Genomic DNA, 72,089 nt, shown 5'->3' with positions numbered 1-72,089 from the left:
TGTATTAATAAATGTATCCTCGTGTATTAGTACCTGTGTGTGTGCGTTGTTTGAGTTATACCGCATGGTTGGATTCTAAGGCCATTAAAAGAATCAATTTCGTGACTTACTGCTACAATTAATAATTGCCCCAGTAAATGCCTAAACCCCTACAGAACTGGTGCCTCGTGAGAGCACACTACAGCTGTAATAATCAGAAAGCGTAGCAGTACATTGCAGGAATACTTGATGACTTTTAGGAACCAATCAAACATAAACAAAAAAATTACAATTTCACACACTGATTCTAAATATACAATTTACTGATATAACCAAAACATGCATAACAAGCGTAATAGAATATACCTGTGAAAACGATCTGCTGTGAACATGAATGGCTGATCGTTCACTAAGGGATCACAAGGATCAGAATTGACTTTATAGTCAATGCGTATTTTGACTCTGATGTGTTACAGTCTAGCTCATAGGTGTTATAAGTCTCATATAACCAAATCACATTTATATTCTCAGACACGTAAATATACATTTACTATTAAGATTTAAACATCAAACATGTTTGTAATAATAATTTTTAAGAATTATGTTGTGGGGTTTTGTGAATTTATTGGGACAATTTATTAATTGTGGAAGTAAATCACAGGGTAATTCTTTTATGGGTATTAGAGGATCAAATGTCAGAACAATCAGAAATGCACACACATGGATTCAAATACATGAAATACATTTATTAATAAATAAATCTGTGCATATGATCTGTGCATACGTGAGTTTGCTGATTTTCTCTCATTCTTATGCCTTAAGTTTAAAAGGATCCTTATTCTAGGGGACTTTAATATACACATTGATTCAACCTCTTCCAGTCTGGCTAAAGACTTCCATTCTCTTTTGGGATGCTTTGACCTTACTCAGTTTGTTTGTACCCCTACACATAACAAAGGACACACCTTAGATTTAATTATTGCAAATGACTCCTTTGTCTCCCACTGCTCTCCCCTTGATCTAAGCCTCTCTGACCACTTAGCCATTCTCTTCAATCTGGAATTACCTGTTTCTAACACCTCCTCCCCACGTTCTGTAAATTTCCGCAACTGGCGATCAATTGATCACCCAGGGTTTGCAAATTCTGTCCTGTCCTCCTTATCCTGTTTCTCTTCCTCTGACCCTCTAGAGGACAAAATACAGTTACTTGACAGTGCTCTTTTATCTACCCTCGACACCTTTGCTCCTATAAAAACTCGAACCATCTCCTTCTCTCGCCCTGCCCCCGGTACAACGACCATCTGCGATCCATGAAGGCAGCTTCACGCAAACTTGAGCGTAGGTGGCGTCTTTCCAGCCTAAATGTACATTATCAGGCCTGGTGAGATTACTTATCTGATTATAATGTTACTATAGAGTCTGCTAGATCCACCTACTTCTCTCACATCATTGAAAATCACCAAAACAACCCCAGACATCTTTTCTCCACTATCAATAGACTGCTCAAGCCAAACTGCCCCACCACATTACCTGCCTCATCACAACTTTGCAACACATTCTTAGATTTCTTTAGTTCTAAGATTGACAACATCCGGCATCACATTCTCTCCACTACGCATATCATTTCCATACCTCCTCCCTCCTCATCCAACTTCTCTGGTTCCCGTCTCTCCAGCTTCTCTCTTCTTGACTCAGCATCCCTTAACAAACTAGTTACATGCATGAAACCCACCACATCTATTTTAGATCCCATTCCCACCACTTTATTCCAGTCCTGTTTCTCTTCTCTCTGTCCCATTGTCCTCAATATTATACATGAATCCATGAGCACTGGCATTGTACCAACGGTCCTCAAAACTGCTGCCATTACCCCCATGCCAAAAAAGCCTAACATGGCTCTCGACAATCTTAACAACTTTTTCCCCATCTCCAACTTACCCTTTCTTGCTAAAATTCTAGAATGTGCTGTCACACTTCAGTTACATAACCACCTCATGACAAACAACCTTTTCGAACCCCTCCAATCTGGCTTCCGTCAACCTCACAGCACAGAAACTGCCCTGGTCAAAGTCACCAATGATCTCCTAATAGCTTCTGATTCTGGTTCTCTTTCCATACTCATCCTTCTTGATCTCAGTGCTGCCTTTGACACTGTTGACCATAACATCTTACTTTCTCGTCTCGAGACTGTGTTTGGAGTTTCTGACACTGCCCTCAAATGGTTTAAATCTTACCTCACTGATCGCTGTCACTTTGTCTCTCTCAATGGGTACAGGTCTGAAATTGGTCTAGTCAAGTCAGGTGTCCCCCAGGGCTCAATACTGGGCCCCTTGCTCTTCAGCATTTACATGTTCCCACTTGGTCAGCTTTTAAGATCACATGGCCTCAGCTTTCATTTTTACGCTGATGATACTCAAATATACTGTACATCCATACCAAACCTGACACTGATGTGGCTGTCTCTATTCTATCTAATTGCATCTCAGGCATAAAAATTTGGATGACTCAAAACTTCCTTCATCTTAACTGCGACAAGACTGAAGTCATGCTTATTGGTACCCCCCATCAACTTCGTAAAGCCAGTCCTGTAACCCTATCTGTAGATGGCTCTGTACTTGAGCTTCAATCAAAATTGAAAAACCTTGGGGTTATATTCGATTCTGGCTTAACATTCGACCCACATGTGCAGCATACTGTCAAAACATATTTTTTTCACCTTAGAAATATCGCAAGACTACGCCCTATGCTATCATTAACTGTGGCTGAAAAGCTGATCAACATATTTGTATTCTTTCGAATTGACTACTGCAATGCTCTACTCGCTGGGGTATCTAAATCTACTCTGAACAAACTGCAGTATGTCCAAAATTCAGCAGCCAGAATCCTGACCAGGTCTAGTGCAAGTGTTCACATTACTCCTATCCTGGAGTCCTTGCACTGGCTTCTGGTCAAATTCCGCGTACACTTTAAAATCCTCATGCTCACCTATAAGGCTCTGCATGGCTTTGCACCTCAATACCTGTCTGAACTATTATCGCCCTACTCCCCACCTCGCAACCTCCGCTCTTCAAATTCTGCCCTCCTTACTGTCCCCCAAGCCCGTCTACATTGTATGGGTGACAGGGCCTTCTCCTGTCATGCCCCCAAGCTCTGGAACTCTTTGCCAAGGATATCAGAGAGTCACCTTCTCTAAACTCCTTCAAATCCAGACTCAAAACCTTCTTCTTCAGAAAAGCTTAACTGGTTCCATTCTACACCCCTCTGCTCTTCTTAGTACCACCTTCCACGGTCTCCTCTATTGTTATTGTTGTATTGTTGTAATTGTAATTGTGTCTTATATTGTGTATTCTTCTTATTTATTGTTGTATTCTTCTTATTTATTGTTATTGTCATCCTGTAAAGCGCTTTGAGAAGCCACCTTTAAAGGCGCTATATAAAATAAAGTTTATCATTATTATTATTATTATTATTATATGAACACATATAAAAGTACAGATGCAGCCATTCAAAACAAGCGGGTGATACCGCATTATTTTCCAGTGCGCTTGACGCAGTATACCGCAAGTTACGGTATTAATACTATATATTCTCGCATAGCACCGCATAATACCGCAAATAAAATAATAGTATCCTGAATTTCCGGAAGGTGGAGCTAATAAAGCTCAACCTCTCATGTTTGAGCTGTCACCATCAAAGTCTTTACCAAAGATATTAGTAATAGTATTTACAGTATAATGAATGACCTTTGACAAGCTGTAAACTCAAAGCATTGCCCTGGTCCACATTATTTTTTTCATTGTCCGTCTTTGTAAAAGTAACACCACAGCATTTCGTTGATCCAATCACGCATTTGTTTCCAATCATGCAAATACAGTAATTTTTGAGAATCTCCGATTCACCATGCCTTTCACATGCTCATAAAAGATATTGATTTAGGAACATGTATACTGTACTGTATACAGTATGTACAGATGCAGCCATTCAAAGTGCGCGTTACAGACACGTACCGCAGGTGACGTCGCTCAGTATGACGCAAGATGACGCGGGGCACCGCAGTACGTGATTGGTTGACCGACAGGGGCACTCGTGGTCCGTTGGTCTGTCGTAGAAAGACAGTAAACGTCTTTGCTGTGCCCGTTGTAGGTATTGAATTTTACCACTGAAGGGAAATCTTAGTAGCTGAGCATAAAAAGAATAGGAGCATACTGTAACGCGTGTGAAGGTCATAAACGATATTAATTTTGGAACATAAACATACAGTGTATAGCTGGTCTTGGTACTTTAAAGAAAAAAATACACACCAGTATTCCATTTCTCCCTAAACATTTTAAGCTTCGAAGTCTTTAACTAACGCGATACCGGAGTCAACAAGCATACTTTTAGAATTTGATTAAAAGGGAATATAATATGGAATCGCGTATCTAAAGAATTTAATAATGGTATTCGTGTGCTGCGACAGGGCTGTGTAGGGCTGTTTCGCCTGCCTGTTCATGTGAGCTGTCTTGTAGACGTGACTACCAGCTGACAGGTTGTGTTTTCGAATCCAGCTGGTGCTGGTCTTTTCTTTTAACAAACATTTCTTCGAAAAAATAGAATAGCGATATTATGGACAATCAATTGACTTTTATATTTCAAAATATCGCAACATGATCGATATTTGCGATATTTTGAACATATCTTCCCTTCTGACAGCGGTGCCTGCTTCTATTGTGTGTGTGTGTGCAACAGAGTAAATTTTTAATAGCGTTTTAAGCGAATAGGTAATTAGATTGCTCGTAAACCTAATCGCTTTTTCTACATAAACACAGCATGATTACTCTCTGAAAATGCTTTTCCTTTATTTTTAAAGTAGGCTCAGATTTCAACTATAGATCGTATTATTATAAACTTTCTTGGAAAAATGTATTTTATGTAAACCATGTTTGCTATTAATTCATTTAGGGCTAAAATACGTTCATTGTCTTCCAATCGAGTCGAGTTGACATTGGAAGCCTGCCACACCCGGACTGTTAAACCAACGCATTAGCACGTCAAAGCCCATTGAGGGTATTGAGCCAGTATTGGCTTTAGTATTCCCCCCCTCTCCCCTCAATTCAATTCAATTCAAGGTGTTTTATTTGCATGACAGATGGGTACAAGCAGTGTTGGGTATGTATATTGTAACGCTTACGGCAGACAGGCACTGTGTAACAGCCGGCGCACCAGAGCAGCGCACCGAGGGAGCGTCTGCATTTATAACTTGGTTTTTAAAATTAGTCAAGCAATATGAAGCATCTTCTTTTACTTTTGAGTCCCTTAAATACATTGAACACAGCTTTCTCACCACTTAAGATTGCTCTTGATACCATCCTTACACAAAGCAGAAGGGAGATTTTAGTGCCTGAGCATAAAAAGAATAGGAGCATACTGCAACGCGTGTGAAGTCCATAAACGATATTAATTTTGGAACTTAAACGTTCAGTATATGGCTGGTCTCGGTACTTTAAAGAAAACATACACACCAGTATTCCATTTCTCCCTAAACATTTTAAGCATCGAAGTCTTTAAGTAACGCGATACCGGAGTCAACAAGCATACTTTTAGAATTTGATTAAAAGGGAATATAATATGGAATCGCGTATCTCAAGAAATTAATATGCAATAACTGAGTCAAGGGACTCAGAGGATCCAAGGCTAGACTGAGTATAATAGGCTTCGGGCTTCTATTGTGACATCTACTGTAAATTACAGAAATGTTAAAAGTAACCAAAATAAAGTAACTAAAATGTGGTCTAAAATCACCCCTTTAGACACCCCTTTTACTTCACTGGTGTCAGATATGAAAGGCAATAGTCTCCCGTTCTGTCTGCTGTGTGTTGCAGCAGAGGGACTCCCTGCCGCTGAAAGGGGCAGAGTAACTTGCATGCCCTCTAGTACAGTTTACACATGCACGACTTTAAAAGCTAGCAAGACAGGTTTCGATTCACATTAGCTGGCGAGCCTTGTTAAAAAAACGAATGATAATGTAACATGCCACTGTTCATGAACAAAGTTATACTGAGATTTCCTAAGATACGCGATTAAAAAATAAATAAATAAAAATTTGAATCTCCCGCGGAACACATTCCATAAGAATCAGTGGTTTTACAGTATATATCGCCTTTAAAGGTGGCTTCTCAAAACGCTTTACGGGATAAAAACAACCAGAACAGCAGCAACAACAATATTGTATTTCGTTGCACTTTGAAAACCAAGTAATAACTTAACTATACAGTACGTGCAAACGTTTCGTATGTTGCTGTCGTGAATGTCTGCGTACCCATAAGTATCTTATTTGCCTTGAGTCTGTCTACAGTATCTCTGTCCCACTACCCCCATCTCTCCCTCAATTCAATTCAAGGTGTTTTATTTGCATGACAGATGGGTACAATTCTTGTTGGGAATGTATACTTTGATATTTACACCCGGCGCGGCACCGAGGGAGCGTCTGCATTTATAACTTGGTTTTTAAAATTAGTCAAGCAATATGAAGCATCTTCATTTACTTTTGAGTCCCTTAAATACATTGAACACAGCTTTCTCACCACTTAAGATTGCTCTTGATACCATCCTTACACAAAGCAGAAGGGAGATTTTAGTGCCTGAGCATAAAAAGAATAGGAGCATACTGCAACGCGTGTGAAGTCCATAAACGATATTAATTTTGGAACTTAAACGTTCAGTATATGGCTGGTCTCGGTACTTTAAAGAAAACATACACACCAGTATTCCATTTCTCCCTAAACATTTTAAGCATCGAAGTCTTTAAGTAACGCGATACCGGAGTCAACAAGCATACTTTTAGAATTTGATTAAAAGGGAATATAATATGGAATCGCGTATCTCAAGAAATTAATATGCAATAACTGAGTCAAGGGACTCAGAGGATCCAAGGCTAGACTGAGTATAATAGGCTTCGGGCTTCTATTGTGACATCTACTGTAAATTACAGAAATGTTAAAAGTAAACAAAATAAAGTAACTAAAATGTGGTCTAAAATCACCCCTTTAGACACCCCTTTTACTTCACTGGTGTCAGATATGAAAGGCAATAGTCTCCCGTTCTGTCTGCTGTGTGTTGCAGCAGAGGGACTCCCTGCCGCTGAAAGGGGCAGAGTAACTTGCATGCCCTCTAGTACAGTTTACACATGCACGACTTTAAAAGCTAGCAAGACAGGTTTCGATTCACATTAGCTGGCGAGCCTTGTTAAAAAAACGAATGATAATGTAACATGCCACTGTTCATGAACAAAGTTATACTGAGATTTCCTAAGATACGCGATTAAAAAATAAATAAATAAAAATTTGAATCTCCTGCGGAGCACATTCCATAAGAATCAGTGGTTTTACAGTATATATCGCCTTTAAAGGTGGCTTCTCAAAACGCTTTACGGGATAAAAACAACCAGAACAGCAGCAACAACAATATTGTATTTCGTTGCACTTTGAAAACCAAGTAATAACTTAACTATACAGTACGTGCAAACGTTTCCTATGTTGCTGTCGTGAATGCCTGCGTACCCATAAGTATCTTATTTGCCTTGAGTCTGTCTACAGTATCTCTGTCCCACTACCCCCATCTCTCCCTCAATTCAATTCAAGGTGTTTTATTTGTTTGACAGATGGGTACAATTCTTGTTGGGAATGTATACTTTGATATTTACACCCGGCGCGGCACCGAGGGAGCGTCTGCATTTATAACTTGGTTTTTAAAATTAGTCACGCAATATGAAGCATCTTCTTTTACTTCTGAGTCCCTTAAATACATTGAACACAGCTTTCTCACCATCCTTACACAAAGCAGAAACTGTCCGATGACTCACAGTACAAGTGGAAAGATTACAGATTTTAATCGTCTTTAATTTTGTCTTTAATTTTGCCTGTGGAGTGTATCTTATTAAGCTCTAAATTGCATTTTGAGCGCGGTTTTTTACTTTTTTTTAATTGCATTTTGGGCGCGGACAGCACATACAAGGGTTAATGAACTGCGCCAAGAAATTTAAAATAGTATTCTTTAGGTGTGAGGGTAGGAGTGGACCGCAGCAGGCATAATCAGCAAACCAGGAAAACAAAGAACAGGACAGGTGAGATGTGTATCCAGAAAGCGAGTGATCAGAAAAAGGAAATGGAAAACGCAGAAAAAGAAAACGCTTTACAGGATAAAAACAATAACAACAGTAGTGGCTGGGCAAACGATTTTTTTTATCGAAATACAAATTGAGATACTGTACTGTATAATGATGTGCATGAACAAAGGTATACTGCAATTTTCCTTAGATACGCGATTAATGCTTCGTAGGAGGAGGCGGTCTTTTCCTCTTGTCTAACAGTTTGTCCACAAACAAAACATTCCTGTTAGACAAAAGGAATTGAAAAAAAACAATTTTGTCAATGAAAACCGGTGTGTGTGTCTCTCCCTGCTGGATGTTCCTCTCACAAACTGCTGAATGAATAAAATAATTTTATTGAAAATGCGTTTGCGATTGTCTGGTATTTAATCTGGTCCCTTTTAACTGTTTTTCGATCTACTGTATTGCTTTGAGATGCCACTTTTAAAGGCGATATGTAAAATAAAGTTTTTTTTATTATTGTTATAGAGAAACATGATCAGATTTTCCCTGGTTCAGAAAAAAGATCTAAAGTGCTACACATAACTTTCTTAATTCGATGTATTTAAAGCAGTGAACTACTGTAGGTGTCACATAACATTCAGAAATACAATCACGTATTTGACAAATAAAAACGATTATAATCTAATCCTTCCACGTTTGATCCCAAAATCCCAAGAAATATAAATCTTGACGGGTAGAAAGCTATGCTGAAAGTTTATTAAGATGCTTAGAAGACAAAGATACTGTATCAATTTATGTTGCATTAGCCTGATTATGATTAAAAAACACATATAATTAAACACGCGTTTGCGATTTAAATCAGAACACGATTTAAATCAATATCGATTCCATATTATATTAGCAGAAAAGCTTAAAACTACCACTTTTTCACACGCTATTTCACATGCTAGTTAAATACTTCGATGCTTAAAATCGTTAGGGAGAAATGGAATACCGGTGTGTATTTTTCCTTTAAAGTGCCGAATCCTGGAATCTGACTGGCTGACACCCCTCTGAAGTGGTTCCATAAAATCTGGTATACGGAAAAGAAAGCGTTGATAAATACAAGTGTCTTTTAATACACTCTTTGCTGTGCTCTTGAGGATCCTTGTGATATTTTAAGCTCTAGTTGAATGATAAGTGTCGCATTTTAAATCATTTTCGTAGTTAGAAATTATGAAACGCCCTGTTAAAAGCTAGGAAGTTTTTATGCCCGTTGAAGTAAAACAAAATGCCTGACAAAGTATGGCTTGGACAGATTCCAAGTGCTTGTACAAATGTGCTAAAGAAATTATACTTTGAGTATACAGCTTGTCTAAAGTCATCCATTATTAATACTATTAGTAATATCTTCAGTAAAGGCTTTGATGCATAAATATTTATGATAAAGGTAGGCTGTGTACTTTTGTCCAACTGAGCAATCTTGCTTTCATTAAAATAAACCAACATTTTAATGACTGATGATTAACATGCTGTAATACACAGTTCAAAATTAAAGGCTCAAATGCTGTACATGAGAGGTTAAGCTCCCCCTGGCGGTTTTACAAGGCGACGCCGGATAGTTAACCACGTGACACCACGTTAACTGCGTCATACCGCGTGATACTGTGACACGCCCACCGGGGTATGCCGCGAAATACCTCACGCATTTTGAATGGCTGCATCTGTATATGTATATTTAATGTCTTTACTGTGCCCGTTTATGTATTGAATATTTATATGGAATTTTACCATAACGTGTGTGAAATCCATAAACGATATTAGTTTTGGAACATAAACATACAGTATGTAAACTGTATATGGCTGGTCTCGGTACTTTAAAGAAAAAATACACAGCAGTATTCCATTTCTCCCTAAACATTTTAAGCATCAAAGTCTTTAACATGTGAAATAACGTGTATAAAAAGTGTTAGTTTTAAGCTTTTCTGCGAATACGCTCGATACTGGAGTCAAAAAGCATACTTTTAGAATTTGATTAATAGGGAATATAATGTGGAATCGCGTATCCTATAACCTAACCTATAACCTATAACTTGATTCTTATGGACGCCCGGTCCCGCCAGGGATTAAAGAAAAACATGGAATCACGTATCTAAAGAAATAACAGTATACAGTAACTATGTTCATGCACTAACAGTAGCATGTTACATTATTAATTTGGGTGTCTCCTCTTGCCAGAAAGCGCTAAATTGCATTTTGAGTGTGGTTTTTGACTTTTTTTAAATTACAACCCATACATAAGCTGATACTGTTTAGACTTTTATTATTTTAAACTGTATTACAGCAGCACAATGCACAATGCAACGTAAATCGCTACCTTTGACTTCTGCGTAATAATGTTCAGAAATAAGAAATTAGATTGCTCATAAATGCGCCTTATGATAAGGTTGTTTAATGACAAAGTATTGTTTATCTCATGGCTAAATAGTCAAGTCTAGCCAAAAAGAGAAAACATCAATTTTATTTAAACTCCAGCGAAAGTATTAATGTTTTTTAATTACCATACTTTTATGGTACAGTACATGACTTTGCTAAAATGTATTTAAAAATAAAAACGATTACAAACGCCAGCGGAGAGAGAGAGACACACACACAGTTTTTCATTGTCAAAAAGTAATTGTTTTTTACTTTGTCAGCACCCACACAAACGCAAACGCGTTTTTAATAAAATGCTTTTATTCTTTCTTAATCAGACTCACATTCCTGAATGTCCCCCGCCCCGGTCAAAAAAGGGAAATTTTAGTAGCTACACATAAAAAGCAGAGGAGCATAACGAAGGTCATAAACAATATTAATTTAGGAACTTAAACATATTATGTAAACTGTATGTTGCTGTTATTGGTATTTTAAATCGCTAACCAGTAACCAGCAATCACTATGAGTATTCTTTTAACAAAAACACTTCTTTTGAAAAACTAAAATAGCAAATATTATGGACACTACAGTATATTGACATTTTTTATATTTCAAAATAACACATGTTCGTACTGTATGCACAGTACACAGCGGTACCGCAGGTTGAACTGTGGGGCGCAAATCCACCTGAGCCCAAAAGCATTCGCCTGGTGCAGCGCGGTTTTCATCACTCTCTGCGGGAGTGCTGGCTGTGACGAATTAAACCGGTTTCACAGGTATTTTCAAAGTAGAAGGGGTTGAGTCTTCCAGTGGGAGGGGGGAACAAGCTGCCCAGCCGTGTGGAATGCTACAGAACCCCAAACAGACAATACACACTAGCCGAATATTTGACCAAGATATCCAGACACAGCTGTATGAGCTCCACCAGTAAAACTCAAAGTATTACGCTGGTCCACACTATTGTAACCACTTTATTTTTTCATCGACAAAAAGTAACATCCACCACAGCATTTCGTTGATCTAACTAACAAGGATGGGACGTTAGCTAGCCAATATGATAAAGGAATAAATTTTTCACTTGAGTGTATGGAGGATTGTCAGCTGTCACTGAGAGCAGTTAATTAAATGTATTTTTTGATTCACAATCAGACAAATGCAACATAAATTGTTATCTTTGTCTTCTAAGTATCTTAATAAACTTTCAGCATAGCTTTCTCCCTGTTTAGATTTATTTTTCTTGGGATTTTGGGATCAAATGTGGAAAGATTAGACTGTAATCGTTTTTATTTTTTAAATACATTTTAGAAAAGTGTAATCTATACTAAAAAGCTGTATTTATTTAATACCACTCGATACTTATATTAATGGAGTTTAGTTGATACTGTTTAAACTTTTAATTGTTTTAAATTGTATTACAGCATTGTACGCATGCTTAAAAGAGAAAAGAGAAAACGCAAGCCTTCTTCAGGTGTGAGGGTCTTCTGCTCAGAATGAAACGCTAAAATGTAATGTAGGCTCTGAATGGGTTCAATTATGATTTGGGTTTGATTAAAGTTGCTGCCTTTCATCTAAAATCCTGCTTGAATCCTTCTAAACTAAAAATTAGACACAAGAAGAGGCTCTGGTGAAATTTCTCTTTTTTTAATTTCTCTTTTTTTCTTGGAAAAACATCTTACCCGCTACAATCCGGGCACAGAAGGATTAAAAGAAGCCAGACAGGCAGGGGAAAGAGTGAGTTCTAAATAAAGAGGTATCCAGGTAACAGTGAAGGTAACAGCCGCAGACGTGGCCTACTTAGCCCGCCAGGGTTACCCTACTCTCCCGGAGGAGGCCCACCGGGAGATAGCGCTCCAGGCATTCCTCTGGGCCCTGGCGCCGACTGAGATGCAGCGCCACTTGATGCTGGCCGCGCCGATCCCCTTGGAGCAGGCCCTGGCTCTGGCTGAGCAGGCTGATGCCATATTTGAGGAGACCAGTGGGCACCAACGGAGGGGTGCACGGGGAATCAGATGGGGAGGAGGAGACGGCCAGCGCGGCGATGCTGGGGGAGCGACAACTGCTGGTCATCTGCACTGCTGTGGGGAGAGGGGGCACATCGCACGGGAGTGCCGGGCGCTGGAGCCCCGGGGACTCCGGAGGCTGTCGGGAAACAGGAGCGGCGCGGCCTAAAGGGGGGAAGGCCGCCCTTGAGCGACACTACCACCACTCTGGAAAGCCAGAAGGAGTGCTTCACCCCGCCTGCTGCCGTGAGAAGGGTTGGCCACAGCTGGAGCTTATTTCTTCCCTGCCTCATCGAGGGCAGACCCTGCCAGGCCCTCGTCGACACCGGTTCGACCATCACCCTGCCAGGTGTGGTGTCATTCCGGGCACCAAGGCAGCCGGACCCCCAGGGCGCTCACCGTGCACTTTGGGGCTGCAAGGGTGAAACACCCCTTCTACCTTGACCCAGTCCGTGAGGACTGTATTCTGGGGTTGGACTAATTGCAGCAGGTGGGTGGTTGCCTTGACTTGGGCCGGCAAGAGTTGGTGGGGTAGGGGGAATGAATCAGTCTCGCGGTGGGTGGGGCGGGAGGTGTCTGGGGTGTGTGGGTTGACTGGAGCGGGAAGCGGAGGTGGCAGCGGCGAGCGTCGCCTTGGCTTTTTCGGAGCCGCGGGTGTCGGGGCGAGCATGCCAGAGCTGACTCCCCGTACGGTGAGATAAGCTTGCCTCTACCCGAAGTCTGTAAGGCACTCTGTGCACTGTGGGAGGCCTTGGAGGTGAGGGACGGGGTGCTGCGCCGGGGGTGGCAGGTGCCCTCCAGCGGCGAGGTCACTGCTTGGCGGCCTCCCGCTGGCCATGCACCGCTTGGAGAACTGTCCCACCACAAACTGCCACCTGACCTCGCCGCTGGAGGGCACCTGCCACCCCCGGCGCAGCACCCCGTCCCTCACGCCCAAGTCAAGGCAACCACCCACCTTCTGCAACCAGTCCAACCCCAGGATACAGTCCTCATGGACTGAGGCAATGTAGAAGGGGTGTTTCACCTTCGCAGCTCCAAAGTGCACGGTGAGCACCCTGGGGGTCCGGCTGCCTCAGTGCCCGGCAGGACACCAGGCCGCAGCAGGGTGATGGTCGAACCGGTGTCTACGAGGGCCTGGCAGGGTCTGCCCTCGGTGAGTTAGGGAAGGAATAAGCCAACTCTTCCCACAGCAGGCGGGGTGAAGCGCTCCTTCTTGCTTAGAATAGCAATATTATGGACAATCAATTGACAATAAATATAGAAAAGCACATATTAAATTTGGGAAATTTGGTTTCAAAAGTCCTCATATCAACGATGCCTATACTGTTTTCCTCTACAGTATGCTAATCTATTGTCTGTGCTCTCTCGCTCGCCCACCCCCCCCCCTCTCAATTCAATTCAATTCAAGGTGCTTTATTAGCATGACAGATGGGTACAATCAGTGTTGCCAAAGCAAATAAAATAATAAAATTAACATGGAACAAAACACAAAATAAAAGTAAAATAAAATCTACAGACCTATTACAGACATTTACAACAGTTACATATTATAAAATATTGACATATACTGTAGACAGAAGGAGCATTATTGGGAGACTGGCTCACTGTTCCTCAGACTGTGACAGGAGATCACATACTGGGCTGCCAGTTACACTGAGTTCCCTCCTCCCTCTCCCAGTAGGATTGGGACCCGTTGTGATATAGGCATGATGTAGACAAATACGTGAGTGTTTCCCTGTGTGCTGGTGTAGTCTGCCAGTGTACCTGTTCGTGCATTGAGGTCACCACAGAGCAGCACGTTTCCCTGGCCCTGGAAGTGATCGATCTCTGTGTGGAGACTGGGGAGAAGTCCCTCACTGTAGTAGGGGGATTCTGAGGGTGGGATGTAGACAGCACCCAGGAAAACCTCATTTTCTGTACAGATGATATTTCTTTTGATTTTAAGCCAAACTCTTGACTCTTCTCTCTTTTATAATTGTATGGAGTGACTGAGCTCCGCTCTGTACCAAACAATGATCCCCCCAGAGTCTCTGCCCTGAGTGATTTGGGTTTTTTTGACAGAGGGCAAAAAACTCTCTCTCTCGCTCGCCCACCCCCCCTCTCTCTCTCTCTCTCGCCCTCCCCCCTGTGTATTGTCTGTTTAGGGTTCTGTAGCATTCCACATGGCTGGACAGCTTGTTCCCCCCTCCCGCCCCTCTCTGTGTACAGTAGAGCCTCCTGTCCTGACTGGTGGAGCTCATACAGCTGTGTCTGGAGAGAATCCAGGGTATCAGGTTCAACCACACGGCTGGGCAGCTTGTTCCCCCCTCCCGCCCCTCTCTGTGTACAGTAGAGCCTCCTGTCCTGACTGGTGGAGCTCATACAGCTGTGTCTGGAGAGAATCCAGGGTATCAGCTTCAACCACACGGCTGGGCAGCTTGGTCCCCCCTCCCGCCCCTCTCTGTGTACAGTGGAGCCTCCTGTCCTGACTGGTGGAGCTCATACAGCTGTGTCTGGAGAGGGACAGGGAGAGGGGTGCGGAGCCAGGGAACTATTTACATGGAAAATGGGCGATCTCCCCAGACTGTACGCCCGTTTCACTGTGGGACAGCTTTAAAGGCGCTATATAAAGGCTTGTATGGCTGGTCTTGGCACTGTATTTTAAAGAAAAATTACACACCAGTATTCCATTTCTCCCGTGTCCTGTCACAGTGCAGTAGGAAGTGCACCTCTGTCTCTATTTCTCCCTGCTGGCAGTGGGAGCACAGCCTGTCCTCTCTGTGTAACCAGGTGTTTCGCACCTAAAAAGTGGTTATTAACAATCGAAACCTGTTTTATTTATTTTATTTTTATTTAGATTAAGAGTTCCCGTCACCCCCATTTCCATTTAAATCGCAAACCCGTGTTTAATTAAATGTCTTTATTTATTTACAATCTGGCAAGGCAACGAAAATCCTTATCTTTGCCTTCTGCATAATAACGTTCACCTCTCTGTCCAGCAAATTAATAATAAACTTTTTTTTTTATATAGCATTTTATTTTATATAGCACCTTTAAAGCTGGCTTCTCAATGTGCTGTACAGGATAAAAACAACAATAACAACAATACCGTTATGCTGGGCAAACGATTTTTAAAAAAGAAATAAAAAATGAGATATAACGATGTGTTCCGTAACTTAAAATATATATTTAAAGTAATAATTTAACAATATATGTAAATATTTTAAGATATGTCTATGTTGTGAATGTCTGTAGATTGTATCTTATTTTTAGTTTTTGTTTTGTTTATAAGGGAGAGTGTCATGGAGATGACTCCCTTACCCCCCATCTTGATTTAAATACTTTTATTTTTTTCACAATGCCAGACAGAATTCACATTCGCTGCAGCCAAATGGCTTTTATTATCACTCCCGGCTCCTCAATGGAATCGCTTTAACATGCTAATGCATTGGTGTAACAGTCCGGGCGTGGCAAGCTTCTAATGTTTCCCGACTATGGCGAAAGGAACCCGTCTTTCATTGGAAAAGAATGGTAATTGCTTCATTCCTTGATATTATAATCTGCAAGACCCTTTGGATCCAAAACTAAAAATAAGATACACTCTACAGACATTCACAACAGCGACAACGTTGCCTTGCCAGATTGTGAATCAATAAAGACATTTAATTAATTTGCAATTTAAATGGAAATGGGGGTGACGGGAACTCTTAATCTAAATAAAAATAAAATAAATAAAACCGGTTTCGATTGTTAATAACCACTTTTCATGCGTGAAACACCTGGTTACCCAGAGAGGACAGGCTGTGCTCCCACTGCCAGCAAGCAGGGAGAAATAGAGACAGAGGTGCACTTCCTACTGCACTGTGACAGGACGTGGGAGAAATGGAATACTGGTGTGCATTTTTTCTGTGAAATACGGTACCAAGATCAGCATTCTGGGTTGTCCCTATACCATAGATTATGGTAGGCTTCAGGATGGTGATTGGCTGACACCATCTGAAACCCCTCTGATTGGGGAAAAAAGACCTGCTGATCTGTTCTACATACTAGGAAGAGGATTTCTTTCTATTTGAAACGTGTATTTTAAACATTTAATTAAGACTGAATTAAGACTTTTGGGTTGTAATTTAAAAAAAGACAAAAACTGCACTCAAAATGCAATTTAGAGCTTTCTGGCAAGAGGAGACACCCAAATTAATAATGTAACATGCTACTGTTTGTGCATGAATATAGTTATACTGCTATTTCCTTGGATACGCGATTCCATGGTTATTTTTGAATCCCCGGCAGAAGCGGGCATCCATAAGAATCAAGTACTGTAATATATTTATTCCATGCTGAAAAAAAGAAGAAAGAAAACACATTCCATAAGAATCAGCGCCTTTATATAGCGCCTTTAAAGGTGGCTTCTCAAAACGCTTTACAGGATAAAAACAACATTAACAACAACAACAACAACAACAACAACAGTATTGTATTTCATTGCACTTTGACATATCGTCTTTTAATCAATTCTTGATTTAAAGTTTGACAGTAAATGTTTATATTGTAAATATTATATTGTCATTAAACAACCTTATGTTTATTAATCTTCCTTGTTATGCAAAGTGAGAATGATAATGTAATGAGAATTAATTTAATCACAGAGTGCTCATGAATTGTGCTAGGAAGAAAACAGATAGGTGTTCTGAAAGGTCACATATAAATGGGTTTTCAATGGGTAGAATGATAGTGTAAAGATTTCGGGTTCGGATAGGACGGACCCAAAAACTCAGACTTGTGAAGTTAAAAGCTGCCTTTAGTTTTCCTCTCCAACACCACCTGCCAGCGAGCTCTCGCTCGCCCGGACCAGAGAGAGAAACACCCAGGGGTGCAGAACCAGGGAACTATTTACATATTAAAACTATATCCCAAATTTAATATATGCTTTTCTATATTTATTGTCAATTGATTGTCCATAATATTGCTATTGTTAAGTTCTCTAAAGCTTTGTGATAGTTTACCCAGTTTACCCATTGTTATTAAAAATGACTTGGATTCGAACATGTTGTGATATTTAGAAATATAAAAAGTCAATTAATTATCCATAATATTGCTATTTTATGTTTTCAAAGAAATGTTTGTTAAAAGAGAAGTCATGGCACCAGCTGGATTTGAACACACAATCTCTGGTTTACAAGCACGGCACCTAGACCACAGCACTACACACAAGGTCACATGACCTTGAGGTCACATGGTGGTACTGTGGTCTACTTTTTATATTTCTAAATATCACAACATGTTCGGATCCAAGTCATTTTTAATAACAATGAATAGTCACCTTCTTTCCTTCTGACAACGGTCCCTGCTTCTGCTTCCTGCTTCTATCGTGTGTGTGTGTGTGTGGGGGGGGGATCCCTTTAGATCTCCCTTCAGATTTAAAAGGCTATTAATCATATCTTCGGTGTCGGATCTTCACAGTGTAGCTGATCTTTTGCTGCCTGGGTAAACTATCACAAAGCTTTAGAGAACTTAACATTTCTATTATCAACAAATCGTAAATACGACGTTTACATTGGAATTATTAATTAACAAATGCAACATAAATTGTTATCTTTTTTTCTTTTAAGTATCTTAATAAACTTTCAGCATAGCTTTCTCCCCGTTTACATTTATTTTTCTTGGGATTTTGGGATCAAATGTGGAAAGATTAGATTGTAATCGTTTTTATTTTTTAAATACATTTTAGAAAAGTGTAATCTGTACTAAAAAGCTGTATTTATTTAATACCACTCGATACTTATATAATGGAGTTTAGTTGATACTGTTTAAACTTTTATTTTAAATTGTATTACAGCATTGTACGCATGCTTAAAAGAGGAGAGAAAACGCAGGCCTTCTTCAGGTGTGAGGGTTTCTGCTCAGAATGAAATGCTAAAATGTAATGTAGGCTCTGATAGGGTAAAATTATGATTTGGGCTTGATTAAGGTCGCTGCCTTTCATCTAAAATCCTGCTTGAATCTTTCTAAACTAAAAATTAAACACAAGAAGAGAAGAGGCTCTGGTGAAATTTCTCTTTTTTTCTTGGAAAAACATCTTACCTGCTGCAACCCGGGCACAGAAGGATTAAAAGAAGTGAGACAGGCAGGGGGGAGAGTGAGTTCTAAATAAAGAGGTATCCAGGTAACAGTGAAACGGGCGGACAGTCTGGGGAGATCGCCCGTTTTCCATGTAAATAATTCCCTGGTTCTACACTCCTTCACAATATCTTCGCAAGGGAATCAGTGCGAATTGTAATACTAATTAAATCACCACGGGCACTTGCCACCCCCTCTGTCAGCAGGAACATTCCTACAGTATTCTTAGCTCAGCAGCTCATTACAATATAGGGTGTTCAAACCGTTTTTTTTTTACACAGTGACACAGCGTCGCGTTGTGAATCTGTTTTTCCGTGTTTACAAAGAAAGTGGAATACAGTGATACTACCTGCTATATACAGTAGATACATAAGTTTAGATATTTAGACCCGGCGCGGCACCGAGAGAGGGAGGAGGCGCGGAGCTCAGCAGTACAGAACGAACGTTGTGCTGCCTGGAGCACTTAATGGCACCAATCGCGTTTGCATTTATAACTTAGTTTTTAAAATTATTCAAGCAATATGAAGCATCTCTTTTAACTTTTAAGTCCCTTAATTATCATTAAGCACAGCTTTCTCACCACTTAGACTACTTTTTGATACCATCCTTAGAGAAAGCAGAAACTTGTTGTACTTTCTAATGACATTACAAGTGGAAAGATTACAGATTTTAATCGTCTTTAATTTTGTTACGTTATATATTTTAGAAACGTTTCATCTATACAAACACCACAAAACTATTCTCGATTGTATTTCTGAATGTTATGTTACACTTAGTTCACTGTTTTAAAAACATCTAATTAAGAAAGTTACTGTAGGTGTTAGCATAAACTATTAGTAATCAATAATATTAAATTTAGCACTGTAATAAGTTGTTGCACTTTCCCCCGCATCTTGTAAAAATATATTTTCATTGTTCAAATATACATTAAATCTGACTATCATATAATAAGTTAAATACAAAACTAAAGAAAAAATAGGGTAAAATATAATTCAAAATATTTTGCTAACAATGTTAACTGTTTATAAATAATAAAATGTATTAACTAAGGAGTAGGATGGCACAGTTGTTAGTATGCTTTTTGTTTTGTTTCTTTTTCGTAAATACAACAGTAGTACCTGATGTCTCAGTGGCTTTCAAAATTAAATTATGCATGCAAACCTGTGAACTAGAAAGATAACTAAAATATCCACCCATTTCTAATGGGGGCGAAGTGGTTAGCATTGCTATCTCGCACAACTGAGGTCCTAGGTTCAATTCCTGCAGTCCTGTGTGTGTGGGGTTTGCATGTTCTCTCTGGGTTACATGGTTTTTCTCCATATGTGTGATATGACTCCCTCTCGCACTCCAAAACATACTGGAAAGTTAATTGGTTTATGGGAAAACTGGTCCTGGTGTGTGTCTGTGTCTGTCTGTCCTGTGATGGACTGGCGCTATGTCCAGGGTGTATTCTGCCTTGTATCCGTTGCTTACTGGGATAGGCTCCAAATCCTCTGTACTGGATAAAGAGATTAGAAAATGGATGGAAGTAAAGGCACTGTGTGGATGGAACTATACACAGTGTTAGTGAGAATAAAATATTTTATAGTGCTGGCTTAAGGAAACAGCCTTTCCACCTCTCTTGCACATCAGTATCCATACCTAGTTATTTAAACAAAATGCCTCTAATTATAAACATCTTAATATGCTGGCTCTGTGGATTAGCATCAGCTAACGATTAGTATTCCATTTCTCCCTAAACATTTTAAGCATCAAAGTCTTTAACTGACATGTGAAATAACATGTATAAAAAGTGGTAGTTTTAAGCTTTTCTGCGAATACGCTCGATACCGGAGTAAACAAGCATACTTTTAGAATTTGATTAATAGGGAATATAATATGGAATCGCGGATCTAAAGAAATTAATAGCGATATAATTATATTCATGTACTGCAACACAATAGTATACGCTGTACAATGTCTATTGATACTGTATATGTAGGGCTGTTTCACCACTCCCCATGTGAGTGGTGCGGTAGTCTAAGTACCTGACTTGTAAACGACAGGTTGGCTGTTCAAATCCAGCCATTGCCATAACATGTCTTTTTACAAACGTTTTTTTGAAAAAATAAAATAGCAATATTATGGACAATTAATTGACTTTTTATATTTCTAAATATCACAATATGTTCGAATCTAAGTATTTTTTTAAATCAACGAATAGTCACCATCCTTCCTTCTGACAACGGTTCCTGCTTCTGCTTCTGCTTCCTGCTTCTATCGTGTGGGGATTCCTTTAGATCTCCCTTCAGATTTAAAAGTTTATTAATAATATCTTCGGTGTCACATCTTCCCAGTTTAGCTGATCTTTTGCTGCCCAGGCATGCTTACACAACTCCCTGGGTAAACTATCACAAAGCTTTAGAGAACATAACATTTTTATTATCAACAAATTGTAAATACGACGTTTACATTGGCGTTATTAATTTCTCACTTGAGTGTATGGAGGATTGTCAGCTGTCACTGAGAGCAGACCCCCCTTCTTAGGCTGCGCAAATGATTTTTAAAATTTTTATAAAGAAATGGAGGCTGTATGCATTACAATATAAACATTTACTGTCAAACTTTAAATCAACAACTGATTTAAAGACGATCTGTCAAAGTGCAATGAAAACCAATATTGTTGTTGTTGTTGTTGTTGTTTTTATCCTGTAAGGTGCTTTGAGAAGTCACTTTTAAAGGCGTTACATAAAGGCGCTGATTCTTATGGAATGTGTTTTCTTTCTTCTTTTTTTCAGCCTGGAATAAACCTATTACTTGATTCTTATGGAAGCCCAGTTCCGTGGCACAATGCAACGTAAATCGCTACCATTGTCTTCTGTGTAATAATGTTCACCTCTCTGTCCAGCAAATTAACAATAGTAATAATAATGAACTTTATTTTATAAAGCGCCTTTAAAGGTGGCTTCCAAAGCACTTTACGGGATAAAAACAACAGAGCTGTTAAACCAGTTTTTATCTATTTTTCAGCACAGTCAGCTGGCTGTCGAGTGGTATTAAATGCAACTTTTTTGTATAGATGACTTTGCTAAAATGTATTTAAAAATAAAAATGATTACAATTGGCACGCCTGTAGCTTTTTCACGAAACCTCCTAGAGAAATTTCTTGCGTTGTACAGCTTTTCAGCTAAATATATTTATCGCTTACACCTTACACCTTACACGTTGGCGCTGCTTGCCTGCGCGGTGACGTCACCGCATTTCCCTCTGAATAGCAACTGAATAGGCAGTGAAAACATTTGTCTGTCTTTCTGTGGGGGGAAGGGGGACTGTCTTTGATTGGAAAGCATGACTATTCTGCTCTGAGAAGGCCCGTTGTCTTTTCCCTGATAAACTTGTGTTAACAAAAACCACAGTATGCTTAAGTATGCGTAAGAGTTACCAAACCGGTTTTTATTTATTTTTCGGCACAGCCAGCCGGCTGTCGAGTGGTCACCGCGCAGGTGGGCACCTCAAATGTCCTGCCACCACTGTGACTAGAATATACTGTACACATAACACTGAAATCTTTAGAGCAGATGATCAGGTATTTCGCAGACATAGGCATAGTACGTAATTCAGGCTTTATGAACTCACACCTGGGATTCGATTAATTTGAGTTATTAATTGTTAGAGTTCATCAAGCCTGAATCGAAACCTGGTTTTATAGCTTTCTGGCTATAACTGCCTGGTTTACGCAGTCCAATGCCTCTCCAGACACAGCTGTATGAGGTCCACCAGTCAGGACAGGAGGCTCTACTGTACACAGAGAGGGGTGGGAGGGGGGAACAAGCTGCTCAGCCGTGTGGTTGAAGCTGTTACCCTGGATTCTCTCCAGACACAGCTGTATGAGCTCCACCAGTTGGGACAGGAGGCTCTTCTGTACACAGAGAGGGGCAGGAGGGGGGAACAAGCTGCCCAGCCATATGGAATGCTACAGAACCCTAAACAGACAATACACACTAGCCGAATATTTGACCAAGATAAGAAACAAGAAAAAGAAAAAGACCCTTACGAAGTACAGGCTCAGTGACCACAGCCTGGCCATAGAAACTGGGCGACACAGGCAGAACTGGCTGCCCAGAGAGGACAGGCTGTGCTCCCACTGCCAGCAGGGAGAAATAGAGACAGAGGTGCACTTCCTACTGCACTATGACAGATATGTCTTTGTTTTAAATGTCTGTAATATGTCTTTAGATTTCATATTACTTTTATTTTTTGTTTTGTTTCATGTGAATCTCATTATTTTATTTGCTTTGGCAACACTGAGTGTACCTATTGGTCATGCTAATAAAGCACCTTGAATTGAATTGAGATTGAGAGAGGGCGAGTGAGAGAGAGAGAGGGCAAGTGAGCAAGCGAGAGAGAGAGAGACACCCAGGGGTGCAGAACCAGGGAACTTTTTACATGGAAAACAGGCGATCTCCCCAGACTGTACCCCCGTTTCACTGTGGGAGAGCTGCACTGGTCAGCGGCCTTCCTATACCCCGCCCTGACCACTTCCACTCCTGTCCTTCCCCTCACCGCGTACCCCGTCCGGGCGTTCTTCGGCCGCTGCCCAGGGCAAATACGCTATAATAGATTAGCATACTGTAGAAGAAAACAGCATAGGCATCGTTGATATGAGGACTTTTGAAACCAAATTTCCCAAATTGAATATGTGCTTTTCTATATTGGTACAGTAGGACTAATAGGTTCTAGTAAAAACTTACAGTATTCAGAATTGGTAATGGTTAGAAATTCAATTTTATGATAAGGGACTCTGGTTGCTATCCTAAACGGAAAGCAACTCAGTTTATACTACAGAATATTTCGCTTTGCTTGGTGAAATTGGCATGGTCACTTGTTCTCAATATTTATAGATATCCATCAATACCACATCAATCAGCGCTATTATCAGTTCAGGGAAAGATATTCTGCTTGCAATATGCGTGAAGGTGTGGCTTTTAACAGCAATTGTAACAGCTCTTATCCATTACTAAAGGGTGGAAATATTCCATTGTAACAAGAAAAGGAAGTAGATTACATAGGTTTTTATATAATACATGCATTTAATTTACTATCCCCAGATGGCTGTTTATTCTCATTATGAGAGCTTGCTTTGTTGGAATAAGCTTGCTAATTCCAACTGAATAAATTATTTTTTTCTTCAAATATAACACAGAGAATTATGTTTAGGGAGGAATGATTTTTTCAAAGAAATGTTTGATAAAAGAAAAGTCATGGCACTGGCTGGATTTGAATAACCAACCTCTCACTTACAAGTCCAGCACCTAGACCACAGCGCTACTCGCAAGGTCACAAGAGCAGTCATGAAACAGCACTACACATACTATGTCAAAAGACATTGTACTATTGTGTTGTAGTACATGAATATAATTATATAATTATTAATTTCTTTAATACGCGATTCCATATTATATTCTCTATTAATCAAATTCTAAAAGTATGCTTGTTTGCTACAGTATCGAGCATATTCGCAGAAAAGCTTAAAACTACCACTTTTTATACATGTTATTTCACGTTAGTTAAAGACTTTGATGCTTAAAATGTTTAGGGAGAAATGGAATACTGGTGTGTATTTTTTCTTTAAAGTACCGAGACCAGCCATATACAGTTTACATACTGTAATACTATATGTTTATGTTCCAAAATTAATATTGTTTATGGTCTTCACACGCATTATGCTCCTATTCTTTTTATGCTCAGGCACTAAGATTTCCCTTCAGTGGTAAAATTCCATATAAATATTCAGTACTTAAACGGGCACAGTAAAGACATTAAATATACATATACATACTGTATATAGTACAGTTTGCATACAGTAATATGTTTATGTTCCTAAATCAATATCTTTTATGAGCATGTGAAAGGCATGGTGAATCGGAGATTCTCAAAAATTACTGTACTTTGCATAATTGGAAAAAAATGCGAGATTGCGAAATGCTGTGGTGTTACTTTTACAAAGACGGTCAATGAAAAAAAGAATGTGGACCAGGGCAATACTGAGTTTAGAGCTTGTCCAAGGTCATTAATTATAAATACTATTAGTAATATCTTCGGTAAAGACTTTGATAGCGACAGCTCAAACATGAGAGGTTGAGCTTTATTAGCTCCACCTTGCGGATATTCCAGATACTATTATTTTACTTGCGGTAAAGACATTAAAATCTTTCTACGACCAACCAACGCACTACTAGTGCCCCTATCGGTCAACCAACGGTCAATGACATAGACAAATGCCCGCGGTACGTGTTTGTGCCGCTCACTTTGAATAGTTGCATCTGTATGTGCCAAAGCTCTGGAACTCTATCCCTAAGATATCAGAGAGTCATCTTCCCTAACCCCCTTCCAATCTAGACTCAAAACATTCTTCTTTAGAAGAGCGTTCACTTAACAGATTCTGGTCTTTACCCCTCTGCTCCTATTCTATTCAGTACCCCCATCTACTATCACCTCTCATTGTGTATTCTTATTGTGCATATGTTGTATTTTTCTTCATTATTGTAGTTCTGTAAACCGCGTTGAGAAGCCACTTCTAAAGGCACTAGATAAAATAAAGTTTATTTTATTATATTATAAACTAAGTATGTGTCCATTACTCTTGTTGTTTGTTCATAAACTGCTATTTAATCAAAGCCTACCTTTCTAGATCTATGCCAGATGCTGGCAACCTTTCCAAAGTGTGTGCCAAGAGCTAGACCTTGATTTTGCGGATTTGCTTGCCATTGATGTTTTTTTAATTACAATGATAGTAGTTATACTTAAATTTTTATTAACAAAATTCTACTAAAATATGATAATATCTAAAAATTAATCAAATTAATATTGTGGTCATTTGGCCCCAACCTGTTTCAGCAGAGAGCATGGCAACAGAGAAGGCAGGTTTGCAGCTTCACAAAGACAGGGATTTTTTGCCCTTCTTGGTTATAGTGGTAGGTACTATTCACCAAGAGGAGATAAGGAGAGATATATATATATATATTTTTAATTTTAAATGTACGAAACAGCCGACAGCACATACACCAAATCCAAATTCAAACCCCTAATGGAAACAGTCCCTTCCAACGCTCTCTTGCAGCGGCAAATCCCCACCACATAATATCCCACTTCACTCTTTTTGCAATTTCGTGTTTGACTTTGTACATCACAGAGTTTGCTGAGCCCCCACTATTACGTTTCACCTGCTCTTCCCGAGAAACCAATATGTAGGACTTTACCAGGCTAATTAAGACCCATAATAAGAAGGTCCTACTCCACATTCGCGGATTCGCCATTCCACACAAAATCACACGACTGGACATGACAAAATCCGGTGATATCTGACCGAAAAGCCCCCTACACAGACCCCATTCGCGTTGCGCGAATTCACAACCCCAGAAAACATGTGACACTGTTTCAGTTTCTGAACAGTCAGGTCGCAGGCATTTGTCCTCTCTCGCCAGACCGTGTCTGTGAAGAACCTCTCTAACAGACAGCCTGTTCCATATTGCCAGCCAACTCAAGTCCTTTAGCCGGTTTTAAAGGAGAGAGATATACTGAAGGTAAAAAAAGTGGACATTTCATCTAGCTTGCCATGTGGTGAAACTGTGTGAGTGCTAAGGGAGTCTCAATTATACAGCATATGGTAGGGGATGGGAGTGCTTTCTTCTAAGAGTGCTCAATGGGACTTCCTGATGTCTTCTTATTCTGGTTGGTTTACATCTGGGTTGTTAAATAGCTTGGTATGTTTTTTTGGTATGCTTAGAGGGATAACTTATGGTTATTTCAAGTACAATTAACATGTTGGAATAAAATCTGTGCTAGTCAGCCGGACTACTAGTAGACCCCTGGGAGAAACGACTGTACTGTTAGATTCCTCTGTCCGTCATACTCCGAGCTGCACCTCGACTGGTTGGCTGGTAGCCAGAGGATGCTGAAGAAAGATGTGAAGACGGGGGTTTAAATTAAATACTTTCTGTATGAGGTTTAGACTTCTAAGTCACAAGCTGGAGTTTATGGCAGGAAAGGGGGTTAACTGATAAAGATTCCAGATGCAAGCTAGGAACCCCCCTGGGTGTAATCTTAAACTGACCATTTGGCCAGGATCTCTTAACTAGCCAAATACCATGACCCCCCTCTTTACCATCAGACCGAGTGATGTCAGAAACGGAAAAGAAGATACTATATAACACAAAAGTTTGTACCGGCACATGGAACAATACTTCGGTTTTGTTGTTTCTTGCGGGAAACAAGACTCGGCTTTATTGTTCCTTGCATGCATTAAACTCATCTGTTTTACTTCATCTCGGGATCCAGAACCTTATTCTTTCTGTTACAACAATTTGGTGTAGTCGGCGAATGCTCCAGAAGGTGCAGAACTTCCCATCGGCAGGAGAGACGGTCAGCACTCACATTACTAAGAGGTAAGGACTCCTCTTTTTTAAAAAAAAGTCCCGACTCTCTCTGACCGATTGGGAAGTCTCTGCTCCCTGCGAGAATCGCCCGAGATGACGGAGTAAACGTGAGTTTCTGGATACCTCTGGCCCGAGGAAGACACCGGTGTATGTAATGGGTGGTTTGCAGTAAGCCCAGAAGTTGGTCTGGCAGGCAGTGATTTGCGGTATTGTGTACAGGCGTTCGAAACTGGTGTCGGGTGTATGCCTTAATTGCACGTATGAAACTGGTGTCGGGTGTATGCCTTAATTGCACGTACAGTATGAAACTGGGTGTTGGGTATAAGCCTTAATTGCATGTATGAAACTGGTGTCGGGTATATGCCTTAATTGCACGGGGTTTTTGAACGGGTTTGGACCTTTACCGTGAGGCTCAGGATCAGTGTGGGCCTTAATTGCGCACGGGGTTCTGAAGCTGAGTGGTGCCTTAAGGTAGGCACGTAATCCAGGACTGGTGTGGGCCTTAATTGCGCCTGGAGTTCTGAGGCTTGAGTGGTGCTTTGAATGCACGTACAGATGCAGCCATTCAAAATGCACGGTACAAACCCGCGGTACGGTAAACTACCCACAAGCCACCGCAGGGCACCGCGGTAAGTGATTGGCTGGCCAAAATGACCGACAGAGCACTTGTGGTGCATTGGTTGGTAGTGAAAAGATTTAATCATTTAATCTCTTTACTGTGCACATTTTAATTCGCTTAGTTTTGAATATTTATATGGAATTTTACCACTAAAGGGAAATTTTAGTAGCTGAGCATAAAAAGAAGAGGAGCATAACGCATCTGAAGGTCATAAACGATATTAATTTAGGAACATAAACATTACTGTATGTACATAAACTGTACTGTGTATGGCTGGTCTTGGTAGTTTAAAGAAAAAATACACACCAGTCTCCCATTTCTCCCTAAACATTTTAAGCATGAAAGTTTTATGAAACGGTACCCAAATATGCGATTGCTGTATAGAATGAATTTTAATTAAAAAAAATTATTTAACACGAAAATTAAGCTGTTTACATCTTCCCCCTGAGAACAGTCACCCGTTGCTACCCAACGCAGAAACACAGCCACTAACTAGCAAAGAGAGGACATTAGCTAGGCAATATTATAAAGAAATAAATGATTATTTTGTTTATTTCTTTTGCACATTTATTTGAACATTTCCATCGATTGTACAAGCACTTGGAAACTGTCCAATCCCTAGTTCATCAGGCGTTTTCTTTTACGCTGCGGGCATTCTCCCGGTCTGGCACCGGTCTGTGTCTTCTAGGATATAATGCCAGCGAACTCTTGTTTTTATGTCCACTATAACAGACAATCTCCTTTGCTTTTAACCGAGCATTTAATAATTTCCTAAAATGAAAATGATTTACTTTATTTCCCTCACGGGATCAATAAAAGTATCTATCATCTATCTACATAAACTATCAGACAGAATTCTGGGGTCTCCCCATACCAGAGATTATGGTAGGGCTTCAGAATGGTGATTGGCTGACACCATCTGACACCCCTCTGATTGGAGAAAAAAGACGTGCTGGTTTGCTATACATACTGTACCAGGAAGAGGATTTCTTTCTATTCGAAACGTGTATTTTAAAAGTTTAATTAAGAAGTAAAAACCTTACAGCGTACACAGATTTCTAAACTGATCAGGATCGTTATCTTTGTCTTATGCATAATAATGTTCACCGCTCTGTCCAGCAAATTAATAATAAACTTTATTTTATTTAGCGTTTTAAACGAATAAGTAATTAGATTGCTCATAAATCTATTCACTTATTCTACATAAACACAGCGTAATTGCTCTCTGAAAATGCTTTTTCTTTTTATTTAGGCTCAGATTTCAACTATAGATCGTATTATTAATAACCATAATAACGACCAACCAACAAAAACAACCATATAAACATAATACCAACCAAAAACATAGATAACAACCACAATACAAAATCAAATATATCAAACCATTAAACTCTCTCAAATTCCTCCAATTATCATAATCCCGCCCCTTATGCAAAACCAAACCCTCCTCCCATCCCAGTTTATCCTCCTTATTATAAACAAAATCCACCTCAATTTTCAACATAAAGCATTACACAAAATCAATACCTCAACACTCCATACTCAATAACGATAATTCACAAACAGCCAGAACATGTAACTCCAAATTCCCAAATAGACCTCATTTCCATAGCCCCGCCCCTTATGCAAAACCAACATCCCTCCCCTGTTCTCTCTCTCTGCTGGCGTTTGTAATCGTTTTTATTTTTAAATAAATTTTAGCAAAGTAATTTATTTTAAAAACTTAAGATTTCAATATTTATGTCTTTATTTAGTGGTTTCATTAGTGACAAAGGCTAAACTTTCTTGGAAAAATGTATTTTATGTAAACCATGTTTGCTATTAATTCATTTAAGGCTAGAATATGTTCATTGTCTTCCAATGAAAGAAGGGTTCCTTTCGCCGTAGTCGAGTTGACATTAGAAGCTTGCCATGCCCGGACTGTTACACCAACGCATTAGCATGTTAAAGCGATTTCATTGAGGAGCCTAGCTTTCTTAACTAGTAAGTACTGTACTTACTGAGTTTTTGAAGGGGGGAGGTGTCTTTCGCTGGAAATCTCCCCCCCTTCTACTTTGAAAATACCTGTGAAACCGGTTTAATTCGTCACAGCCAGCACTCCCGCAGAGAGAGAGGGGGGTTGTATTTGCAGTGCATCGGTATGCAGTAGATGGGAAAGCCAGAGCCGACCGCTAAGCCGCCCATGTGTTATGCTCTTCGTTAATGTCTAAGCCGGAACACATCATTATATCTCATTTTGTATTTCTTAAAAAAAAATCGTTTGCCCAGCCTAACAGTATTGTTGTTATTGTTTTTAACCTGTAAAGCGCTTTGAGGAGCCACCTTTAAAGGCACCATATACAATAAAGTTCATTATTTTTACTATTGTTAATTTGCTGGACAGAGAGGTGAACATTATTACACAGAAGATAAAGATAGCGATTTACGTTGCATTGTGCATTGTGCTGCTGTAATACAGTTTTAAATAATTAAAAGTCTAAACAGTATCAGCTTTATTTATGGGTTTTAAATAAAGGGGATTTAAACGCGATTTAAATCAATATAAATGTTTATATTGTAACGCATAGGTGACTATTCATTGTTATTAAAATGACATTAAATTCAATCATGTTGTGATATTTAGAAATATACATTTGTTTGGTGCGAGTGAAGTTTTATTTAATCTCTGAGCCATACTGATTCTTATGGAAGCCAGTTTCCGCCAGGGAGTAAAAAAAAAAAACTATGGTATTCTCTCCGATGCAGTGCAGTTAAAAACATATCTCTGATGCTGTTCCTGAATGAATATCGTTTATGACCATCAGACGCTTTATGCTCCTTTTCTTTTCAACAGTGGCTCTGGAACAGTTTTCAACCATGTCGTTTTATGAAAAGGGGAGATATGTGAACAAGCAAAACCCAAAACAAACATGTATACCATACGGCGTACGCGTTACTGAAGCTAAAAGTTTAGCCTTTGTCACTAATGTAACCACTAAATAAAGACATATAGAAATCCCTACATTACAGACTGTATATGGCTGGTATTGGTAGTTTAAGGAAAAAATACACACCAGTATTCCACTTTCTCCCTAAACAGTTTAAGCATCAGAGTCTTACATGTGGTTATTTCGGAAACGTTTGTACGTGCTCCTTCTGACCATGTTACTGTTTACTGTTACTGACCATATTAAGTTTAAGTGCCTGTGGGCAATTTTCCTGTCCGTGGGGGGTGGACCGTCTTTCATTAGAAGGTTAGTCTGTTCTACTCTGAGAATGTAGAGGGGGTGGAAAGTGCCCGTGGTCATTTAATTAGTATTAAAATTCGCACTGATTCCCTTGCGAAGATACGGACATAGGAATATTCGTGCATGGTCAAAAAAATGGCATAAAAACAACAAAGTGAAGGCTGTGAAAACATTCACAATGTACTTTATACACAAAGCAAGTGTTCTCACAACTCTAGGAGGTTTCGTGAAAATGCTACAGGCGTGCCAAAATCGTTTTTTTTTTAATTCAAGGTGACTTTACCGCGGTTTTCTTTTTCTGATTGTGAATAAAAAAAGGCATTTGATTAAACACGCGATTGCGATTTTAATCAATTACTGTATTGATTGAAACACACATTCTGTACAGATACAGTACAGTCACATTCTCCTGTCGTCCACTGGTGTAAAAGGAATTAGCAGGTGATATAGATAACAATGCACCGCCCACTGAGTGGAATGTTCTCATTTGTTCTCAAGTGTAAAAAGAGGTGATAATTCTTAATAATTCCGTGTCGCATTAACTAACCTCTTCAGTTTATTCCGCCAGACTGTACATGATTATAATTATATCGTTATTAATTTGTTTAGATACGCAATTCCATATTATATTCCCTGTTAATCAAATTCTAAAAGTATGCATTTGTTAGATAACAAGCAAATTCACAGAAAAGGTTAAAAGACTATCACTTTTCACAAAGTATATAATCCTAATATGGTCAGAAGAAGCACGTAAAAACGTTTCCCAAATAACAACATGTAAGACTTTGATGCTTAAAATGTTTAGGGAGAAATGGAATACTGGTGTACTTTTTTCTTTAAACTACCAAGACCAGCAATATACAGTACAGTTTACATACAGTAATATGTTTATGTTCCTAAATCAATATCGTTTATGAGCATGTGAAAGGCATGGTGAATCGGAGATTCTCAAGAATTACTTTGTATGATTGGAAACGAATGCAGGATCGGATCAACTAAATGCTGTGGTGTTACTTTTTGTCAATGAAAAAATAAACTCTTTTCGTTTACAAAGACAGTTACAAAGAATGTGGACCAGGGTAATACTTTGAGCTTACAGCTTGTCCAAGGTCATTCATTATTAATACTATTAGTAATATCTTCAGTAAAGACTTTGATGCATAAAATATTCCTGCATAATTAAATATTTATGATAAAGGTGGTAGGTTGTGTACTTTTGTCCAACAGAACAATCTTGTTTTTATAAAATATACAGCCTTTTTAATGTTTAATGATTAACATGCTGTAATACACTGTTTAAATTTAAAGGTCTAAAGAGTATACAACTTAAATTCTTTATTGAATAAAGATTGTCCCTCAGCAGTGATCGGGATTCGAAACCGACATTTTCTGGTGACAGCTCAAGTACCAGAAAAGTTGAGTACCGGATTTTAACATTCACGTGCACTTATCACGCGAATGTGGGTGGTTTTATCCCAGATCTATTGGGTTGGAATATTATGCATTACAAGGAATGACTATCCAGAACAGGGTATCATGTGGCTTCAGCTGACTGTGATCACTCAGTATGTTGATGGTAGTGTGAGTGCTTCCCCTGACGAGGAAACCCACAAGTCTGAGTTGCTTCAGGCTTAGAGTGTCTAATATTAAGCAGTTATGATAAGGCCCTTTTGTGTCTAGCAGTGTGTAATTTTAACAGGGCCTTGGTGCAATGTTTTTACAGGGTGAGCACAACTCTTAACAGATCTGCTTAAGAGGGGAGTGCAGTCCAAGGACAAGATTGCCTTGGTTCCAGCAGCAAAAGCTGCCTGTAATAATTTTAAATAAGCTCTCTTACAGGTGCTGAGACTGGGGTTTCCTCAGATGGATCTACCATTCCTATGTATGTAAGTGTGGAAAAAAGGTTCTGGGCAGCTGTGCTGACCCAGGAGCATGGAGGTAGGCACTATTATACCATTGGACACTGTAGCCAAAAGGTGGGGGACCGTGAAAATTTTAAGAAAATGTAATACTGTTTACTTATGGGTCCTCTCTGATGCATGAGGGAGAACAGAGAACAGGCTGAGTTGTTACAACAGAATTCGAGGTGCTAACGATCGGAAAAATGCCCCTCCACTGCCTCAGCGCAGCAAGTCAGTTTAGAGCCCTGATGGAAGATTTTAAAAAGAAAGATGTTAAAGGGTTACTATATATGTATATAATGTATGTATTTGTTGCATGTAGGCCACAATTCTGGATGGCTATGGAGAAATAGGATTCTCTCACAACGGCAGGGACTACAGTTAAGAATACTGTATTTGTCTCTGAACTGATTTGTAGTTTTACAGCTGCCGACTGAAGCAGCTGAAGTAAGGTGTAAATAACACAATAAATAAAGAATTCCAGTAACTCAAGGTAACAACCGTGCAGATGCAGATGCCAGGCGAGCGGCACTGGGAGAGCAGGAGTCTGAGACTCCTGTGAAACCTCTATTGGGGAAAAGGGAGAATTCAGGTTGAGGCATTTAATAGATGTTTAATAGTGGTTAGAAAATGTGTAAAGAATGTGGGGTTGTATGATGATGGGGTGTGGGCTGGTGGATACCCAGGTGTATGACAAAGATGATCCCGTGGTGCGGACTGCCCTGCCCCTTGGATACTGATCTAGGGGCATACTACACTGGGAAGGTGTGCCAGGTTGTAATCGCCTCTTTGGGGTGAGGTGGAAGTTACATTGCCCCCATCACCCACAGTCTAAAAGACCAACAAAGGGAATATCAACCGAAGGAACACCGTGGGTAGATGCTCTACCTGCGGTCCTGTGCAGTTTGCGGGATGGAGCAAACGGAACTGTGAGACTGAGCCCATTTGAGGTCATCACGGGCAACAAAAGAAACTCCCTGGAGGTCAAGTTTGGCTAATGGACTATTGAATTTACTAAACTCTCTATTACAGTATTGTAGGTTTGATAACTGAAGCGGTGCACAGGGCTCGTGAACAGGTGCTGGACGCTTGGGGACCTCGAGTAGAGGGGAGACACGACTGGATACCTGGCGAGTGGGTGTAGGTGAAGAAGAGATACCCTGCCAGATGTTGCAATCCTGCTGGGAGGGACCATATCAAGTGCCACTAACTACTGACTGTGCCATCTGAGTGACAGGACGAGATCGCTGGATCCGCTCATTGCACTTTCACCGACCCACGGCACCAGAGGCTGAGTGAACAGAAAGAAGGATGTTGTTACCGTTTCTGTGTCTGATGCTTCCTAAGTCCAACAATGTGCTTGTTAGGCCTGAGGAGCATTACTGGGGATATAGTATCAATACATTCTGGGTGTTTGCATATCTATCAGCCAAAAAATGATAATTGGAGTTGGGTCAATATTGCTATTCCAAGATCTTGACGATAGATCTCCACATGGCTGAGGTCTGCGTTTGGGTCCTGGGGTGGGACTTTATTTAGTTGTAGGAATAGTATTGCTCATATGTATAATTGTAACCATCACGTGCACAAAAACATGTATCACATCTTGCTATAACCGTGGAACGTACAATGTCATGGCAATGCATACCTGTTCACCTAGAAAGGAAAGATCTGCCCTGACATTGTATGTGTAAAAAATAGGCTACACTGACGTATGCCATATTTTATAAGGGGGGAATGAAGAAAGATGTGAAGATGGGGGTTTAAATTAAATCCTTTCTGTATGAGGTTTAGACTTCTAAATTACAAGCTGGAGTTTATGGCAGGAAAGGGGGTTAACTGATAAAGATTCCAGATGCAAGCTAAGAACCCCCCTGGGTGTAATCTTAAACTGACCATTTGGCCAGGATCTCTTAACTGGCCAAATACCATGACACCCCTCTTTACCATCAGACCGAGTGATGTCAGAAACGGAAAAGAAGATTCTATATAACCCAAAAGTTTGTACCGACACATGGAACAATACTTCGGTTTTGTTGTTTCTTGCGGGAAACAAGACTTCGGCTTTATTGTTCCTTGCATGCAATAAACTAATCTGTTTTACTTCATCTCAGGATCCAGAACCTTATTCTTTCTGTTACAACAATGCCTATTGGACGACCACTGCGACAGAGTTTGCAACAAAGCCTGTCAGCTGATTTTGGTGTTTGTGCCGGGAAATCCAAACCCATACACAGTGGATGAGTAAACTCAATGTTCCACATTGCATCTCAAGAATTTAATTGGTACCTCAACACAAGTTGTTATCAATTTAATTATTGAGTAATGTATTTACTTTTGAGTCTAGTGTAACAGTGGTTAATGACACTGATTAGCAATATAGTATAGCTGAACGGTTTACTAAAGTATATTCTCTGTTGTGTATCTCTTTGTGTTTGAATCTCTTCATGATTATATACCTTGCATTTATGATAACCCTCACAGTAAGATCTGCCACCTGTACCCAGGCAGGCTGATATATACAGTATGTTTGGTGCACAATTTATGTTCAATAAACTCATGTATTGAATCCGTGTGTGTGTGTGTGTGTGTGTGTGCGTTGCTAGTTATTCTGGCGATTGATTGTCCAAAAGCCATAACGACTCACCTCATGATTACTGGTACAATTAATAATTGGCCCAGTAAATTCACAAAACCCCTACATTTATTGGTGCCCTGTGTGAGGATGGTTCAGAGTGAAATTAAAATTAATCACACAGAATAACCGATGCTGCTGTGATTTCAGTGACAGCGCAGCATGGCTGTTTCTGTACACCAGAATACAGGGTGTGCTGTAAGCTGCGAGAAAAAAATTTCCCCCTGCTCTTTATTGTATAGTGCAGCATGTGCTGATTGGTGATCCATCTGCTCGGGTGTTTTATATTCGATACTGTGGTATTTTGTGGGTACAAGTAATACTCTTAAAGTTTTTCCTGAGTAATGATGATGGCTGCTAAAACGTCTCAGATAGAGTCACTTATAAGTACTCTCTCTAGTGACGACAATCCTGGCTACTGGGACAGTATCACAAAATGTTTAACTTTGATGATATTGTTTCGCCTTAAAATCTAGCTAGACAGCTTGAATTGTCTTGTCAGAGCTGACAAAGTTTCAAAAGCTTCAGGGAAAGTTAGAAAGGTATAAGGCGGAGTGAGTTGATTTGTTAGATATAATCAAAGAAAAGAAAGTGGAAAATGAAAAAAGTTAAGACCAACTAAAAGACATTTTAGGAAAATTAGAGGACTTGTCTGCTAAAGAAACTGCTGCTGAGGAAGCTAGGAAAGACCTAGAGGCAAGTTTGCATGAAAGGGAAAAATAAATTAAGAGTTTACATGAACTGAGCCAGGAAAAGCAAAAGGAGATTGTACATGATAAGGATGAGAGAGAAAGGCTAAGAAATTAGCTAGATGTTGCCCTACAGGAAGCAAAACAGGCTAGATCCAGCCGGCGTGCCAGCCCACCTAGCAGCCTGGAGCACTCAATCAACCCGGAGCTACAGGTTCTGCCTGGAAGAGGGTTCTCCCTGCCAGGGTCTACAGTCGGGTTGGCATTGGTAGTTCATCGTGTCCTGCGCAGGACGCCGGGACGATTCAATCCAGGCATAGACCCCCCGGGCCAGATCTCGGCCGTTTCCCTGCCCGCTGAGAAGCCGTAGAGATTTACCTCCACTCCCTGAGACAGTTAGCAAAAGATATAGAAAGGTTCGACATGACAGTGACAGGAAACAATGTGGAGACCTACATTGATGAGTTGAAGTACACTTTGCAGTTTATGCCCGAAGCAACAGAGTAGGAGAAGGCTATGTTAGTAAAGATAACTACCAGCTGAGCGAGTGGATGGCTAGACAAGGACCAGAAGTCTGTAATAGCTTTGAGGAGCTGTGTCAGGCAATGATTGGAGAATTTTCTGCCTTAATCAATCCCGTATCTGTCGTGGCCGCTATCCACCAGTCCCCTCGCGAATATTATGAGAGGCTTACGCACACTTATTTTGCAGGGTGAAATGATGAGGGATGCCAAGAGAATGTGAATTTCAAGGGGTTATTTATTGCTAATCTGCATCCCTCAGTCAGGAAAATGATTGTGATGCATGCTGATAAAAATGGCTGACATTAGACCATTAGCACAGAAAGCCTGGGAAAATGAAGTCCCTACTTCATCAGACCGAAAACTGCTAAGCCTGCTGTGCTCGCCACTAAAGCCAGCAGGGTTCAGAACCCTCCTCCTCTCAAGGGAGCGGAGGCTTCTGAGCCCGCTAAGCACCGGCGCAAAATAGGCAGGCAGGACCGCACTAAGCGTCAGAACTGCCGTGAAAGCTCCGGGAAGGGAAGGGCTCAGGCAGAGCCTATCAAAAGGATGGACAACGGGAGTCAACTGCAGCCCCCCTGGCCAGGCTTGAACAAGCCTTGCTTGAGGAATCAGGACAGGGTAAACCTTCCGCACGGACTGCCGAAAGCATTAATAAGCTGAGAGGGGCCACACCCATCTCCACTGGAGGAGGAGGGGACCTGCCCCCACCCCCTCCCTCAGTCTACCTGGTTGGGTGGGAGGGTTCCTGCCTGGAGGAAGGCAGTGACTCAAATTTGGGCGCTGGCCCTGCCCCTGAAGCCAGACAGAAGGCAGGCTTTAGACAATTCTTAGGGGATCTGAGCCAGAAAGGTGGAGCAAGGCGTATTTATATCAAGGTTGCTCTTGAAAACTTCTTAGATAAAGAAGCACTGATTGACACTGGGGCTGAAATTAGTTTGATGTCAGCCAATTTACTCAGTGAGCTCAAATGGGTAACGAAAGGAAAGCACATCAGAAATAAGGTAGAACTGTTTGAAGTAGATATTTCCAGCTATACACAGGATCATGCCAGGTCACATACCAAGTGTGGGTGGCACTTAGGTTTGGGCCAATGAAAGTGGTGCATCCTGTTTATGTCTCTAGGTTTAAAACAGAACCACTGCTCATTGGCCAGGACCTGCTTGACAGGCTGGAGCCTCTAGTGGATTGCCAGCGTGGAAAACTGTGGGCTCAGGTCAAGAACCCAAAGCCTGTTGTACAGAGAAAAGGGGGGGTCAGTGGTCATGCTGTGCTCACACAGTGCCCGCTGAACACTATAGCTGAGGTGGAGGTTCCTCCTGGTCCTTCTGGATGATAAATAAATGGCTCTTCTTGCTTTCCGGAAATACAGGAAAGCCCTGCCCAGACTAGCACCCCCACGGTCTCCCAACCACAGGAGCAGTGCTCCGAGCAGCTGTTTGACCCGCCAGGTAAAGCACACCCTTTTTCATCCCTGAAAAGGAGTGGATCAATCTCCCTGTCTGGAAATGAAAGGGAGTCCTTTCTGTGCATCCTGGCACCTCAGGGGGGCCAGGACTACCACCCCGTGGTGGTGGGAGTGGTCCAGGTGGCAGAAGTGCAGGTTGATGACGTCGTTTTTATCCTCAGCTCTGAGAAGTCCATCATCAGTGAAGGTCTGTTCGAGCACATGTAGTGGACCCTGGAGACAGTCACAGATTCTGTGGTGGGCACCCCCACCTCATAGGCCCTTACGGAGCAAAGGAAGCTGTGTAGCTTACATCTCCATTGGGAAAAGGACTTTTGCTCACTACTTCCAGGTAGCACCTCAGTTGACCCACTCGGTCTGTATTGGTGCTGACCTGTTGGTTCGACTGGATGCCTAGCTGGACACTGTAAACAGTGTGCTGTGGACGCGGGTGAACCCACATGCCAACTCTCTAAGCTGCGACCCCGAGAACATTGGATCAGGTCAGACGAGTCCTCAGCCCTGCCAGGTAGTAAACGACATTGATCTAATCGTTCCTGCCTCAGCTGCAGGGTTTCCAGGATGCCTAGTCCTAAAGAAAGGACAGAGAATGGACGCTGAGATGGTTTTCTTCCAACCATCAGCTCAGTTTATCAAATTAATCTGGCAGTATGTGGTACCCCCAGACTGGAGCAGAATGGTCGAGCCACCTGCTTTTTAGAGTGCAGAACATGGCAAAACGGGATGTCAGAATCCCTGCTTTCACTGACATGGGCCTGGTGATTGATAATGGGTTCTATGACTTCGAAGTGGCCATCCCAGTGCTGGGGCAGCTCTCTGGCCCTTGCTGAGGGAGGTGGGAACCAAGGAGGTATATAATTGTAGTCATCCCCAGTGGATGATTGCAATTATGCCAATAGAGGGATTCCTTAATCAGGAGGTGTACAGGGTGGACCTGAGCAATAAGGATGAGATGGTTGTGTACTCAGTACATGCAGGTGTTCCAAAGGACTACTCAGCTGAGTGTTCTATCAGGGACACCGACATGCCATTAATAGCAGGGTTCCTAGAGCAGATACATGAACAGGTTGGGAAAGCGGATGCCCTGGAAACAGAAGAACAGCATCAGCAGCTGGGTCAGATCTTCCAGGATTTCCAGGAAGTTTTCGCGCGGGATGCCAATGACTGGTGTGACGGATTTGCATGTAGCGCGCATTCCCTCTACCCCCGACTCCCGTCCAACCTTTGTCAGGCAGTATTGCATTCCCCTCAGGGCATACAAATCCATAAAGCAGACATTGTATGCTCTACAAGAGCGTCAGATCATAAGGGAGTGTAACTCTACTTATAACTCTCCACTGTGGCCAGTGCTGAAACCTAATGGTAAGTGGCGTCTGACCATTGACAACAGGTAGCTGAATAAGCAGGTTCCCTTCTCACGATGGCCAGTGATCTACCTAGATCAAGAGTTAGCCAAGGGGACAACAGCAAATATTTCACCACAGTGGATGTGTCCAATGGGTTCTGGACCCTTAAGGTAGAACCGACGGACCAATATAAACTAGCCTTTTCCTTTGGATATAGGCAGTTCACCTGGAATTGATGCCCCTTTGGGCATTCCAACTCCCCAGTGGATTTTCAATATATTTCTGCACAAAGCCATGAGGGATGCAGCTGCCCGGGGTAACCTAATCTACAGATGCAGCCATTCAAAGTTCACGATATAAACCCGTACCACACGCATCTACCCACAAACCACAGCGGCGTCCTGCGGTACGTGATTGACTGGCCAAAATAACCGACAGGGGCACTCATGGTGTATTGGTCGGTAGTGAAAAGATTTAATCATTTAATCTCTTTACTGTGCACATTTTAATCAGCTTAGTATTGAATATTTATATGGAATTTTACCACTAAAGGGAAATTTTAGTAGCTGGGCATTAAAAGAATAGGAGCATAACACATCTGAAGGTCATAAATTATATAAATTTAGGAACATAAACATATTACGTAAACTGTATATTGCTGGTCTTGGTATTTTAAAGATAAAATACACACCAGTATTCCAATTCTCCCTAAACATTTTAAGCATCAAAGTCTTACATGTGGTTATTTCGGAAACGTTTTAACGTGTTCCTTCTGCCCATGTTACTGTACGTTTATATACAGTACTTTGTGAGAAAAGTAATAGTTTTAAGCTTTTCTGCGAATACGCTCGATATCGGAGTAAACAAAAGCATACTTTTAGAATTTGATTAATAGGGAATATAATATGGAATTGCGTATCTAAAGAAATTAATAACGATATAATTATATTCATGTACTGTAACACAAACAGTAGTATATACACATATCTATTAATATAGCGTGATGGCTTAAGTGACTGACTTATAAGCGTGAGGTCGGGTGTTCAAATCCAGCTATGGCCATGGGTTTTCTTTTAATAAACATTTCTTTGAAAAACTAAAATAGCAATAGCAAAATAGAAATATTATTGACACTCTATTGACTTTTTTATATTTCTAAATATCACAACATGTTCGAATCTAAGTTGTTTATTAATAACAACGAATAATTTCAAACTGCTACAGATATCATTATCATCAATACGTGAAAAAGTGAATCCTGTTTTTTATGGTCTGTAGCTCAAATCCTGCTTAGCTAAAAAATAGACACAAGAAGAGTATTATTGGACAATGTTGTGAGGCTAAAGAAATCAATATCGATATTAATTAAAAGATCTAAATATATTTAACGCATACGCCTGATTTTAGAGGGTGTCTGCTCGCCTGCGCGGTGACGTCACCATCTAGCTAGCAAGAATCTGTACCATGTGGATCCCTTTAGATCTCCCTTCAGATTTAAAAGGTTATTAATATCTTCAGTGTCACATTAACATTGGAATGATCTTCCAAGTGTAAAAAGAAGTGATACTCAACGTGTCTCCTTCATAAATTTTCAGTTTACAGACCGTATAAGATCATTTTTTATGAATAATGTCTTCCGTATCGCATTAAAATTGGAACGCTTTTCAGGTCTTTTTAAGCACTTCTAACTGCTTTATCCAGGACAGGTAACAGTTTCACAACTCACCCTTCCCCCTGCCTGTCTGACTTTCTTTTTAACCCTTCTGTGCTCGAATCACAGCGAGTAAGAAAGACATTTTTCCAAGAAAGATCTGTTGACGAGGAAGAAAAATCACCCATTTTTCGTGCACAAAAAGTGGTTATGAACTATTGAAACCTGTTTTTATCACTTTTAAAATCATGCAATTTCTAAGTTAAGCAGGAACACATCATTACATCTCATTTTTTATTTATTTTTTAAATAAAAAAATTCGATTGCCCAGCCTAAGGGGCGTTTATAATATTGTGGCATTATTAAATAGGATGGACACATTGACTCAGGCACTCGTTGAATGAAAAATGGTGCTTTATTTTTCAGTACAGCTGAGTACAGAGAGATACACATACACACACACACTTTTTCATTGATAAAAAGTAACGCCACACTCTCTTGTTTAACGCACACAGGCAGCTGAAGTACCACATCTCTTCCCGTAAAAAGTTTTTGTCTCCATACTATGGCTGCTGTAGTGCAGGCTCACAGATTTTTTTAGAATGTGAACGAAGCCCAATCCCTTGGTGTATTTATATTATATTTTCATGTACGAGTAGAGTAGGTTCAGTGTCTTCCAATGAAAGACAGATTCCTTTCGGCCAAGACATTCAGAGGACAGTAGAAACTCGCCACACCCAGACTGTTACAGTAACTCCATCAACCTTTATAGCCTTTCAAATTAGCTCACACTGTTGGATATATACTCGACGCTCCAGAGATGTCACATTTTACTGTACATGTCAAACTGGTTGCTTCCTATTGCAGATGTGCTCCCGCTGAGACTTTTTTTCCTCATAGCACTTTCCAGTTAGTTTAAACTACTGAGTGAAATAGGTTTAATACAGGTGGGTAGCCGCGTACAGCATGCATAGCCTGCAAAGGAACAAGTAATAGGTTTATTCCATGCTGAAAAGAGAAGAAAGGCAACACAATGTTTCGGCCGTTTCAGGCTCCGCTGCTCTGCTTCCTATGGTGATATACGGGTTTTTCGCTCGAAGCCGTATTGAGTAGTATTTCTCGTGTTGTGAACATGTGTACACAGCAGTCTCCCCGGGTTCCAGTTAGTGCGTAATTTTTGGCCGTTTCAGGCTGCACTGTTCTGCTTCCTAGATCTGTGATCTATGATGTGGTTAAGTGTGAATTGTGGTGCTCTAGCAGGGCTGGCTGAGCTGAAGCAAAACGGTTTTACAACTCTTAAGCATACTGTAGTTTTTGTTAACACAAGTTTATCAGTGAAAAGACCACGGGTAACCTTTCCACCTGTAATTGCATTAGAAAGTACAATAAGTTCTTGCTTAGTCTAACAATGGTATCAAAAAGTAGTCTGAGTGCTGAGAAACCCGTGCTTAATGATAATCAAGGGACTTAGCAGTTAAAGAAAATTATCTACGTTGTTTAATTTTAAACACTAAGTTATGAATGCAGATGCAATTGGTGCTTTACGGCCATTGTGCAATACTGAGCTCAGCGCTTCCTCCCTCTCTCGGTGCCGCCTCCCCCTCTGACGCAGCGCAGTGGGAGGCACGCTGTTTTCAGAGCCTCTAAATGAGGAAAAAAAGACATGCTGATCAGTTCTACATACCAGGAAGACAACAGAATATGTTTTTTTCTATTTGAAACGTGTGTTTTAAACGTTTACTTAAGAAGGAAAAGCCTTACAGTGTACACAGAGATTCTTAGCTGATCAGGAGGAAGAACAATTAATTACATTAATCCATACTATATTACCTATTATAAAACAGATAATTCCGGTTCTGAAATCTGATTCTCTGATATAAGCACACCCTGGAATTTTGACTTTTTACTGTGTGATAAAGAAATATGAAAGACTACCTCTTAGCGTAAAAAAAGCTTGGATTCTCATGTATCTGATACATGTATCTTTTTCTGCTGTCTTGGTTACGCTCGTGAAGATCCTTGTGATATTTTGAGCTCTTGTTGAATGATAAGTGTCGCATAGTTTAAATCATTTTCACTCTTAGATATTGTGAAACGCTCCCACAGCAAAAAAGAAAATGCCCGACGAACTAGGAATTGGACAGTTTTTCAGTGCTTGTACGAATGATGGAAATGTTCAAATAAATGTGCTAAAGAAATAAACAAAAAACAAGTCATGTATTCCTTTATCATATTGGCTAGCTAATGTCCTGTCCTTGTTAGTTATCTGTGGCTGTGTTTCTACGTTGTGTAGCAACGAGGGACTATATTCTTAGGCGGAGGGACGTAAACAGCTTAATTTTAGTGTTAAATAAATTTTTTAAATTAAAATTCATTCTATACAGCAATTGCATATTTGGGGACCGTTTTATAAAAGCAATAAGGTACTCGAGGCCTGTGCTATATCGTGGATATAGTCACAGTTAAAAGGGTTGCCAGCCTCTGCATCGCGTCGGGCCTAACAACACCTTTTAACTGTGACTGTATCCACGATATACAGTAGCACGGCTTCTCATGCCTTATTGCTTAAATAATTAGATTCTGAAAATTATGAGTTTGTTTTACTGTGATAATGAGCACAAGTATTCATGGAAAATGGTAATCACTTAACTCACTTTGAACGTTTTGTGATATTTAGAAAAAACACAAATTCAATATTGTTTAGATAATATTTAGTCAGTAATAATATCAGTAGCAGTTTGAAATTATTCATTGTTATTAATAAATGACTTAGCTTCAAACTTGTTGTGATATTTAGAAATATAAAAAATGTAAATATACAGTAGTGTCCATAATATTTGCTATTTTAGTTTTTCAAAGAAATAATAAAATATTTCTGCAGAATTGAAATATTTATGATAAAGGTGGTAGGTTGTGTACTTTTGTTCAACTGAGCAATCTTGCTTTCATAAAATATACCAACTTTTTAATGTATAATGATTAACATGCTGTAATACACAGTTTAAATTTAAAAGTCTAAAGAGTATACAACTTAAATTCTTAATTGAATAAAGATTGTCCCTCAGCAGGGATCGGGATTTGAAACCGGATGTTTTCTGGTGACAGCTCAAATGCTGTACAGGAGAGGTTAAGCTTTATTAGCTCCACCTACCGGTTTTACAAGGTGATTCTGGATACTATTAACATATTTTAATTTGCATACTATATATTGTGGTATACTGTGACACGCCCACCGTGTTGTACCGCATCATACATTCATTGTTGTGAATGGCTGCATCTGTAGCTAAAAGTCAGACACCCGTTTACATACAAGGCGATGTCTCACCCCATATGAGGCCAGAATGCCACCTGTTGGATAGTGTCATACGTGGCCTTGCTCCCTCGGTGACCACCACAGGTTTCATCGTGAGCATGTTGGATCACGCCACCCCGGTGACAGTGGGGAACTACCCACCTTGGGACCCATTGTGCGAATGGTACATCAACAAACAACTCCTTTATAATTTTCAGGTTGTTTTTCACACCTGCCAGCTCCTTCAGTGCAGGAGACTGGTTCAGCACCTGCTCCAAAAGAGGTTGACCCACTGGATCAGCGATAAGCTGGTACATTAGCCCAATTGCTGGGTCCTGTTTCTGCATTTCTACAAGATCAGTGTTAATAACCTGTGACCCAAGCACTAGGGTCAGCTCCGCAATCCTGTCTGGCCCTGCGTCAGGTGACCACCTTGACCTCAGCTATGGTTTCTGGGGGAAGCCATTCCCTCTGGATCTGCCAGGGTTCAGCCTCCATTTGGCCATCTGGTCGGCCTCATCATTCCCATCTTTGTCGGGACTCTGCACCTGGGAGTGTCCCTTCACTTTCCTCTAGTAAACCATCATTCCAGCCTCAGTCGTGAGCTTATCAACTGGCCAGGATCAACTCTTTGTTCTTTACCTCCTTGCCCCGGGCATTCTTCATGCCGTTACTCTTCCAATACAAAAGATGGGACGCGAAGCTGTGCCGGGCGTAGTTCGAGTCACTGCAGGTGACAAACTGTTTAAGGCTGTGTGTCAGGGCCTGCTGGAGGATAATCAGCACCCCTGCTACTTCCGCATACTGACTAGTCTTTGGTCCTAGCTTATAGCGAGTTGGCCCACAGGAAGTATTGTCTCGGCAGACTACTCCTACTCCTACTTGCACCTGCTGTTCATCTCGAAAAGAGCAACCATCAACATAGGCCACGGGTAAGCCCTGGCCCACGTTCTCATTGTAGTACCGGTGATTGTTCGGGAATAGTTTCAGGAGCTTCCATGTCAGTGTCACAGCCGTGACACACTTGGCCCAAAGCCAGGCCCTCTCCCAGGTACATTTTCTTGCTCTGCGCATAACGTATCTCCAACTAGTAGGCTTGGAGGGCCATCATCCATGCCACAATCCTGCTATTTGATACCCTGCCTGCTTTCAGTTTCTGGCTCTTCACAGGAAGGTCACAGGTTGTTGGCAGGTTTCGATGATGATCTTTTGTCCCCCAACATAACTACAGAATTGTTCTACAGACCAGACAGTGGATAACAGGGCCTTCTCTCAGTTTAAGAACTTTTTCTCCGCTGGGCTCAGGGCTCTACTGGCATAGGCCACCACCCTCCACTCTTGGTCATATTGTTGGCTCAGAACAGAGCCAAGGCAGTACTCTGAGAAACCTGCTGTAAGGTAGAAAACCCTTTTTTCATCAGGGTAGGCCAAGCACGGCGCACTACCGAGCCTGCGCTTCAGCACCATCACAGCCTGTTCATGGTCAGGTCCCTGTGCAAATGGCACATTTGAGCCAACATTTTTCAGCAACAGTCTGTGAAGGGGCCTTGCTATTTCAATGTAATCCTCAATGAACTGTCGGAAGTAATGACAAATTCTCAGAAAGCTGCGCAATTCAAACAGGTTAGTGGGCGACTTCATATTCTGGATAGCTTGGAATGTGGCTATATGCCTTGGGCTCCAACTAATAGTCCCACTTACTCCACTCGGGTCCAATACCACTGTCCCTTAGCCAGGGACAGTTTGCCCCTTGCACAGGAGAAGTAGGTCAACACATGCCTGATCTCTGCCATGTGTTCTTCCCAGGTCTGACTCTGGATCAGAATATCGTCCACTTACAGATGCAGCCATTCTCTTGTGCAGCCACAGAGAAGCTATTCATGCAGGCTGATTTAAGGTGTTTTCTTTTGATAAGGAACAACTTCCAAATTGGATTGCACTTAGCTAAGCCTGGCTATCATGATCATATGTCATCCCTGGTGCCTATCTGTCTAGGGAGTGCCAGAAGGACATCTGGACTGCATTCTTAAGTGTCAGGAGTGAGTGACTCATCTCTCACCACGTGGGTCTCCAATGCCCGCCAAACTCTCAACCAATCAGCACACATCTGTGTCTTGGTCAAAAAGGTAGCACAAGCTCAGGTCGGGGCACTCCTTGGCCATTTTCACGCACCTTCAGAGACAATCACGTGACAAGCGGTGTTGTCTGCACTGGTACTTGGACTTTGTTCTAAGCGCGAGGCCGAGGATCCTGTACGTACTCAGAATTCTGCAACGACCAACGTGAATGCTCCGCTTGATCCATGGCAGCCTACAGTTGGACCCTCGTCGACAACCTGAATAGCTTATTCAGAGGAGTGCTGGACCGGGAACGAATCAGTTTTCTTCCTGTGCAAAAGAGTGACTTGCGAGGACCCGCGGTCACACTCTGTGCATAGAGACTTTCTACTAGTCAGCCGGATTACTGGTAGACCCCTGGGAGCAATGACTGCCCTGCGCGCCGTAGTTAGATTCCTCCGCCCGTCCTATTCCGAGCTACACCTCGACTGGTTGGCCGGTAGCCAGAGGACGCCAGGACAATGCCTATTGGACAACCGCTGGGACAGAGTTTGCAACAGAGCCTGTCAGCTGGTTTGGTGTTCATGCCGGGAAATCCAAATCCATACATAGTGGATAAGTAAACCCCATGATCTACATTGCGTCTCGAGAATGTAATTGTTACCTCAACACAAGTTATTATCAATTTAATTCATGAGTAATGTATTTACCTCCGAGTCTAGTGTAACAGTGGGTCGTAACACTGATTAGCAATTTGGTATAGCCGAATGGTATATTGAAGTATATTCTCTGTTGTGTATCTCTTTGTGTTTGCACCTCTTCGAGATTATATACCTTGTATTTTAATATCCCTCACAGTAAGGTGTGCCACCTGTATCCAGGCAGACTGATATATGTTTGGTGCACAATTTATGTTTAATAAATGTCTCTCGTGTATTGAATCTGTGTGTGTACATTATCAGTTGTTCTGACGATTGATTGTCTAAAAGCCATAACGAACCACCTCGTGATTAGTGCAACAATTAATAATTGACTCAGTAAAATAAAAAAACCCTACACAATCATACAAAGTAATTATTGAGAATCTCCAATTCACCATGCCTTTCACATGCTCATAGTGAAAGATATTAATATTAAGATATAGATATTAATTTAGGAACATAAACATATTACTGCATGTAAACTGTACTGCATATGGCTGGTCTGGGTAGTGTAAAGAAAAAATACACACCAGTATTCCATTTCTCTCTATACATTTTAAGCATCAAAGTCTTACATTTGGTTATTTCGGAAACGTTTTTACGTGCTCCTTCTGACCATATTATTGTACGTTTATATACTTTGTTAAAATTGATAGTTTTAACCTTTTCTGAGAATATGCTCGTTATCGGAGTAAACAAAAGCGTACTATTAGAATTTGATTAATAGGAAATATAATATGGAATCGTGTATCTAAAGAAATTTAAAATGACTTATAAGCATGAGCTCAGGTGTTCAAATCCAGCTATCACCACAAGTTCTCTTTTAACAAATAAACATTTCTTTGAAAAACTAAAATAGCAATAACAACGAATAATTTCAAACTGCTACTGATCATCAATACATATTATATAGATCATCACATACATACATATATACATATTATCATCAATATGTAAAAAAAGTGAATCCTGTTTTTTTATGGTCTGTAGCTCAAATCCTGCTTAACTAAAAATTAGACACAAGAAGAGTATTATTGGACAATGTTGTGAGTTTTCTTTTAACAAATAAATAGATCTTTGAAAAACTAAAAGAGCAAATATTATGGACACTACTGTATATTGACATTTTTTATATTTCTAAATATCACAACATGTTCGAAGCTAAGTCATTTATTAATAACAACGAATAATTTCAAACTGCTACTGATATTATTACTGACTAAATATTATTGACACTATATTGAATTTGTTGTTTTTTCTAAATATCACAAAACGTTCAAAGTGAGTTAAGTGATTACCATTTTCATTGAATACTTGTGCTCGTTATCACAGTAAAACAAACTCATAATTTTCGGAATCTAATTATTTAAGCAATAAGGCATGAGAAGCCGTGCCACTGTATATCATGGATATAGTCACAGTTAAAAGGTGTTGTTAGGCCTGACGCGATGCAGAGGGCTGGCAACCCTTTTAACTGTGACTATATCCACGATATAGCACAGGCCTCAAGTGCCTTATTGCTTTTATAAAACAGTCCCCAAATATGCAATTGCTGTATAGAATGAATTTTATTTTAAAAAACTTATTTAACACAAAAATTAAGCTGTTTACGTTCCTCCGCATGAGAATATACAGTAGTCCCTTGTTGCTAAGCAACACAGAAACACAGCCACAAATAACTAACAAGGACAGGACATTAGCTAGCCAATATAATAAAGGAATAAATGACTTGTTTTTTTGTTTATTTCTTTAGCAAATTTATTTGAACATTTCCATCGATCGTACAAGCACTGAAAAACTGTCCAATCCCTAGTTCATCAGGCATTTTCTTTTTCGCTGCGGGAGCACTCCTACTTGTCCTGGTCTCAGTGCCTTCTAGGATATAACGCCAGCGATTTGTTGTTAAAATTGGGTTTCCTATAACGCCGCAGCGAACTCTCGTTTTTATATCCACTATAACAAACATAATCTCCCTTGCTTTTAACCGAGCATTTCATAATTTCTAAGAATGAAAATGATTTAAACTATGCGACACTTATCATTCAACGAGAGCTCAAAATATCACAACGATCCTCAAGAGCGCAACAAAGACAGCAGAAAAAGATATGTATATCAGATACATGAGAATCCAAGCTTTTTAATCTACGCTAAGAAGTAGTCTTTAAAATTTCTTTATAACACAGTAAAAAGTCAAAATGCTGGGGTGTGCGTATATCAGAGAATCAGATTTCAGGACCGGAATTATTTGTTTTATAATAGGTAATATAGTATGGATTAATGTATCTAAAGAATAATGATATTAATTTAAGGATCTAAATATCTAAATATATGTATCTATATAGCAGGTAGTATTACTGTATTCCACTTTCTTTATAAACATGGAAAAACAGACTCACAACGCTAAGCTGTGTCACTCTTCTGTGTAAAAAAAACGTTTTGAACACCGTGGTTGCTGTTTTTAATAAGCTGCTGAGTAAATAATAGGAATGTTCCTGCTGTCAGCAGTATTGTGTATATAGTTTTATGTACAGGCTGTGAAAACTTTCACAAGTAGGGATCTTTAAAATTAGATTGTTTTTTTATTCTTAAAAAATAAAGCAAAAACAAGATATAATGATGTGTTCCTGCTTAGACATTGCATGACTTTAAAAGCTATAAAAACAGGTTTCGATAGTTAACAACCACTTTTTATGTGCGAAAAATGGGTGATTTTTCTTCCTCCTGATCAGCTTAGAATCTCTGTGTATGCTGTAAGGTTTTTACTTCTTAATTAAATGTTTAAAATACACGTTTCAAATAGAAAAAATAATATTCTGTTGTCTTCCTGGTATGTAGAACAAATCAGCATGTCTTTTTTTCCTCAATCACAGGCTCTGAAAACAGCGTGCCTCCCACTGCGCTGCGTCAGAGGGGGAGGCGGCACCGAGAGAGGGAGGAAGCGCGGAGTTTAGTATTGTGCAATGGCCGTAAAGCACCAATTGCGTCTGCATTCATAACTTAGTGTTTAAAATTAAACAACGTGGCTTTTTTTCTTCGATTCGTAAGTCCCTTGATTATCATTAAGCACAGGTTTCTCAGCACTCAGACTACTTTTTGATACCATTGTTAGACAAAGCAGGAACTTATTGTACTTTCTAATGACATTACAGGTAGAAAGATTACAGATTTTAATCGTTTTTAATTTTGTTATACATTTTAGAAAAGTTTCATCTATACATACACCACAAAACTATTCTTGATTGTATTTCTGAATGCTGTGTTACACTCAGTTCATTGTTTTAAATACATCTAATTAAGAAAGTTAGTTGTTAGCATAAACTATTAGTAATCAATAATATAAAATTTAGCACAGTAATAAATTGTGCTAATTATAAATTATATTCTACTCTGAGAATGTAGGGAGGAGGAAAAATGCCCGTGGTCTTTTCACTGATAAACTTGTGTTAACAAAAACTACAGTATGCTTAAAAGTTGTAAAACCATTTTTTATTTATTTTTTCAGCACAGTCAGCCGGCTGTGCCTGCTAGAGCACCACAATTCACACTTAACCACATCACCAATCACAAATGAGTCCCAGTGTGTGAGATCTTGCTGTTTGATCTGTGCTTGATCTTTGATCTGAGCTTTAATAGAGAGCTTATCTCTATTAATATATTAATACAGAATGGTATTAAATGCAACTTTTCTGTATGGATGACACTTTTCTAAAATGTATTTAAAATAAATACGATTACAATTGGCATGCCTGTAGCTTTTTCACGAAACGTCCTAGAGTTACGAAAACACTTGCTGTGTGTACAAAGTACATGTGGCTGTTTTCACAGCCTTCACTATGTTGTTTTTAAGCCATTTTTTTTTCAGTGAGCTAATCAGTGAGCTAATTCTTTTTTTTTAAACCTCCGGTTTTTCATCGATCCATAATTACGCACTAACTGGAACCCGGGGAGACTGCTGTGTACACATGTTCACAACACGAGAAATACTACTCAATACGGCTTCGAGTGAAAAACCCGTATATCACCATAGGAAGCAGAGCAGCGCAGCCTGAAACGGCCGAAACATTGTGTTGCCTTTCTTCTCTTTTCAGCATGGAATAAACCTATTACTTGTTCCTTTGCAGGCTATGCATGCTGTACGCGGCTACCCACCTGTATTAAACCTATTTCACTCAGTAGTTTAAACTAACTGGAAAGTGTACAGTAAAATGTGACATCTCTGGAGCGTCGAGTATATATCCAACAGTGTGAGCTCATTTGAAAGGCTATAAAGGTTGATGGAGTTACTGTAACAGTCTGGGTGTGGCGAGTTTCTACTGTCCTCTGAATGTCTTGGCCGAAAGGAATCTGTCTTTCATTGGAAGACACTGAACCTACTCTACTCGTACATGAAAATATAATATAAATACACCAAGGGATTGGGCTTCGTTCACATTCTAAAAAAATCTGTGAGCCTGCACTACAGCAGCCATAGTATGGAGACAAAAACTTTTTACGGGAAGAGATGTGGTACTTCAGCTGCCTGTGTGCGTTAAACAAGAGAGTGTGGCGTTACTTTTTATCAATGAAAAAGTGTGTGTGTGTATGTGTATCTCTCTGTACTCAGCTGTACTGAAAAATAAAGCACCATTTTTCATTCAACGAGTGCCTGAGTCAATGTGTCCATCCTATTTAATAATGCCACAATATTATAAACGCCCCTTAGGCTGGGCAATCGAATTTTTTTATTTAAAAAATAAATAAAAAATGAGATGTAATGATGTGTTCCTACTTAACTTAGAAATTGCATGATTTTAAAAGTGATAAAAACAGGTTTCAATAGTTCATAACCACTTTTTGTGCACGAAAAATGGGTGATTTTTCTTCCTCGTCAACAGATCTTTCTTGGAAAAATGTCTTTCTTACTCGCTGTGATTCGAGCACAGAAGGGTTAAAAAGAAAGTCAGACAGGCAGGGGGAAGGGTGAGTTGTGAAACTGTTACCTGTCCTGGATAAAGCAGTTAGAACTGCTTAAAAAGACCTGAAAAGCGTTCCAATTTTAATGCGATACGGAAGACATTATTCATAAAAAATGATCTTATACGGTCTGTAAACTGAAAATTTATGAAGGAGACACGTTGAGTATCACTTCTTTTTACACTTGGAAGATCATTCCAATGTTAATGTGACACTGAAGATATTAATAACCTTTTAAATCTGAAGGGAGATCTAAAGGGATCCACATGGTACAGATTCTTGCTAGCTAGATGGTGACGTCACCGCGCAGGCGAGCAGACACCCTCTAAAATCAGGCGTATGCGTTAAATATATTTAGATCTTTTAATTAATATCAATATTGATTTCTTTAGCCTCACAACATTGTCCAATAATACTCTTCTTGTGTCTATTTTTTAGCTAAGCAGGATTTGAGCTACAGACCATAAAAAACAGGATTCACTTTTTCACGTATTGATGATAATGATATCTGTAGCAGTTTGAAATTATTCGTTGTTATTAATAAACAACTTAGATTCGAACATGTTGTGATATTTAGAAATATAAAAAAGTCAATAGAGTGTCAATAATATTTCTATTTTGCTATTGCTATTTTAGTTTTTCAAAGAAATGTTTATTAAAAGAAAACCCATGGCCATAGCTGGATTTGAACACCCGACCTCACGCTTATAAGTCAGTCACTTAAGCCATCACGCCACTGACGCAGTCACGTGACAAGTAGTGAAACAACCATACACATATTAATAGATATGTGTATATACTACTGTTTGTGTTACAGTACATGAATATAATTATATCGTTATTAATTTCTTTAGATACGCAATTCCATATTATATTCCCTATTAATCAAATTCTAAAAGTATGCTTTTGTTTACTCCGATATTGAACGTATTAGCAGAAAAGCTTAAAACTATCACTTTTCTCATAAAGTACTGTATATAAACATACAGTAACATTTGCAGAAGGAGCACGTAAAAACGTTTCTGAAATAACCACACCATACTGGTGTGTATTTTTTCTTTAAAATACCAATATCACCAATATAAAGCTTACGATGCTTACAGATGCTTTATGCTCCTATTCATTTTATGCTCAGCTACTGAAATTTCCCTTTAGTGGTAAAATTCCATATACATATTCAATACTAAACAGATTAAAATGTGCACAGTAAAGAGATTAAATAATTAAATCTTTTCACTACCGACCAATGCACCAAGAGTGCCCCTGTCGGTCATTTTGGCCAGTCAACCACGTATTGCGGTACGCTGCGGTGTTTTGTGGGTAGATGCGTGCTGTACGAGTTTGTACTACGAAGTTTGAATGGGTGCATCTGGAAATGGAATGTATTCTGATATGTGTTCCAATTTTCTTAATTTCTGTCTGGATGTCAATAGAACATATAGAATAGAATATAGAAAAGACATAAGAAAACCAAAAAGTGCATAACTTTATTTTTTATTTTCTAATGGTTCATCAGATAATTAAAAGCCATTCAATAGTGTTTGAATTATTATTCCCTATTCTCCTATGTAGCGGCAAGGTTTATTGATAATACAGGAATTTAGTTTGCTGCTCCCTTGCCAGTCCCTCTCTCTCTCTCTCTTATCTCAGTGGTGCTGGACACAAAGAGGCCATTCCATTTGTTTCAGATTTAAGGTGTTTTTCTATCGTCTTAATGCTGGACGTGTGCGTATACGCACCTTTTTCTGGAAAAAAAGTGAGTATCATCTCACTTCATTATTTTATATCACCAAAACCACAAAATATTTACAAAAAACCTTTTATTAATCAAAAAGTGTAAATATTGTTTTTCAGAAAACCACTTTTAGAATTTGCATTAGAACTTCCATAAGGCCACACGTGTACTATCCTCAGCGTGGTCGTACACGTCCGCAGTGTAAATCAATATCTACCTTTAATTCCTTCATAATCTTTAATCGTTTTTTAGCAACAAATCCACAAAACCATGTTATCAATCAAAAAAGGACAAACAGAGCTTTAAAAAAAAGGTTTTGTTTTTTTAAAAAAGCCAAGACAAGTCACTTTTATCTGATGATGCACTTCCAATCTTCCAATATGCATCGATAACGCAATCAATAAGCCAGCAAAACAAGACCACAAAAGCAAAAACCAGCAAAAATATATATATCCCATGTTTTTACCTTATTCTGAAGCATCATACATATTCACAGTAGCCCAGACTAGCTTATCTCCAGACCTGGAGGCTATTGAATGTTATTGACTTTGTAGTAAATGTTTGAAGCAGGACCGCCAGAAATAAGGCGATCTGATTGGTAAAAAGTGCCATCATTCATTGTATTTTCAGCCATTCAGTGCCGTTAGGGGGTAAGACTTCCTCTAGAAGCCTCAGGCTGCATTCCGCCTGCCTTTTAGCTTTCAATCATTAACCCAGAAGGGGTAATCAATCTGTTTTATATCAGTTTCTTATCAGTGCTCTTTTTTTCACACGAGAAGGCACCTCTGAGTTTTTTTTCATTGCATAACAGCAGATAAAGGCTCTCTAGCAGTGTCTAAATTGCAATGGTTTTTATTGTTATTATTTTCAATATTTTTATGATTTTTTAGAATAGGTGTGAAATTTCATTCCAGGTCCAGTCCTCACAAAACATTATGTATAATTTTTTTCTAATTAATTTTTCCCAGATTTTTATCCAAGCTAGAAGTCACCTATAACAAGGTTTTCAAATCATTCACAGGCCTTTTGACAGGCCTATAATTGAAAAATCTGACTACTGAAGACCAAAAAAACATTTCCACCTGCTGTTTTTTTTCATATGTTTGTCTGCTGAGTGGACACATTAAGAAATATAAGACATTTGACTGTTCACACTCAAAGCCAAGGGGGTTAGCTTCAATTTAAGACCTGAACCAGGCTCCTGCTATGTTCTGCTGCAGAGATATAACACATGTTTAAGGGGAGGAAATTCCAGGCAAACATTGGCTAAATGTGTCACTGGGACTAAGTGGCTATCTAATAGATGTTCCTGATAAGGAACAACTCCCAAGGCTGAGATTCTCCAGCCACCCTAATGAATGGTCATCTCTGGCGCCTTACTGTCTAGGAGATTCCAAGGGAGAGTCTCTTCCCAAGTTGTTTACAACGCTAATGTCAGAGAGCATTGTTATTCATCCTCCACCTCAATCAGCCAATCAGGAACTGGTAGGGCAGGGTAACCCCACGTGGTAGGGCAGGGTAACCACACGTGGGTCTCGAATGCCCGCGAAACTTTCAACCAATGAGCGACTGTAGTTCCTCCAGATAAAAGAGGCAGCACAGGGCCCAGAAGGCTCCCTTCCAGAACATTCTCAGACTAATCTTGGACAATCACGTGACGGCCAGTGTGTCCGAGTTACTTTGTTCTAAGAGTCGAGACCGGAGGTCCCCAGCTTGTAACCAAAAGATCCGCCCAAGGTAAGCCCAGCAGCAAGCCTCATGAACCACCTGTAACCTACCATGAGTGTTCACCTGATCAACGAGTCAACTACAGACGGAACTGTCGACAGCTGAATCTCAGTATTAAGGACTAGTGCTACATTAGGAACGAACTGGTCTTCTTCCCGTCTAAAGAGTGTGACTTGCATGGACCCGCAGTCAATTTTCATGTGCACAAACTCTGCTAGTTCAGCCAGGACTAACTAGCCAGTCTTTAGAGAGTCACTGCCAGCTCACCGCAGCAGGAATCTCTCCCTCCTTCTCCCACACCACGCTGCTTCTTTGTGTTCGTGGGAGTTCTGAATCCACATAGATTGGATGAGTATTTAACATTCTGCATTACAGCTCAAGAATTCAATTGTTACCTCAACCCCACTTGATGTCAATTTAATTCCTATGAGTGACGTACTTGCTTTTGAGTAGTGTAGAAGTTGTAATCAAAGCTCATTAACTAAATGGTATAAATGAATGGTATACTGAATGTATGTCTCTCTTGGTATGTGTAACTCTTTGTTATTGAATATATACCTTTTGTATTCTGCTAATCCTCACTATAAGATCTGTTATGTTTATATGCACATTTTATATATTAATAAATGTATTCTCGTGTATTAGTATCTGTGTGTGTGTGTTGCTGAGTTATTCCGCAAAGTCGGTTTTCTAATTGCCATCAAAGAATAATTTTGTGACTTACTGCTACAATTAATAATTGTCCTAGCAAATGCACAAAACCCCTACACCTCCCACCCATAACAAAATAGAAATAGACAAATAACAGCAAAATATAAAGTCAAAACTGAAATTGTTAAGGCCCCTTTTTTTCCATCTTCTAACATCCTATAAAATGCATAAATTTAAGTTGAAGAAATAGCTGAGCCTGAACTAAGCAGATTAAATTAATAAATATATTTTCAGTTTAACAGTTTTATTTTAAAGCCTGTTTGCAGGGCATGAATTATCTGTTTGTCAGTAAGGCATATAAAATAATCTTCTTATGGCTTCATAAATCTGTTATTTCAAAATCACTTTTTAAATAATCAATTTTTGCATGTCATCATGCTTATTTCCTTATATGGAGTCTGTTTGGCATATTTAAAGATGAATGATTCTAACACCTTTTCTGCAGTTTTATTAATTTTTTTTGTGGTTTGCTGTTGGAGTGTAGCATGTTATATGTAAACACACAAGGATGACAAAATCACAGAGTATTTTAAATTTAATCAATAAGTAACTTTCGTATTTGGAAGACTTTGTAGTTCTTCAATCTTTACTTTTATTTCCATTATTTATTAATAGCTGTTATACTATAATATATGTTTGGTGTATTTCTTACTAATGTTTATTTAAATTTGGTGCTTTAAGTTGCTGAGATTTGATTTTTTTCAGGATTTTGAAGTAAATTGGCATATACAAATTTATTCATGTCCCTTACAAAAATATAAATTGTTCATACTTAAATTTACAATTGACTACTTTTTCATGAGTGTTGTATTATGAAATAATATCATCATTGTGCTTGAAATCCCTTGCTCACTTCAGCACTATTTTTAACGAAACACTAAATGCCAGAAATTGCATAGTTTTATGCAACATTTGATAATCAAATACAGAATACTGTACATCTTTAATATTATATTTGATCTCCTGGAAATGATGTCTAATTGTTAATTTAATAGAATACAGAAAAATGAATGTATGTAATTATGGGAGTAGTGGATTATAAAATAATCCAATGTACATCCAATAGATAATGTACACTAAAATAGTAGTGGACAGAAAAAAAACACATCTGTACAGATACCTACATAGTGAGTGATTCCTCAAACAAATGTTTACTATGAAACAATATAAATTATAGAACAGGTGCTTACCTAAGAAGCTTTCACTCCTCGGGCAATGTGATAGGGTGACGACAAAGAAGAAATAGCTTTAAGATATAATTATATAAATCCTGCCCTGCAAATGTCCAATCAAAGAATAATGTATCACTGTACTATTTCAAGAAAATATGTAATATCATGATAAACGGTTTAAAAAGGACAACATGAAGTTTAAAAGTCCCTTTTAATGACATGACATCTAAAGAGGCACTAAAGAAGAATAAGTAGGTCAGCTTAACAGTTAGCTGTCTGACAGTATTGTTGCAAAATACATTTAAAACTGATAAAAAAATAAGCGAAGGCGCAATAACATATCTTGAAGATAAGAAATAATTATATTACACACAATTACATTACAAAGGATTTAATTACCGTTTTCAACTGCAGACTGTTAATTTATTGACCTGTAGTAACAAAGGATATATACAAAATTAAGGCACACAAAAGCATGTTTAATAAAACTAGAGTTTCTTTAACTTACAGATGCAGCCATTCAAAATGCACGGTACAAAGCCGTACCGCGGGAAACTACCCAAAAGCCACCGCAGCCAACCGCGGTAAGTGACTGGCTGGCCAAAATGACCGACAGGGGCACTCATGGTGTGCATTGGTCGGTAGTGAAAAGATTTAATCATTTAATGTCTTTACTGTGCACATTTTAATCCACTTAGTATTGAATATTTATATGAAATTTTACCACTAAAGGGAAATTTTAGTAGCTGAGCATAAAAAGACGAGGAGCATAACGCATCTGAAGGTCATAAACGATATTAATTTAGGAACATAAAAATATTACTGTATGTTAACTGTACTGTGTATGGCTGGTCTTGGTAGTTTAAAGAAAAAATACACACAGTCTTCCATTTCTCCATAAACATTTTAAGCATGAAAGTTTTATGAAACGGTACCCAAATATGCGATTGCTGTATAGAATGAATTTTAATTTAAAGAAAATATTTAACACGAAAATTAAGCTGTTTACATCTTTCGCCTGAGAATATAGTTACCCGTTGCTACCCAATGCAGAAACACAGCCCCTAACTAGCAAAGAGAGGATATTAGCTAGCCAATATGATAAAGAAATAAATGATTATTTTGTTTATTTCTTTTGCACATTTATTTGAACATTTCCATCGATTGTACAAGCACTTGGAAACTGTCCAATCCCTAGTTCATCAGGCATTTTCTTTTACGCTGCGGGCATTCTCCCTATCTGGCGCTGGTCTGTGTCTTCTAGGATATAATGCCAGAGATTTTTTTTTAAATTTGGGTTTCCAATAACGCCACAGCAAACTCTTGTTTTTATGTCCACTATAACAGAAAATCTCCCTTGCTTTTAACCGAGCATTTCATAATTTCCTAAAATGAAAATGATTTACTTTATTTCCCTCACGGGATCAATAAAGTATCTATCATCTATCTATCTAAACTATGGGACAGAATTCTGGGGTCTCCCTATACCAGAGATTACGGTAGGGCTTCAGAATGATGATTGGCTGACACCATCTGACACCCCTCTGACTGGGGAAAAAAGACGTGCTGATCTGCTTTACACACCAGGAAATCAACAACATATGTTGTTTCTATTCAAAACGCGTATTTTAAAAGTTTAATTAAGAAGTAAAAACCTTATAGCATACACAGATTTCTAAGCTGAATAGGAGGAAGAAAAATCACCCGTGTTTCGTGCATAAAAAGTGGTTATTAACTATCGAAACCTGTTTTATTTATTTTATTTTTATTTAGATTAAGAGTTCCCGTCATCCCCATTCCCATTTAAATCACAAACCCGTGTTTAATTAAATGTCTTTTAACGTAAATCGTTAACTTTGTCTTCATAATAAGAATAAAACATAATAATGTTCACCACTCTGTCCAGCAAATTAATAATAAACTTTATTTGATAGCATTTTAAACGAATAAGTAATTAGATTGCTCATAAACCTAATCACTTATTCTACATAAACACAGCGTAATTGCTCTCTGAAAATGCTCTTTTTCTTTTTATTTAGGCTCAGATTTCAACTATAGATTGTACACTAATTACTAGCAGTAAATACTGATGTTTTGCTCCCTCTTACCACAAAAATATTAAAAATAATGTATTGTAGCTGGGATGAACTTTTTTTCGAACGTGTCTCTACCTACTGCGACTCGGAGACGGAATGGTTAAGATGGTGACAACTCAGGCACCCAGAGATGGGGGGGGCATCTTTCCGCCTCCATAACTAAAATGCCAAATAGGAGTAGTTTTTAATTCAGTTTTGAATGATAAATACTGTCTTCGTATTTGGCCAGGGCTTTAAAGAGAGGGCGCACCAAAATTTTTCGGTGCCGTCGTCTCCGCTTTAAAGGTACCCCCGTGCTGGAAGAATTTTACCTCAGAACGTTTGCCCAGCGTAATTACTGTATTTCATTGCACTTTGACAGATTGTTTTTAAATCAATTGTTGTCAGAATGTCCCCACCTCCAAACAAGAACAAAATAGCAATAGCGGTTTTATTAACTGTCTGTTTCAGTAACTTAAAGTATATATTTAAAGTAATAATTTAACAATATATGTAAATGTTTTAAGATATGTTTATGTTGTGAATGTCTGTAGATTGTATCTTATTTTTAGTTTTTGTTTTGTTTCACATTAATTTTATAAGGGAGAGTGTCATAGAGACGACTCCCTTACCCCCCATCTTGATTAAAATACTTTTATTTTTTCGCAATCTGTCAATGCCAGAGAGAATTCACATTTGCTGCAGCCAAATGGCCTTGCAGATCAGAAAATCAAGGAACAAAACAATTATCACGCCCTGCTCCTCAATGGAATAGCTTTAACTTGCTAATGCGTTGGTGTAAAAGTCCGGGTGTTGCAAGCTTCTAATGTCTCCCGACTTGGGCGAAAGGAACCCGTCTTTCATTGGAAGACAATGAACATATTGTACCCGTACATGAGAATATAATGCTGGCGCGCTGGCGCAGTGGGGTGCTGTACAAGCTGTCAAAAAAAAGTTTGTTTTTTTTTAAAGTCAATTGAGTGTCCATAATATTGATATTTTCCTACTGTATTGCTAATTGCTATTGCTACTGAGTCTTTGTGTCTACAGTACATTGTTTGTAACCAAACCGGTTTCACAGGTATTTTCAACCCCCAGCCACTGTTGTTTCATCAGTTGTTATCCTGTAAAGTGCTTTGAGAAGCCATCTTTAAAGGCTCTATATAAAATAGAGTTTATTATTATTATTAATATTGATGATATTCTTCCTCCCAGGATTTGTAAAATTGTTGTTGTTATTGTTGTTATCCTGTAAAGCACTTTGAGAAGCATACTGTCCAGCATATTGTATTTCATTGCACTTTGACAGATCGTCTTATAATCACTTGTTGTTAGAATATCCCCCAAGAGGATATAGAGGGTATCCCCCAAGAGGTATCCAGGTATAGTGAAATGGGCGTACAGTCTGGGGAGATCGCCCGTTTTCCATGTAAATAGTTCTCTCTCTCTCTCTCTCTCAGGCCTGCGCTCTTGGCTCTTGGCGGGCTTGTCTTGTGTCTCTGTAAAACTTTGGTGCTTAAAATGTTTAGGGAGAAATTGAGTATTGGTGTGTATTTTTTCTTTAAGATACCAATAACAGCAACATACAGTTTACATAATATGTTTATGTTCCTAAATTAATATCGTTTATGACCTTTATGACCTTCGTTATGCTCCTCTGCGTTTTATGCTTAGCTACTAAAATTTCCCTTTAGTGGTAAAATTCCATATAAATATTCAATACTAAGCAGATTAAAATGTGCACAGTAAAGAGATTAAATGATTAAATATTTTCACTAACGACCAATACACCACATTATCATCCGTGTCGCATTAACATTGGAATGTTTTTTTTACAAGTGTCAAAAGAAGCAATACACAACCTGTCTCCTCTATAACTCTTCAGTTTACAGAGAAATTCTGCCAGAGCCTCACAACATTGTCCAATAATACTCTTCTTGTGTCTAATTTTTAGTTAAGCAGGATTTGAGCTACGGACCATAACAGACCAAAAAACAGAATCCACCTGCGATTCAGGTGTTAACAAAATGTGTTTACAAAGAAAGTGAAATACAGTAATACTACCAGCTATATAGATACATAGATTTAGATATTTAGATCCTTAAATTAATATCATTATTAATTTCTTTCGATACGTGATTCCATATTATATTCCCGATTATAAAACAGATAATTCCGGTCCTGAAATCTGATTTGCTGCCACCCTTCTGAAGCCGTGCCATATTCTCTGATATACGCACACCCTGAAATTTTGACTTTTTATTGTGTGATAAAGAAATTTTAAAGACTACTTCTTAGCGTAGATAAAAAAGCTTGGATTCTCATGTATATGATACACGTATCTTTTTCTGCTGTCTTGGTTGCGCTCTTGATGATCCTTGTGATATTTTGAGCTCTTGTTGAATGATAAGTGTCGCATAGTTTAAATCATTTTCATTCTTAGAAATTATGAAACGCTCAGTTAAAAGCAAGGGTGATTATGTCTAGAGTGGACATAAAAACAAGAGTTTGCTGCGGTGTTATTGGAAACCCAATTTTAACAACATATTGCTGGCGTTATATCCTAGAAGGCACAGACCAGCGCCAGAGGGAGCACGCCCGCCTTCAAAAAGAAAATGCCTGACGAACTAGGGATTGGACAGTTTTTCAGTGCTTGTACGATTGATGGAAATGTTCAAATAAATGTGCTAAAGAAATAAAAAACAAGTAATTTATTCCTTTATCATATTGGCTAGCTAATGTCCTGTCCTTGTTAGTTACTTGTGGCTGTGTTTCTGTGTTGCGTAGCAACGAGGGACTATATTCTCAGGCTGAGGAACGTAAACAGCTTAATTTTCATGTTAAATTTTTAAAATTAAAATTCATTCTATACAGCAATCGCATATTTGGGGACCGTTTTATAAAAGCAAGAAGGCACTAGAGGCCTGTGCTATATCGTGGATATAGTCACAGTTAAAAGGGTTGCCGGCCCTCTGCATCGCGTCGGGCCTAACAACACCTTTTAACTGTGACTATATCCATGATATAGCACGGCCTCTCGTGCCTTATTGCTTAAATAATTCGATTTCCAAAAGTATGAGTTTCTTTTACTGTGATAACGAGCTTAAGTATTCATAGAAAATGGTAATCACTTAACTCACTTTGAACGTTTTGTGATATTTAGAAAGATCACAAATTCAGTCTAGTGTCGATAATATTTAGTCAATAATAATATCAGTAACAGTTTGAAATTATTCGTTATTATTAATAAATGACTTAGCTTCGAACATATTGTGATATTTAGAAATATAATAAATGTCAATATACAGTAGTGTCCATAATATTTGCTATTTTAGTTTTTCCAAGAAATGTTTATTTGTTAAAAGAAAACTTATGGCGATAGTGGTGCATTGGTTGTGAGTGAAACGATTTAATCATTTAATCTTTTTATTGCGCATGTTTTAATCGGCTTCATATTGAATATTAATATAACTAAAGGGGAATTTTAATAGCTGAGCATGGAAAGAAGAGGGGCATTACATGTCTGAAAGTCATAAACAATATTAATTTAGGAACATAAAGATATTACATAAACTGTATACAGGTGCAGCCATTCAAAATGCATGGTACAAACCCATACCGCACGCAATTAACCACGGGTCACTGTGTTGTATCGCGGTAAGTGATTGGCTGCCCAAAATAACTGACAGGGGCACTTGTGGTGCATTGGTCAGTAGTGAAACAATTTAATCATTTAATCTCTTTACTGTGCACATTTTAATCCCCTTAGTATTGAATATTTATATGGAATTTTACAACTAAAGGGAAATTTTAGTAGCTGAGCATAAAAAGAAGAGGAGCATAACCCGTCTGATGGTCATAAACGATATTAATTTAGGAACATAAACTGTATATAGCTGGTATTAGTAGTTTAAAGAAAAAATACACACCAGTATTCCCCTTTCTTCCTAAACATTTTAAGCATCTAAGTCTTGCATTCGGTTACATACTGTGGTTATTTTAGAAAAGTTTTTACGTGCTCCTTCTGACCATATTAAGTTTATATGCTTTTTAAAATGTTATAAAAGAATATTTTCAGAATTTGATTAATAGGGAATATAATATGGAATTGCATATCTAAAGAAATTAATAACAATATAATTATATTCATATTCTGTACCTCAAATTATCACACTTTGATATCACACTTTCTTTGGATATGTCTGCTTCAGTTTCATTCCTATCCGCGTGATGGCTTAATAGTGTGCTTTTATATGCCTGAGGTCGGAGGTACGAACCCAGCTGTTGCCATTAGTTTTCTTTTAACCAATAAAAATGTATTTGAAAAACTAAAACAGTAAATAGTTTGGACAATAATTTGACACTTTTAGAATTTTATTAATACAGAATCGTGTATCTAAAGAAATTAATAACAATATAATTATATTCATATACTGTAGCTCAAATCCTGTTAAACTAAAAAAAAGACACAAGAAGAGTATTATTGGACTAAGTTGTGAGGGTCTGGTGGAATTTCTCTGTAAACTGAAGCGTTATAGAGGAGACACGTTGTGTATAACCTCTTTTTACACTTTAAAAAAAAGCATCCCAATGTTAATGCGACACAGAAGATAGTATTAATAATATCACACTTTCGGCTCACGTGGTTATGCGCCCTACCAGCTGGGGAGTCAAACCCAGGCCTCCGGCACCACTCAACAGGTAGGCAGGCAGTCAAGCTACAATGAGATTTGCCCTCAACCCCGACAGACCAGGTCCCTCCTATTCATATGAAAGGCAGCGACGTCACCGCGCTGGCAAGCCCTCAGTCACCTGACCAGCAGATGCACTGCATCAGAGAGAATCAGTATAGCTTCTGGGAAATACATTTTTCCTGCATCAAAGTTTAACTCATTCAGAGTTACATTACAAACCCCAAGCATTTAATTTTGAGCTGAAGACCATCACACCTGAAGAAGGTTTCACAGCCAAAACGTTGTGTTTTCAATCTGCTCTTTTCAGCATGGAATAAAGCTATTACTTGTTCCATTGCAGACTACGCAGGCTGACCCAGCCACTCACCTGAAGTAGTTAGTGTTGTACAGTGAAAAAAGCCATTGGTAATGTCATCCCCATTAAACAATGTGCTTATTGCGCAAATCCTGCTAAACTAAAAATAAGACACAAGAAGAGTATTATTGGACAATGGTGTGAGGCTCTAGTGGAATTTCTCTGTAAACTGACACATATCGCCCCTTTTTACACCTGTTAAAAAGAACATTGCACTCAGTGGGTGGTGCACTGTTATCTCAATCACCTGCTAATTTTACACCAGACAGGAGAATGTGATTGTACTGTATCTGTACGAAATGTGTGTTGCGTTTACAAAATTAAAGTGTTTAAAATGTTTAATTAAAAAGTAAAAAAAAAACTTACAGCTCACTCAAAGGAAGTGTATTGTATGTCTAATGGTCTAACCCCATTACCCCCATTTTGATTAAAATCACAAACGCATTTAATTAAATGCCTTTATTGATTAACAATCTGACAACGCAATGTAAATCGTTATCTTTGTCTTCTAAGTCCCTTAATAAACTTTAAGCATAGCTTTCTCACCATTTAGATGTATTTTTCATACCATCATTAAAAAAAAGCAGGAGCGTATTGTACTTCATCATGGGATATCACGTCGAAAGATTAGATTGTAATTGATTTAATTTTTTAGTGTAATCTATACTAAAAGTTGTATTTATTTAATACTTGATAGTATTAATATAGATACGAATTAAAGTTGTGTACTGTTTAGACTTGTAATCATTTTAAACTGTATTACAGCATCTTACACATTAAACATGAAAAGGTCTGTATATATTATAAAAGCAAGATTGCTCAGTTGGACAGTATAAACAGTATAAATCAAGTATGTTTTTTTTAATGTTTGTAATCGCTATTCTTGCAAGTACAAACACAACATAAACTGGAATGCTATAGAACCCTAAACAGACAATACACACTATAATACAATATAATACAATACACTGAATATAGCTGTCTCAGTCTTCTGTGTAAAAAATCATGGACATCATGATTTGAACATCATGGGTGCTGTTTTTAAAAAGCTGTTGAGTAAGGAACAGGAATTTTCCTGCTGAATGAAAACAGGAAATAAAGAAAGGGTTTCAGAAATCAAACAAAGCTTTATTCCCGTGCTTACAGTCTGCATAATTGGAGACTGCACTGTTCTGCTTCCTATGGTTCCTATCGTATGAAGCCATATTGTGATAATTTTGGTACAGTATATGAATATAATTATATCATTATTAATTTCGTTAGATGTGCGATTCCATATTATTTTCCCTATTAATCAAATTCTAAAAGTATGTTTTGTTTACTGGGATAACGAGCAGATTAGCAGAAAAGGTTAAAACATTATAACATTTAACAAAGTATATAAACTTAATATAGTCAGAAGGAGCACATAAAAATGTTTACAAAATAAAAAAGACTTTGATGCTTAAAACGTTTAGGAAGAAACTGGAATACTGGTGTGTATTTTTTCTTTAAACTACTAATACCTGCCATATAGAGTTTACATGATATGTTTATATTCCTAAATAGTATCGATTACGAGCACGTGAAAGCTATGGTGAATCGGAGATTCTCAAAACTTACTTTGTGTGATTGGAAATGAATACGTGATCGGATCAACTAAATGTGCTGTTACTTTTTGTAAAAAAGTATTTTTGTTTACAAAGACAGTGACAAAGAAAGTGGACCACGGTAATACTTTGAGTTTAGAACCTTTCCAAGGTCATTCATTATTAATACTATTAGTAATATCTTCCGCAAAGACTTTGATGCATAATTAAAATATTTATGATAAAGGTAGGTTGTGTACTTTTGTCCAACTGAGCAATCTTGCTTTTATAAAATATACCGACTGTTTAATGTTTAATGATCAACATGCTGTAATATACAGTTTAAAATTATTAAAAGTCTAAAGACTATATACAACTTAAATTCTTAATTGGAAAAAAAAATGTCCTTCAGCAGTGACCGGGATTTGAAACCAGGCATTTTCTGGTGACAGCTTAAATGCTGTACATGAGAGGTTAAGCTTTATTAGCTCAACCTGGTGGTGATTCCAGATACTATTATCATAACTGCGGTATGATGGGGTATGACGCGATAAACAAGTTGTGATTTGACACGCCCACCGCATTTTACAGCAGCGTACCTCACTTGTTTTGAATGGCTCTGTATACACATCAGTATTCCACTTTCTTCCTAAACATTTTAAGCATCAAAGTCTTACATTCGGTTACATACTGTTTATTTTGGAAAAGTTTTTACGTGCTCCTTCTGACTATATTAAGTTTATATACTTCATAAAAAGTGATAATGTTTTAACATTTCCTATGAATATTTGCGCTCGTTATCACAGTAAAAAAATGCATACTTTCTAGAATTTGATTAATAGGGAATACAACGTGGAATCGCGTATCTAAGGAAATTAATAACGATATAATTATATTCATATAGCTCAGATTATCACAGTAGTGTTATCATTGTAAATGTCTGCATCAGTTTAACTCATTTACATGTGTGGTGTAATGGCTTAAGCGTGTGCCTTGCATGTTGGAGGTTGGGGGTTTGAACCCAGCTGTTGCCGTAAAATTTATTTTAATGAATAAACATTTCTTTGAAAAACTAAAACAGCAAATATTATGGACACTATATTGACATTTTTATATTTCTAAATATCGCAACATGTTCAAAGCAAAGTGATTTATTAATAACAATGCATAATTTCAAACTGCTACTGTACTGCCACTACAGTATAGCTTGTAGGAAATACATTTATTTGTCCTGCATCAAAGTTTAACTCATTCAGAGCGCCATACATTACAAACTCCAACCATTTCATTTTGTCTATTGCTACAATTTTGACAGGAATGTAGTTAAAAGGAACATGTCAAAATGTTTCCAAAATAACCATAACAAAATAATGAATAAGTGAACGAGTTAAGGGATTTAATAATAATAGAGAAATCATAACAATGACCCCATGTTGCTAATCATGCATCCCAACTATACTGTAATCCACTTTCTTTGCAAACATGTTTTATTTTTAATTTGACTCATTCATGCATGATGAATTGTGAGAGTGATAGATGGAGAAAAGATGGAGGTTCTTGTCAAAACTACATTCCCCAGAATGCAGTGGGAAATAATGTCAGTCACCCTCAGCCACCTGACCAGCTGATGCACTGTGAGAATGACTGAAGGATTAGCCCTTTAAGAGCAAGTTTTTTTTTAAACAACCTGAGGGGAAGGAAAAGCGCCCATGGTCATTTTTTTTCACTGACAGACAAAATAGAACAATGTAGACTACATAATATGGTTATGTATCGGGAATGTTTGCAAATGTTGCGATAATTGTACAGTATATGCCTTTTGGGAACACATTCGTTTTTGAGCAGTGCTGTAGAGTGTTTTGGAATATACATGCTCTTCCTGCATAGTTATCGACAATGAAGCCAGCTTTGGGCAAAAGGAACCTGTCTTTCATTCGCCTATTTTACTAGTACATGAGAATATAGGGGGAAAGGAAAAGTGCCTGCAGTCATTTTTTTCACTGACAAAGTTGTGTTGTGTTAACACAAACTCTGCTTAACAGATCTGCCTGTAAGAGCAAGGTGACTTTTTGCTATTTAAACCATTTTTTACAGCTTTTAAAGTCACACAATGTTTGAGTTAGGCAGGAACACGTCATTGTATCTTATTTTTTATTTAATTTTTTAAAACAAATTTAAGGCAACCAGAAATCAGATGTCCTGTTTTTTCTTAACACTCAGTTTTCCATACTGCAGTTTGAGTCTTTGTGTAAGCTGCAAGTTCTATTTACTTCTTAATTAAACATTTTGTAAACGCAACACACATTCCATACAGATATAATAACATATTTTCTACAGGTGTTAAGCAGATTAGCAGATTGCTGACAAAATAGTGCACCGTCCACCACTGCCCAGTGATGTGTTGTGTCTGCTAAACAACTGATCATCTACTATAAAGCTTTCAGTGCTTAGTTTGTGTATATTCCAATCGCGGTGGGGGCAGAGTGTGTGCGGAAAGGATTAGGCTGCAATTGAATTGGGGATCTGTATTCTTCACACCTGAAACATTGTTTTCTCTGAAGCGTTTTCTTCTCTCTTTAACTGATCTTTTGCTGCCTACGCATGCTTACACAGCTCCCTAGGTGAATTCTCGTACTTGACTGAGAAAGCTTTAGAGAACTTTACATTTTTATTTTAAAAAATAGTTAATATGACATTTACATTGGTGTTTTTATTAAGTTTTCGCTTATGCCTATGGAGGAGTGTCAGCTGTCAAGGAGAGCACCCCCTCCCTTTTCCCCTTCCCCTCACAGACTGACAAATCATTTGGGAAGTGTTAACTCTCCAGCCATTGCAAGCCACTGCAGCAACAACAAATAAATAAAAAAATAAACTTTTTTTTTCTCCTGATGGTAACTGTAACAAATTGTCACGTTACACATCCTTGCAAAACAATCATGATGTTCTCATCCAAAGATTTGATGTTTTTTTTTTTATTTGGAAACCGTGATCTTGACATGCAGGTGTGAAGTAGAGTTAACAGCTTCAGATTTAAAAGGTTACTAATAATATTTTCAGTGTTGCATTAACACTGAAACATCGGTGTCCCCTCTTCCCGCAGTGTTCACAAAACAGCGTGCGGGGCTGTTCCGCGGGGGTCGCTGCACGGGCTGGCTCCTCTTCCCCCTCGCTGGACTGCTCCGTCGCCGCCTCAGTCAGCTGGCAGGGAGCACTGCGTCTGGTGGCGATTCCAGCCACCCCAAACAGGGCCTCAGGCCGTGTAGCAAGGGCCAAGGCCTGCTCCAGCGAGGCCAGCCCGGCCAGCTGTACGTAGTGCCGCAGCTCCTCAGGTGAGAGGGCCTTGAGAAAGGTCTGGAGAGCCATCTCCCGCTGCGCCTCCCGAGGAAAAGCTGGGTATCCTCGGCGGGTGAGGAACATGACATCAGCGGCAACCGGGCCCAGTTGCTCTTCTGGTCAGCGCTGCCGCAGGGCCAGCCTCTCCGGCATCAGGTCTGGCGCCTCCTCCACACCGAAGCGCAGCTGGAGAGATGCTGTCAGCGCTGCGTATTGGCCTCAGTCCTCCTCCGGGACATCCAGGAGCACCTGGCAGGCCACTCCTTCCAGCGCCGCCGCCAGGTGGCCGGCAATCTCCGCCTGGCTCCAGCCATTCGTCAGGGCCGTGAGCTGGAACTGCACCTCATAGGTTTCCCAAGGCACTTACCCGTTGTAGCGACCGGGTCGCACTCGTGCCGGCGGGTGTGGGAATCACTGGCCGGCTACAGCAGGGAGGGTATCTTCTCTCTGGGGCATCCGCTGGCCGGGAGTAGCGGGAAGTTGCCCCAATTCTACCGGAGGTACCACTACTGAGTAGCCCTCGTAAGGGCTGTGGCCACCTATTGCACCCAGGAGTTGCTCAGGCTCCATATGTGTGCTGCTGGTGGGTTCTGTCTCTTTTAGAGTCAGCCGGCGCTTGACAGAATCGGCTAATGTCTGCCACGGTTTGTCCATCCTGCCCGCTTCTGACACCAATGTAGCGTTTTCAGGTTCTTCTCAGGGCAAAGGACCAGTGGAGACACGATAAACAAACCAAGCGATAGCTTTATTCTTTTATCAACCACACAAAACATACACACACATGAGGAGACTGATTGAACACATACACATCTTTAGGGTGGTAATTACAAGCTATACACTTATAAGGCTACACAGGACACTAGAACTACTATGACATTATTTACACAGGTAGGGTCAGCCGCTGGTCATCGTGCTGACCCTCAGACTCTCCCCGGCTGCAACTCCCAGCCTTCCCAGCAGTACTATGAGTGCCTAGGGGCGCTTCCTCCTCACCACCGGGCGAGGGCATTACAATATATTTAGCTGAAAAGCTGTACAATGCAAGAAATTTCGTTACTCTAGGAGGTTTCGTGAAAAAGCTACAGGTGTGCCAATTGTAATCGTTTTTATTTTTAAATACATTTTAGCAAAGTCATCTATCCAAAAAAGTTGCATTTAATACCACTCGACAGCCAGCTGGCTGTGCCGAAAAATAGATAAAAAATGGTTTAACAGATCTGTTGTTTTTATCCCGTAAAGCGCTTTGAGAAGCCACCTTTAAAGGTGCTATATACAATAAAGTTCATTATTATTACTATTGTTAATTTGCTGGACAGAGAGGTGAACATTATTACGCAGAAGACAAAGGTAGTGATTTACGTTGCATTGTGCTACGAAACCGGGCTTCCATAAGAATCAAGTAAAAGGTTTATTCCATGCTGAAAAAAAGAAGAAAGAAACACATTCCATAAGAATCAGCGCCTTTATATAGCACCTTTATATAGCGCCTTTAAAGGTGGCTTCTCAAAGCACCTTACAGGATAAAAACAACAATAACAACAACAACAACAACAATATTGTATTTCATTGCACTTTGACAGATCATCTTTAAATCAAATGTTGATTTAAAGTTTGACAGTAAATGTTTATATTGTAACGCATACAGCCTCCATTTCTTTATAAAAATTTTAAAAATCGTTTGCGCAGCCTAAGAGGGGGGGTGACAATCCTTAGTGACAGCTGACAATCCTCCATACACTCATACAATTTGTTGATAATTAAAAATGTTAAGTTCTCTAAAGCTTTGTGATAGTTTTCCCAGGGAGCTGTGTAAGCAATCGTGGGCAGCAAAAGATCAGCTAAACTGGGAAGATGCGACACCGAAGATATTATTAATAAACCTTTTAAATCTGAAGGGAGATCTAAAGGAATCCCCACACAATAGAAGCAGGAAGCAGGAACCGTTGTCAGAAGGAAAGATGGTGACTATTCGTTGATATTAAAAAAATACTTAGATTCAAACATGTTGTGATATTTAGAAATATATAAAAGTCAATTAATTGTACATGATATTGCTATTTTATTTTTTCAAAGATATGTTTATTAAAAGAAAAATGGTTGCGCTAGCGGGATTTAAACAGCCGACCCCTCATTTAGAAGTCGGGCACTTAGACTATCGTGCCACTCACACGGTCACATGATGAGTGGTGAAACAGCCCTACACATACAGTATCAACAGACATACTATTGTGTTGCAGTACATGAATATAATTATATCGTAATTAATTTCTTTAGATACGCGATTCCATATTATATTCCCTATTAATCAAATTCTAAAAGTATGCTTGTTTACTCCGGTATCGAGCGTATTCGCAGAAAAGCTTAAAACTACCACTTTTTATACACGTTATTTCACATGTTAGTTAAAGACTTCGATACTTAAAATGTTTAGGGAGAAATGGAATACTGGTGTGTATTTTTTCTTTAAAGTAATGAGACCACCCATATACAGTTTACATATAATACTGTATGTTTATGTTCCAAAAGTAATATTTTTTATGATATTCACACGCGTTATGCTCCTATTCTTTTTATGCTACTAAAATTTCCCTTCAGTGGTAAAATTCCATATAAATATTCAATACTAAAATGGGCACAGTAAAGACAGTACAGTTTGCATACAATAATATGTTTATGTTCCTAAATC

The sequence above is a fragment of the Atractosteus spatula genome, chromosome 1, assembly GCF_055471065.1.
Source record: "Atractosteus spatula isolate fAtrSpa1 chromosome 1, fAtrSpa1.hap1, whole genome shotgun sequence".
NCBI classification, from domain to species: domain Eukaryota; kingdom Metazoa; phylum Chordata; class Actinopteri; order Semionotiformes; family Lepisosteidae; genus Atractosteus; species Atractosteus spatula.
Note: the sequence above shows the minus strand (reverse complement) of the source record.